This window comes from Dendrobates tinctorius, unplaced genomic scaffold (genome assembly GCF_039654945.1).
Source record: "Dendrobates tinctorius isolate UK_male_01 unplaced genomic scaffold, ASM3965494v1 ptg000107l, whole genome shotgun sequence".
NCBI classification, from domain to species: domain Eukaryota; kingdom Metazoa; phylum Chordata; class Amphibia; order Anura; family Dendrobatidae; genus Dendrobates; species Dendrobates tinctorius.
This window is the reverse complement of record NW_027361775.1, coordinates 23,717,096-23,789,184: the sequence shown is the minus strand read 5'-3', so window position 1 is coordinate 23,789,184 and position 72,089 is coordinate 23,717,096. Positions and strand designations below refer to the sequence as shown.

At 46.8% G+C, this 72,089-nt stretch overlaps 2 protein-coding genes across 3 annotated transcripts in view; both read left to right on the top strand.

Annotated features, from left to right (window-relative positions):
* The first annotated feature begins 15,008 nt into the window (after positions 1–15,008).
* On the top strand, positions 15,009–44,085 carry EIF2B5 (eukaryotic translation initiation factor 2B subunit epsilon). Its single transcript, XM_073589267.1, has 16 exons — positions 15,009–15,270; positions 17,423–17,547; positions 18,695–18,880; positions 18,956–19,133; positions 19,884–19,964; positions 20,749–20,826; positions 23,019–23,331; positions 23,576–23,721; positions 24,385–24,523; positions 25,291–25,392; positions 31,809–31,916; positions 32,093–32,183; positions 32,358–32,481; positions 39,018–39,143; positions 41,979–42,089; positions 43,352–44,085. Exons 1-16 carry the CDS (start codon positions 15,046–15,048, stop codon positions 43,406–43,408), a joined length of 2,190 nt encoding a protein of 729 aa, XP_073445368.1. The 5' UTR covers positions 15,009–15,045; the 3' UTR covers positions 43,409–44,085.
* Positions 44,086–51,801: 7,716 nt separating this feature from the next.
* The window catches only part of DVL3 (dishevelled segment polarity protein 3), a 155,212-nt gene continuing 134,924 nt past the window's right edge, over positions 51,802–72,089 (top strand). The window contains exon 1 of one of the 2 annotated variants that reach the window (XM_073589264.1): positions 51,802–52,367. In XM_073589264.1, the coding sequence (XP_073445365.1) occupies positions 52,207–52,367 (161 nt within the window). In that variant the 5' untranslated portion in view covers positions 51,802–52,206. The remainder of the gene's footprint in view (positions 52,368–72,089) is intronic. The other variant, XM_073589266.1, reaches the window with a different exon arrangement.

Sequence of the window (72,089 nt, the reverse complement as noted above, 5' to 3'; positions counted from 1 at the left end):
ATTAACCCCCCACACAAATTAACCCCATCCCCTCATTAACCCCCCCACACAGTAACCCACATCCCCACTCATTAACCCCCATCCCCACTCATTAACCCCCCACACACATTAACCCCATCCCCACTCATTAACCCCCCACACATTAACCCCCCACACATTAACCCCCATTCCCACTCATTAACCCTCTACACACATTAACCCCCCCTAAATTAACCACATCCTCTCATTAACCCCCACACATTAACCCCCATCCCCACTCAGTAACCCCCCCACTCATTAACCCCCTTCCCCACATTAATCCCCATCCCCACATTAACCCCCCACAAATTAACCCCCTTCCCCTCATTAACCCCCACACACATTAACCCCCATCCCCACTGATTAACCCCCCACACATTAACCCCATCCCCACTCATTAACCCCCCACACACACATTAACCCCCATCCCCACTCATTAACCCCCACACACTAACCCCACACAAATTAACCCCCATTCCCTCATTAACCCCCACACACATTAACCCCCATCCCCACTCATTAACCCCCCACTCATTAACCCCTTCCCCACATTAACCCCCATCCCCACATTAACCCCCCACAAATTAACCCCCATCCCCTCATTAAGCCCCCACACATTAACCCCCATCCCCACTCATTAACCCCCACACATTAACCCTCATCCCCTCATTAACCCCCACACACATTAACCCCCATCCCCACTGATTAACCCCCCACACACATTAACCCCCATCCCCACTCATTAACCCCCCACACACAATAACCCCCCACAAATTAACCCCTATTCCCTCATTAACCACCCCCACACATTAACCCCCATCCCCACTCATTAACCCCCCATCCCCACTCATTAACCCCCCACACATTAACCCCCCCACTCATTAACCCCCTTCCCCACATTAACCCCAATCCCCACTCATTAACCCCCCACACACTAACCCCCCACAAATTAACCCCCATCCCCTCATTAACCCCCACACACATTAACCCCCATCCCCACTCATTAACCCCCATCCCCACTCATTAACCCCCACACATTAACCCCCATCCCCATTTATTAACCCCCCACACACATTAACCCCCATCCCCACTCATTAACCCCCTACACACATTAAACCCCCCACAGTGATCTGAGCCAGCTGGCACAGGAAAGGAAAGGAGAAAGACATTGGACTGAAACCTGATCTTCTATGAGAGAGGGATTAGTACGGAACGAAGGAGTAAAAAGGAACAGAGAGGACGTGGGTTAGAGGAGAACCCTGCCTAGAAGTTCTAAGCGCAAGGCCGGGGCCCGGTCCCCGAGGTTGTATGGATACTGAAGGTCCTGCAGCAGACACCGGTGGAGTAGTGGGCTGTAAATGCACTACTCCCATCTAAGACTTGGGGACACAACAGCAACGTGAATAGTGAGCCGGGACTCAGGAGAGAGGAGTCCCCGAAGCAGGCTACAGCTGTCTCCCGTACAAGTAGAGTTCTTGGGAACATCTGTCAGGAGGCACTCAAGTGTAACTCAGTACTAGGAGTACTTCACACTTAAAGGCGCTATAAGAGGAGACGTTCAGAAAGGCACATGTTGGCGGAGTGTTGGAAGGGAGCTGTCAGGAACACCGCACTGCACTTGCTCACTGAGCCAGTGCGTGTGTCCTGAGTACAAAGACTGTGCACAAAGATACCTGCGGAGCGGGCAGCAGTGGTGACAATGCATGCTCCAGGACCTGAAGCACGTGACTGCTGGGGCGTGGCTTAAGCTCCACAGAGCTAGGAGCTGCAGGGAAACTCCTAGAAAGGTAACTACAGGACAATGTTACCAATGGGCATAGACAGAGACAGAAACCAGATCAAGCCGAGGTCAAAGCATGAGATAGCAATACAGTACCAAAGGATTAGACAGAATGGATAGTCAGGACGTAGCAATAGATCAGAAAACCAGAATGGGCATTAGACGGTACAATAGGGGTAAACTGTAACGGAGTAACGATAGCCAAGCCAGGAGGTCAGAACCAGAAAAGACAATAGTACAAAAACGAGAGACGGAGTGCAGAGTGAAGGAACAAGCCGGGTCATACACGGGAAGCAAACAAACAACGCAGAGTACACGCACACCAGGGGTCGGACACACCAGAACAGCAATATAACTGACAGAGAATGCTAGTTTGGAGTTAGTATAAATACCCCTCCCAGATCCAAAGAGAGGCCAGCAAAAGTTAACCCTGTGAGAACAGGACATTAACCATGTCCTAACCATGACAGTACCCCCCTCTTAATGGGGGGCCACTGGACCCCCAGGTTTCTCAGGGTACCTGGCATGAAAAGCCCGCACCAGTCGATCAGCGTGCACCGAACTGGCCGGAACCCACGACCGATCCTCAACGGAATATCCCTTCCAATGGATAAGGTACTGAAGTCTCCGGCGCACCCACCGTGAATCAACGATGCGCCCTACCTCGTACTCCAGTTGACTTTATGAATGAGTCACCGAAGGAGGAAAAAACAAAAATACAAGCTAAGTCCAGAAAACCGGAGAGGTTGGTAGCTATCGGATTGCAGACCCCTGATCCTATCCACAACAACTAACAGTAGCCATGGGGGGTTCCTACGATGCCCTAGACCCCTCGATCACAGCTGAAGAACTAAATAGGCCTAAAGAAAGAAAGGGGAAAACTAAACTGCCCCAGAGCAGACCCCAAAGCAATAGGAAGCCCCCAACATATAATGACGGTGAAGCAAGATGAAAACACTGACACAGATAGAAAGATAGGTTGAGCAAACGATGGGGACCAAGCTAACTCAAAAGAACAGGATAGAAAAGCTGCTGTCTACAATCCGTAAAAAACCCTACCAAAAAATGTCCCAACTGTCTGATAGGAAAAACAGGCCCTGAAGTCGCTAGGACTTCAAAAAGACTATATCAGCACTCAGGTAAATTCTGAAGACAGAGCAAAGAGACAAACTGATCACAGACAAAAATGGAACTCAGCACACCCCCGAACGGGGATGGCTGAACTCCAAAAAACTAGGTAAACAAAACAAAACTAATAAGTTCAATAGAAGAGCAAAAACTTATCTTTGGGAAGCAGGAGTCAGACTGGTCTCCAAGAATCCAACAGAGAAATCACCAGCGACTCAGAAGGGCGTCGGCTGCCTTATAACCAGTCAGAAGTTCCTGTTACCCAGTCATCATCTACCAGATCAGGTGTTTGGTAATCAGCCTCACTACCTTCCTTCACCAGAAGAGGGAGTTCATCAGACATCGACGGTGAAGGGGAAAATGAACTCACAACAGTACCTCCCCCTTGAGGAGGGGTCACCGAACCCTCATCCACGCCACCAGGGCGATCAGGATGGGCCCGATGAAAGGCACAAACCAATCTTTCGGCATGAATATCGGATGCAGGGACCCAAGAATTATCCTCCTGGCCATAACCCTTCCATTTAACCAAATACTGGAGTCTCCGTCTAGCCAGGCGAGAATCCAGTATCTTCTCAACCTCATATTCCACATTACCTTCAACCAATACCGGGTCAGGAGGTGCCACCACAGAAACTACTGGCTCAAAAAACCTCTTTAACAGAGACTTATGAAACACGTTATGGATCTTAAATGTAACAGGAAGAGCCAATCGAAAAGAGACTGGATTAAGAATCTCCAAAATCTTGTAAGGTCCAATAAATCTAGGTTTAAACTTTGGAGAAGCCACCTTCATAGCGATATTCTTTGATGACAACCAAACCATATCACCAACCTTAAACTGGGGACCAATGGTCCAATGCCCGTTGGAAAACCGCTGGGCCTTTTCCTGGGAGAGAGACAACTTATCCACCACTTGGTCCCAGATCTGGTGCATTCTCTCCACCACAGTGTCAACACCTGGGCAGGCAGAAGGCTCCACCTGCCCTGAAGAGAATAGAGGATGAAACCCAAAGTTACAAAAAAAAGGTGACATCAAAGTGGCAGAACTAGCTCTATTATTTAAAGCAAATTCGGCCAAGGGCAAAAATGAAACCCAATCATCCTGATCAGCAGAAATAAAACATCTCAAATACGACTCCAAAGTCTGGTTTGTTCTCTCCGTCTGCCCATTAGTCTGAGGGTGAAACGCAGAGGAGAAGGACAACTGAATTCCCAGCTTGGAACAGAAAGTCCTCCAAAATCTAGACACAAACTGAACTCCTCTGTCAGATACAATTTTCTCAGGAATCCCGTGCAAGTGAACCACCTGTTGCAAAAACAAGGGCACCAACTCTGAGGAAGATGGCAACTTAGGGAGTGGTACAAGATGGACCATCTTAGAGAATCTATCACAAATCACCCAAATAACAGTCATTCTCTGAGAGACAGGCATATCAGAGATAAAATCCATTGAAATATGGGTCCATGGCCTCCTGGGCACCGGCAAAGGCATCAACAACCCACTAGAGCGAGAACAAGGTTTAGACCAAGAGCAAGTCCCACATGACTGCACAAAATTCCTGACATCACGAGACAAGGCGGGCCACCAAAAAGACAGACTCACCAAATCTCTAGTACCAAAAATACCTGGATGACCAGCCAATGCACAGCAATGACTTATCTTTGGGAAGCAGGAGTCAGACTGGTCTCCAAGAATCCAGCAGAGAAATCACCAGCGACTCAGAAGGGCGTCGGCTGCCTTATATCCAGTCAGAAGTTCCTGTTACCCAGTCATCATCTACCAGATCAGGTGTTTGGTAATCAGCCTCACTACCTTCCTTCACCAGAAGAGGTAGTTCATCAGACATCGACGGTGAAGGGGAAAATGAACTCACAACAGTTGACCCTCTACCAACACTGGTGGAGCCACAGATGAGGGATCTTCTCTAACTGTCCCCACAGGTTTTAATAGGGACCTGTGGAAGACGTTAGATATTTTGAAGGAGGTGGGCAACTGTAATCTGTATGCCACCGGGTTGATCACCTCTACAATCTTGTATGGGCCAATAAATTTGGGGCCCAACTTCATAGAGGGTATTTTGTTTGATGTTACGGGTGGACAACCAGACTTTTTCCCCCACTGTCAACGCAGGAACCACCCCCCTCCTCCTGTCTGCAAAATGTTTGAACTTCTTCTGGGCTTTGGAGATGTTCCCCTGTACCTCCTTCCAGAGGGTTTTTAATTGTTGTACCATCCCCTCGGCACCAGGGCAATCCGAATCCATACGTGAAAATTCCCCAAACTGGGGAACAAACCCATAATTGACCAGAAAGGGAGACTTTCCGGTAGACTGATTAATCCGACAGTTGAATGCAAATTCTGCCGTGGGTAATACCTCACACCAGTCTTCCTGTCTGGAGGAGGCCAGGCCTCTCAGAATCTGCTGCAATGACTGGTTGGTGCGTTCCGTTTGTCCGTTGGATTCCGGGTGATAGGCAGAGGAGAATGACAACGTGACCCCCAACTTCATACAAAATGCTCTCCAAAACCTGGCCACAAATTGCACATCCCTGTCTGAGACCACGTTCACAGGCACTCCATGTAGTCGAAAAATGTGCTGTATAAACAAGCGGGCCAAGGTTTCAGCGGATGGTAATGCAGGTAATGGCACAAAGTGGGCTTGCTTAGGAAATCTATCAACCACTACCCATACCACTGAGTTGCCCTTGGAAGGTGGAAGGTTAGTGATAAAGTCCATGGACAGGTGTGTCCATGGTTTATCCGGAATTGGCAAAGGCACCAATTCCCCGGCCGGCCGGACCTGAGAGCTTTTAGAGTGCGCGCACACCCCACAGGTATTCACAAACCTTTTTATATCAGTACCCATAGAGGGCCACCAAAAACCCCGAGCTACTGCCCCCCCGGGTAGCTGCAATACCAGGGTGTGCACTTAACACAGAGTCATGAAATTCTTGAAGGAATGTGGGACGGAATTGTTCGGGTACAAATAATTTACTTGGGGGTTTATTCCTGGGAGCTTGTGCTTGTGCTTCCAGAATCTCTCTCTGTAACTCAGAGGAGATTTCGGCTACAACCACTCCCGGTTGAAGAATGGAGGAAGGAGGTTCTGGAGGGGACACAGAATCAAAACTTCGGGATAAGGCATCTGCCTTTACATTTTTAGACCCTGGTCGGAACGTGATGGTAAAATGAAATCGAGAAAAAAAAGTGCCCACCGAGCCTGTCTGGGGGTCAATCTCTTAGCAGACTCGATATAGGCCAGGTTTTTATGATCAGTGATGACCGTAATGGGATGAGCGGCCCCCTCGAAAAAATGCCTCCATTCTTCGAAGGCCAATTTAACTGCTAACAATTCCCTGTTACCGACATCATAGTTTCTCTCGGCCGAAGAGAACTTCTTAGAGAAAAAGGCACAGGGTTTGAGGTTAGTCAGGGTAGAGGGGCCCTGTGACAATACTGCCCCCACCCCCACCTCCGAAGCGTCGACCTCGACGATAAAAGGTCTTGACGAATCTCGGTTGTACCAACACAGGGGCTGTAGTAAAACATTTCTTTAATGCCAGGAAGGAATTTTTTGCGGCCACGGACCAATTTTTTACATCTGCCCCTTTAAGAGTGAGGTCCGTCAAGGGTTTTACCACCTGCGAGAACCCTTTAATGAACTTCCTATAATAATTAGCGAAGCCCAGAAATCGCTGAAACCCCTTCAGGTCATGATGCTGCCCCCAATCTGTAAAGGCCTGAACCTTCCCTGGATCCATGCGGAATCCCTCCCCGGATACAATTACACCCAGAAAAGACAGTTCTTGTATAAAAAATGAGCACTTCTCCAGCTTAGCATACAAATGGTTCTCCCGGAGTCTCATAAGCACCGTACGCAGATGATGCAAGTGTGACTGACTGTCCTCAGAGTAAATCAAGATGTCATCCAGGTAAATGACTACGTAACGTCCAATCAAGTCAGAAAACCAGAATGGGCATTAGACGGTACAATAGGGGTAAACAGTAACGGAGTAACGCTAGCCAAGCCAGGAGGTCAGAACCAGAAAAGACAATAGTACAAAAACGAGAGACGGAGTACAGAGTGAAGGAACAAGCTGGGTCATACACGGGAAGCAAACAAACAACGCAGAGTACACGCACACCAGGGGTCAGACACACCAGAACAGCAGTATAACTGACAGAGAATGCTAGTTTGGAGTTAATATAAATACCCCTCCCAGATCTAAAGAGAGGCCGGCAAAAGTTAACCCTGTGAGAACAGGACATTAACCATGTCCTAACCATGACAGGAGCATTCCATCTGATCTGTAGGTTGACTGAGTCCCTGACCCGGAGGACACAGCACGGAGGCAGGCATCTGTGTGTGCTACAGACTGTGAGTAAAGCTTTGGAACTGCACGCCCTGGTGTCCTCCAATTATACCTGCGCCAGCACACCCTGTACCACTACATCTGGGTATCAGCTTCTACACCGCCTGCACCTCTCCTCTGCCCCTACATCTACACTGCCCTGGGGCTACAGCTCCACCTGTGGGGAGCTTCACCATCTTGGCTGCAACACACCACCAGCCCCAGAGGATCTGCATGCAGCGTCGGCCCAACATCCCACTTGCCGAACACCACAGGTGGCGTCACGAACTATTCCATTAACTACAAACCACCATTCAACACCCCTGATTACTTGGGCGCCCAGGGCCACGGACCGGGTCACTGCTGCTATGGAACATCCCCCTGACACCAGCCCGGTACCAAGTACCCCACGGCCCTGGGAGGGCGACCCAATTTGGCATCACGAACGGGATGACGAGACCCGATGCCATCGGGTTCTGTGTGCCTAAGATTTGTTAGACTTAAAACTTTTGAGAATGTGCAGAAGACCCAATTTGATAGACTGTAAAATGAATGTTAAAAATGGCCGCTGGCGTGGTGAAGAAGGGCGTGACAACATAGGAGGTCCTAAGAAAAGACCGCAAACTGTCCTGGGCCTCCCCTGCCTGAATTACTATGCAACGGCAACATGGCCCACCCCCCCGAGGGGTTCGTATACTGGCTTGGTATGGAGGCGCTGGAAGAAGACACCGCCCCAAGAAGGAGGGGCAGAAGCCAGTGGCGGGAAATGGGCCGAGACAAGAAGAACGCCAGAACGCCATTTTGGAGAGAGACGGGAGGAGGCCTGCGGAGCGCAGGGAGGTCATGCCGCATCTCCTTGGCGCCATGGCTGAAGGCTCCAACCCAGTGTCCGAGATGAATCGCCAGCAGCTGGAGGAAGAAATAGCCCAGCGGACGCGCAGCCTGCAACTGGGGCAGGAAGCGCTATGGACCTTGAACTTGCAGCGTGTACCCCACCATCCAGGTGAGTTGGTGGCTTCTAACCACGCTCCAACACTCGCATCCCACACAACATGGTAGTTCAGCAAAGCCACATTGTGGCTCCCTGCTTGGAGTGTAGCAGAGCACCTTTGGTGGCTCCCTGCTTGGAACACGAAACATGCTGGGAGGCGGGTGGAGTTTAGAATACATAAAGAGCGGGAAGGTTTAGGTACTCAGTCAGTCAGTGAGTCAGAGAGAGTCACTCAGAGAGGAGTGAGGTTCCCTGGAAGAGGGATGGAGGAAGGAGTGCTGCAGCTGCCTCAGTGATCTGAGCCAGCTGGCACAGGAAAGGAAAGAAGGAGAAAGACATTGGACTGAAACCTGATCTTCTATGCGAGAGAGGGATTAGTACGGAACGAAGGAGTAAAAGGGAACAGAGAGGACGTGGGTTAGAGGAGAACCCTGCCTAGAAGTTCTAAGCGCAAGGCCGGGGCCCGGTCCCCGAGGTTGTATGGATACTGAAGGTCCTGCAGCAGACACCGGTGGAGTAGTGGGCTGTAAATGCACTACTTCCATCTAAGACTTGGGGGCACAACAGCAACATGAATAGTGAGCCGGGACTCAGGAGAGAGGAGTCCCCGAAGCAGGCTACAGCTGTCTGCCGTACAAGTAGAGTTCTTGTGAACATCTGTCAGGAGGCACTCCAGTGTAACTCAGTACTAGGAGTACTTCACACTTAAAGGCGCTATAAGATGAGACGTTCAGAAAGGCACATGTTGGCGGAGTGTTGGAAGGGAGCATTCCATCTGATCTGGAGGCTGACTGAGTCCCTGACCCGGAGGACACAGCACGGAGGCAGGCATCTGTGTGTGCTACAGACTGTGAGTAAAGCTTTGGAACTGCACGCCCTGGTGTTCTCCAATTATTCCTGCGCCAACACACCCTGTACCACTACATCTGGGTATCAGCTTCTACACCGCCTGCACCTCTCCTCTGCCCCTACATCTACACTGCCCTGGGGCTACAGCTCCACCTGTGGGGAGCTTCACCATCTTGGCTTCAACACAACACCAGCCCCAGAGGATCTGCATGCAGCGTCGGCCCAACATCCCACTTGCTGAACACCACAGGTGGCGTCATGAACTATTCCATTAACTACAAACCACCATTCAACACCCCTGATTACTTGGGCGCCCAGGGCCACAGACTGGTTCACTGCTGCTGTGACACATCCCCCTGACACCGGCCTGGTACCAAGTACCCCACGGCCCTGGGAGGGCGACCCATCCGCAGCGTGATCATAAGACCTGTTCACACTGCTGACGTCGCTCTGGCCCAGGAGTTAGAGCTTCAATTGTACTGACGTCTGTATAGACGCCAGTACAATTGTTCCCTGGGAGCCGGCACACGCACCTTTTGTGCGCCAGCTGACAGCTTGACAGCTGACACAGAGAACCGCCGACTCTCAGGCCGGGGGGGCGGCAGAACGCAGCCGCCAGGGAGGACACTGCGGACCGCTGCATTAGGCGGCCTGACTGTGCCCCCTCCTGGCTGCGCCCGGGGCAACTGCCCCGGCTGCCCCCCCTAGATACGCCCCTGCTACGGCTTACATCCAGTGATGATTCCTAACCTTCCAGTTAACACTTCCATCCCTGCTGTTACTGACAGACTTGCAAACTTGCAGAAGATTCAGAAGAAATTAATTGAGATGTTGCAGAAGGCCCAGGAGGACTATAAAAAAGCAGCAAATAGACATCAGAGAGCCCCGCCTACTTTTCAGGTGGGTGACAAGGTTTGGCTGTCCACTAAAAATTTAAAAACTCACGTACCATCTGCTAAATTGGGTCAAAGATTCACTGGACCTTTTCAAATCTTGGCACAAATTAACCAAGTTGCTTTCCGTTTGAAACTTTCAAGCAATCTGAGAATTCACCCACTATTCCACGTATCCTTACTCAAACCATTCTGTGATAATCCATTTCCGGGAAGAAGTCAGCCACCTCCTCCACCAGAAAAGGTTCATGGTGAAGAAGAATATATCATGGACAGGATTCTGGACACTAGGAGAATTAGAAGTAATTTACATTATCTGGTGCAATGGAAAGGTTACAGACCGGAAGAAAACTCTTGGGAACCAGAGGACAACGTTCATGCTTCTAGACTTACAAGAGCCTTTCACCGGAGATTTCCAGATAAACCAGGCCCCGAGATGTCCAGAGGCCATCCTGGAAGAGGGGGGTACTGTCAGGAATCAAACCCAGTACCTCCTGTCCACGACCTAGCAGCTCTACCTCCTGAGCTATTCAAGTCAGCTGGACAGCTCCTTGCTAAAACCCAGATACAAGTGATTGTTATTCCTGATCGGCTCCACCCTGTGTTCTCTAATTGGCCCTCTGATTGCTAATTACACGTCCTATATAAACCTGGCCTTGAGATTGCTGCAGTGCGAGATTATTGTGCTTTCAGCCTCTAGTCAAGCTCTTCCTTCTGCTGATCCTCTGCTACCCAACTGCCTCTCCAGTGTACCGACCCCCGGCTGTCATCTGACTACGTTATCTGATTGATCCTCGGCTACCGAACTGCCTCTCCAGTGTACCGACCCCCGGCTGTTATCTGACTATGTTATCTTCCTCTGTGCCCCCTAGTGGTTGCAATAATATAGACGCCAATTCAGTACAGACCATGACACACTGCCTCAGGGTAATCCTTGACTCTGATCTCTCCTTCAAACCACATATCCAAGCCTTTTCCACTTCCTGACGACTTAATCTTAAACACATTTCCCGATTCCACACATTCCTTAATCAAGAATCTGCAAAAACACCCTCATCATCTCCCGCCTTGACTACTGCAACCTCCTGCTCTGTGGCCTCCCTTATAACACTCCCGCACCCTTGCAATCTATCCAAAACTCTGCTGTCCGACTAATCCATCTCTTCCCCTGCTATTCCCCGGCCTGTCCTCAACTGTCAAGCTTTTCACTGGCTTCCCATTGCCCAGAGACTCCAGTTTAAAACGCTAACCATGACATACAAAGCCATACACAACCTGTCTCCTCCATTCATTTGTGACCTAGTCTCCCGGTACTTACCTGCACGCAACCTCCGATCTTCACAAGATCTCTATCTCTACTCCCCTCTTATCTCCTTTTTGCACAATCTCATACAAGATTATTCCAGTGCGTTCCCTTTACTCTGGAACTCTCTACCCCAACATATCAGACTCTCACCTACTGTGGAAACCTTCAACTGGAACCTGAAAACTCACCTCTTCCGACAAGCCTAGAACCTGCAGTAACCACCGATTCACCAAACCGCTGCTTGACCAGCTCTACCCTCACCTATTTTATCCTCACCCATCGCTTGTAGTTTGTGAGCCCTCGCAGGCAGGGTCCTCTCTCCTCCTGTGCAAGTCGGGGACTTGTTTTGTTCGAGATAATTGTACTTGTTTTTTATTATGTATACCTATTTTCACATGTAAAGCGCCATGGAATAAATGGCGCAATAATAATATATTATAGTAATAATATGCTATTAAGCAGCATAGGCCACGTTCACACATTCAGTACTTGGTCAGTATTTTACATCAGTATCTGTAAGCCAAAAGCAGGAGAGGCACAATCAGAGGAAAAAAATAGAAACATTTTGTTTGAAATGATTTTGATATATATTTTTTGACGCGTCCAGCCCCGACCTTCTCCCTCCCCGCCTCCCCTCTATCCCATATAAAAGAAACATTACTAAGAAATAAGGCCTTATTTTTCAACTCCTTTCTGCCATCTCTCTTCTACTCTTGGAATTACAGGAGCATATATCTGCTATGATCTTTGTAGTCTTAGGGTACGTGCACACGCTGCGGAATCCGCTGCGGATTAATCTGCACGGATTTTGCAAAAACCGCAGATAATCCGCAGGTCCAAAGACCTGCGGATTATCTGCGGTTTTGCCTGCGGTTTGGTCCTGCGGATTCACTATCTCCACAATGGTGGAGATAGGAACCCGCAGCGGTTTCCGCAGAAAGAATTGACATGCAATTCTTTCTGCGGATTCAAAACCGCAGCAAATCCGAGCGGTTTTTTCCGCAGTGTCGGCACAGCGTTTTTTTTTTTCCCATTCAAATGAATGGTACTGTACACCGCAGCTAAAACTGCTGCGTGTCCGCAGCGGCCAAAACCGCTGCGGAAACGCAGCGGAATCCGCAGCGTGTGCACACAGCCTAAGGCCAATGATACATTTCAAATGTATTTATTTATGAATAGAAGGGAATATATACATATCCTAAATCAACTCAAATAACTAGTAATTTAAACTGATCGTTAAAACAATGTTGTTTAATATGAGTTCCGACGAGCATTTACAAAATAGTCCAATTGTAATGCCGTTTTGCTTGTACTCTGTTTACTGTTACCTATTTGCAACACAGGACTAGGGTAGAAGGGAGAAAATTGACCCTGCACTATGACTAGGCTGATACCCTATGATGGAGTGGGCGACCCATTCCTTGCGAATAGACCCACCGACGATCCTAGGTTAATCTCAAGCGAAGACCTATAGATAGGGGGAGGGGGGTCCCTGAATGATCTAAAAACTGGGTACAAAAATGTGTCATCTCCTAATAGAAAACACAGAGAAGGCTGCAGAAACCAACTGAAAACAGAAAAAGAGACTAGCAGAGCCAGAGGTCCAAGCACTGCACAAATTAAACACACAGAAGGCAAAGCAAAGTACCAAGCCAGAACTCAAGTGGATTAACACTGTTGTCCAGCAAGGACTGGGCGGCAGGTGCTGGTTAATAATGATTGATACAAACACCTGACCAGGAGTATTTTTTATATACTCCAGTTATCCCTGGCAGAGGTATATACAAATACTTATATTCATTATTTTGTCATCGCTTCAGCACCTTATTTATGTACTATATTGTTCTAGATTTTGTCTCATAGTCATCGATTGTCTGGGAGGTTTTTGTGTCCCTTATTTATTGTAATGTGGACCCTATGCAGACGGTCAAACCTTTCCCCGTTTTTTTTTGTTTTTTACTTTTTAAATGTTTTTAACCATTCCCTGTGCACTTTGTAAACAATAAAGGTATGTTTTGTACATTTAATTTGCCTCTTGCAAACACTTCTATCTAGTTATTATGGACTTACTGGTGCTACATACCCAATTTTTTGTTTTCTGTCCTTTGGATAGGTCACCAATGTCTGATTGACTGGAGTCCGACACCCCCCGCCGATCAGCTGTTAATGGTGTTGGTGGCTGGAAAAACTCACTTGCCAAGCTGCTCCGTGTACTTGTAGAGGCTGCGGCAGGATATTACACATTTGATTTGAATAGAAAGCTGATGTGCCGTACCAAGCCACTACAAGTAGACGGAGCAGCTCGTCAAGTGAGTACTTCAGCCGTCATCAATAACAGTTGATCGGCAGGGGTGCCGGGTGTAGGACCCAGGCCAATAAGATATTGATAACCTATCCTGAGGATAGGTTATCAGTGAAAAAATAGTAGGAAGCCTCTTTAATTCCACAGTGCTTTACAGATATCATCGTCACTGTCCCCACTGGGGCTCACAATCTAATTTCTCTATCAATATGTCTTTGGAGTGTGGGAGGAAACCCACGCAAACACGGGGAGAACATACAAACTCCCATACAAAATTTTCTTCAAAACCTAGACCCTCGTATCATCTGTTCACACCCTACATGTATTTAACATTACTCTGCGTCTGTACATATACTGACTGGTGACCAGTTCATGCAGCATTGCATGAACACCCGTTTTCCTACATTATGGCTGGTGTGTACAATACAAGCAATTGTTACCATCCACCTTTCGTGTCTCCCTATTTCCTCATAGATTGTAAGCTTGGAGCAGGGCCCTCACTCCTGGTATCTGTTTATGTGATTATTGTTAAGTAATGTCTATTGTCTGTACAAGTCCTCTCTAAAAAGTAAAGTGCTGCGGAATATGTTGGCGCTATAGAAATAAAATGTTTATATATTATTATTATAACTCATTGCAGTTGTTGTCCTTGGTGGGATTTGAACCCAGGACGGCATCGCTATAAGTGTTAACCACTGAACCACCATGCTTCCCCCAATACAGATCATATAATTGCGATGTCTCCATACAAATCAGATGCTTCACAGATAATCCTTATGGGATCTGATTTTTTTTTCTGCACCCATAGACTTAAATGAGCAAATCACATCTGGAATATTGAATAGGGCCAGGGCCGGCCCGAACGTATAGGCGAACTAGGCGATGCCTATACGTTCTACCTGCCATGTGAACAGTGCCATTAACACGTCAGAGCGCTGTCCGATGTGGACACAGAACACACCCGTAATCACACAAGCCTTATTTCCACCGTGACCTGTAGCAGCCATCTTTTTTAACCCTGTGAAAACTTGCGCAGTTTCTTTTCATTTCCACAGCCGTTACATTTTTTTTTTATTCATACCTCACAGTATCCATATGAGGCTTTATTTCAGTGGGATAATTGCATATTATATGTGACGTTTTTTTCTCACCTCAACCATTAGCATTTATTTTTTTTGTCAGTTTTGGCAAAAAGGCAGAAAGTGATATTTCCATTCTCTTATCTTTGTTGTAGCAGCTGGCAGAGATGATAGCAATAAGTGCAGGCTATGTGCTACCTCTGTCTGTACACTGCAATGCATACTCAGTCAGCAGCCTAACCGGGCACCGAGCTATACACTATATGAAGCGCACATAAGAGGCCTAGGACTGCGGCTGCGCTATAAATAAATAATGGGTGTACCAAGATGGCTGAAGTCGTGAATGGACAATTTGAAGGCTATGACGCTTCCAGGCCACCGTAGGAGGCGCCGGGCGACGCCGAGGACGGTGGCCGAGGAGGCTATTAGTACAAACGTGAATAACATGGCTTCGCGTGCGGGGAAACGCAGCGCAGGGGCAGACGATGAGCTGCCGCCGCTTCAGGCCGTGCTGATCGCGGACAGCTTCGACCGGAGGTTTTACCCCGTTACCAAGGATCGGCCGCGGGTGAGAGCCGGGTTACGTGTGGAGGGCACAAATGACTGGCAGATGGCGTGTGTGACTGCGGGGCCCCTACAGCGCCTACATCTGTGCCAGGCAGAACGATCGGTGCTGCCTGATGGCTCTTTATGACTTATTGTTGGCTTTGTATTGCATCAGTCTCCGACCACATGGATAGGGCCAGGCTGGCTAATCTACAGGTAGTACAGGATTGATTGTTGATGTCTAGGAAAGTGCTGTAGTTAAAGGGGCTGTGGGGTGATGTGTTGTGATGGCTAATCCTCAGGATTAGTAATAATGTACTGATCGTGGGGTCCGGCCGCTTGATCGGTAGTTTAGGCCACGTTCATCACAACAGTGCGTGAGTTTGACTTCTGCGCCGCTCAGCTTTTTCCGGCAGAATGAATGGGGCTTGAGAGAGACAGGGATAAAAGTGCCCCATTATGCCAATCAGTGCTGACCCCCGCGATCAGTAAGTGGTCGCCTATCCTTCTGATCACTTGGTTTCACCAGAGAATACCTTTACGTAGACCTGTCACCCTCCAATGTGACCGCCTGTCTTTTTTTTTTTTTGTCCCCCCAATCGCGCTTCTTCTGCGTTTGTCAGTGGGAAATCATGTCATTGGGGATCCAGTGTGTTTTTCACGCTGCCCATAGTTAGAGCGTAGAATTCAGATGAAAGGAAACCTGCCACTATAGATAACATTGTGGCTCTGACGCTTGGTACGCCTGTGCTAACCTTGTTACCACAGCAATAGCGGAGCAGCGCTCGACAACTCATGTCAGCGCTGGGTCTGCCAAATAGGATGTCAATCCAGACAGGGTGGGCTAACGGGAGTCTGTGACCACCGAGGCAAAGCACAGGCAACTATTGTCAATGGCACGTGGCAGTTTGATTAGTGGCTATTCTGCCAGTTATTAAAGCTAAGGGCTTGGTTTGTGCAGGGCTCTGCAGTGTTATAGCTGCATGCCAACTGTGCTTGGTGTAAGAGGTTGCCCAGATTTACTTACTGGTGACCAATCAATATCAGATCCAAGGTGGTCAGACAGGTTCACTTTAAAGGGGCATTCTTTACTTGTACATTAATGCATTTATGGTATTTCCTTAGGCTATGCCTGAAATGAAATGTAATCGTAAAGGTGTATTCTACCAACGAGACCTCTCGGGGGCTGCTGAGAGGTGACTGGTGAAAAAAAAAAGGAATTCTGGCCACATAACCACTAAGAGCAGTGCACGTTAGAGCCTCTCAAGATACACGCAGGTCACATTGGTGGTATCCTGTAGATATCTGATAAATGGATGATGTGGTGATACCCTAAAGATGACCTTTCACCAAAGTTTTAAAGTTCACAATGTAATAATGCTCCAGTGCGGAATCAAACATTTTTTCCCCTCTCTGTTGTGGAGATATTAGCTATCAAATATTTTGGCACCTAATGTGTTAACACCCACTTGGACTTAACTAAAGTTATCAGATAGTTTTCCCCCCCTGCCTCCCTCATGAACTGATGTGCTAGCTACTGTATTATCCCTTAAATGTTGTGCCTTTTTCTTATTTATCTGTAATCCTGCCTGAAGAAGGAGCCTCTGTGCTCGGAAAGCTGCAGACATATATTATTTTGTGGTTTGCCAATAAAGGTATCACTCTGAGAATACTTTTGTCATCAATGGGCAGAAAAGTATTCACGTCGATATTTCTGGCTATCACGGTACCACGATATAACTTGTTGTACATCATGGGGGTTGTGTAATTCTGCTGTCTGTATGACGCTGACCAATTGAAAGCAGCAACAATGTAGAAGTGCAGAAGGACTTGTGATGATGTCATCGGGGTCACGTCAGCAGAGTCCACAGGTCCCGCCAGCCTGAATAAGCACAGGAGATATATTACACAGCACGGAAGTGTGGGATCATTAACTGGAGCTAATAGCTCCGCAACGGAGAGGCGAAATCAACATAAAAACCAGTAACTTTCTATTCCACTCTGCAGTCACTATTACGTGGTGTCCAGCTCAACATGAAAAATTTGGTGAAAGGTCCTCTTAAATGTATTTGCTGGTTAGAAGTCAGCGCTGTATTTGCTATTACTTACTATTAATTATTTTCTGTCTTCGTAATGATGTTTTTGGTGTCCTAGCATCTTTTCTTATTTTCCAGGCTCTTCTGCCATTGGCGAATGTGGCTTTGATTGATTATACCCTGGAATTTCTCACTGCCACTGGTGTCAAAGAAACATTTGTGTTCTGCTGTTGGATGGCAAATGAGATAAAAGATCATCTGAGGTAACGAGATGTGGAAATGTCTGTTCGACCGGGGTCACACTTGCAACTGCAATACGAGACACTCGCGCCTCAATACCCGGCACTCGGGACCAGAGTATGCGGCTGCATGTCTTTATATGCAGCTGAGCGCTCCGGTCGCGAGCGCCGGCGGCAGTGCCGGCTATTGATTTGAGTTTCTCGCTTTGCAGTTGCAAGTGTGACCCCGGCCTAAAGCCTACCATCTCATTCAATCTTCCCTTTCCACATCCTAGAACTAAGATACAATCCCCTGAGATGTGCCTTGTGCCAGGATATGAAGCCGTTCATGGCTCATTTTTTAGGCAATAAACTGTGCCCTGATTGTTTCAGGCCACAATGATGCCCATTTGTGGGCAGCGGGCTTATAGGGCCGACTGGCTATATTGAGCCAATTTTGGGAGTCTGATCTAATGAAGGAAGATCCTGTCGCTATTGGGCTAAGTTTCCACGAGCAAAAAAAAAATTAATATGCAATTTTCATCAAGAAAAAAAATGAACAATTTGTCTCCTTTAAGATCACACTCTGCGTGGTGTCCATTTTTATGCATCAGCAGTTATTACAATTTACATGAATAAATAGTCTCCTGCATTAAAGTCAGGGCTGTGGAGTCGGTAAGCCAAACCTCCGACTCCTCAATTTCCATGACTCCGACTCCACCAAAATGGGCTCCGACTCCAACTCCACAACCCTGGTTAAAGGGGTTGTCCACTACTAGGACAACCCCTTTTTAAACTAAATGTTCGGCCCTGATAAAATAATAAAGCCTATATTCTCCCCCTGTGCCGGCGCCGTTCTCGCGGTGTCATTTCTCGCCGTCCTGGGGCTGTGATGTGGTGTTGTGACGCCCGAGCCCAATCAACGCATTGATTTAATTGTGTATAGTGCTAAGCTATATTGGGGAAAGTAGCTAATATCAGTGGTAGCTATCGTATTTCAGTGGCCGTCTTTTACTAAAACTTCTCCATTGTTGACATAGGAGTTTCTTTTGGTTTATTATTTTTGCACAAAGATGCAAAAACTCCTGTTCTTTGAGTAATTCTCTATGGTGTGCCCATTAAATATAGCCATGCCTCTCACAAATACCAGTATATATTACGCTGCCTTCTAAAATGGTTTACATCCACACAGGAATTCCAAATGGTGTCGGGCTACGAGCTCCAATGTAGTGCGCGTTGTGACCTCTGAACTTTACCGCTCCCTTGGAGATGTCCTCCGAGATGTGGATGCCAAATCCCTGGTGCGCTCAGACTTCGTGTTGGTCACCGGGGACGTGGTGGCTAATATAAACATCGAAGCTGCTTTGGAGGAGCACAGGTCAGTTATTTTCCATAGGAGTCTTGCGTATGATTTCCGAAGCCTTTACTAATTTGCCTCTATATTCTCTTTTAGGACTCGACGGAAGCTGGAGAAGAATATTTCTGTGATGACCATGATCCTTAAGGAGTCCTCCCCGCTGCACCGTACACGTTGTCAAGAGGATGATGTTATTCTTGCTATGGATAGCAAGACAAAAAGAGTACTGTTGTACCAAAAAAGCCAGGACTTGAAGCGCTACCACTTTCCAATGGTAAGAGATCAGCCATGCAACCATATCTGCTTGTAAAAACTATAATACTCATGTAACCCCTCTTAAAGTCCATCTCCAGCAAATTGTCATTTTTTTGTGTAAGGCCTGTTTCACACTTCCGTTTTTGACCATCAGTCAAAATCCGCCGTTTTTTGAAAAAAAACGGATCCGACTTTTTTTGGGCGGATCCGTTTTTTTCCCCATTGAGTTGCATTACTGGTGGATTTTGACGGATGGCAATCCATTGGATCCGTTTTTTTGCGGAACCGTCAATTTTTTTTCGTCCGCCGAGATGCCTGGACGGACCATGTAACGTTTTTTGTACTGCAGGATCCGCATTTTTATACAGCGCATGCCCGGAGGAATGAAGTCAGGAGGAAATTTAACCCTGAAATCATTTCTGGCGGACATAGAAAAAATTCTCTCTCTCTCTGCACTTATCGATCCGGCTGGTGTAGAGTTGCGGTCACTTGGTGCCGGAGCGCTGCTGAAACCGGGAGAAGATGGCGACAGATGAGAATGTTACTGCCTTCATGACATATGCACACATGGTCCCTAACAAGGGGGTGAACAAAAAAAAAAAAGTCACTGGGGTGGGGTTTTAACCTAGTGGCAAGCCTAAATAAAAGTCTTATCCCCTCTAAACACCATCTGTTCAAGGAAAAATAAAAAAAAATCTATATTATGAATTTTGTATCATTGCTTCCTCCCACTATTATACTTATTGTCGTCTTCGGTTTTCTATTTTAGAGCATCTTCCAGAGTAAGGCTGATGAGATAGAACTTCGTCATGATTTGCTGGACTGTCACATTAGCATCTGCTCTCCGCAGGTAAGGGAGGAGTGTTAGTCATGTTTCGCCGACAATGCAGAACCCTTATGTAAGCAAATTCAGATGCTAACATTATTAGATTCTGTTCATAGATCTTTATTGTTACATGGAGGCCAAGAGTGCATTGTTATCTCCTCCATCTTTACACTATATACCTATATATTGTAAAAAAATTATGAAATGGTGTAGTAGACTACTATATTCTTTCCTATGGAGTCTCGCAAAAAAATTGTTAAACTTGTTTTTTTTAAGTGGATATCTATAGGTGAAGAATCCACTGTATAACATTGTTCATAGGTATCTGATTTTATAAAAAAAATCAAAAAACAATGTGATAAACAGCAATAACATTCAGCATGTAATGAGTCAAACATCTATGATATCTTTAGTGTCAGCTTCTGTAAATGCTCTCCAAGTTTCGAAACCCTATCAGAGAGCCCTGGCCTAGAAAAGCCCTTACAGCTCACATCTGCATCACCAATACTGTAATGTACTCTTGCTAGTTGTATTCATAGTCCAACAGTTTCACTTCACATTAACAAGTCACAGACTATTAAGATAAAGATGGGAAACCGGACAATCTGCTCTCCAGTTGACCATCGCTGTGACGTTGTGGCTAGTGAGCATATAGTGCGAACTGCTAACAATGTAGTTGTATAACATACTATCCTTTGTTACACCGAACTAGAGATGAATGTTCCTCTCTTTTGATAAGTTATGATTGATTTGACCTTTTTTGCATACTGATTAATATTGTATTTTCTCTATATTTGCTACATTGTAGGTCGCAGAGCTGTTCACAGACAACTTTGACTACCAAACTAGGGACGACTTTGTTCGGGGCATCTTGGTTAATGAGGAGGTAAGTAGACAGCAGGGGAGGTGTCTGATGTGCTTTTTAGACTTCTCCACATGTTATGAACGTACGCAGAATTGGTTTGTAGAAGACTGAACACTGATCGAAAGCCGTTATGTTTGCTGTATTGGTTGCCATATTGGTGGCCAAGGAACGTTCTAACAAAAAAAGCTCCCCCTCAAGTAGGGGAGTGTTCCCCCCCCCCCTCAAGTGGGGGAGTGTTTCCCCCCCTCCCCCTCAAGTAGGGGAGTGTTTCCCCCTCCTCCCCCTCAAGTAGGGGAGTGTCCCCCCCTCCCCCTCAAGTAGGGGAGTGTCCACCCCCCCTCAAGTAGGGGAGTGTCCACCCCCCCTCCCCCTCAAGTAGGGGAGTGTCCACCCCCCCTCCCCCTCAAGTAGGGGAGTGTCCACCCCCCCTCCCCCTCAAGTAGGGGAGTGTCCACCCCCCCTCCCCCTCAAGTAGGGGAGTGTCCACCCCCCCTCCCCCTCAAGTAGGGGAGTGTCCACCCCCCCTCCCCCTCAAGTAGGGGAGTGTCCACCCCCCCTCAAGTAGGGGAGTGTCCACCCCCCCTCCCCCTCAAGTAGGGGAGTGTCCACCCCCCCCCCTCAAGTAGGGGAGTGTCCACCCCCCCCCTCAAGTAGGGGAGTGTCCACCCCCCCTCCCCCTCAAGTAGGGGAGTGTCCACCCCCCCTCCCCCTCAAGTAGGGGAGTGTCCACCCCCCCCTCCCCCTCAAGTAGGGGAGTGTCCACCCCCCCCTCCCCCTCAAGTAGGGGAGTGTCCACCCCCCCCCTCCCCCTCAAGTAGGGGAGTGTCCACCCCCCCCCTCCCCCTCAAGTAGGGGAGTGTCCACCCCCCCTCCCCCTCAAGTAGGGGAGTGTCCACCCCCCCCTCCCCCTCAAGTAGGGGAGTGTCCACCCCCCCCTCCCCCTCAAGTAGGGGAGTGTCCACCCCCCCCTCCCCCTCAAGTAGGGGAGTGTCCACCCCCCCCTCCCCCTCAAGTAGGGGAGTGTCCACCCCCCCCTCCCCCTCAAGTAGGGGAGTGTCCACCCCCCCCTCCCCCTCAAGTAGGGGAGTGTCCACCCCCCCCTCCCCCTCAAGTAGGGGAGTGTCCACCCCCCCCTCCCCCTCAAGTAGGGGAGTGTCCACCCCCCCCCTCCCCCTCAAGTAGGGGAGTGTCCACCCCCCCCTCCCCCTCAAGTAGGGGAGTGTCCACCCCCCCCTCCCCCTCAAGTAGGGGAGTGTCCACCCCCCCCTCCCCCTCAAGTAGGGGAGTGTCCACCCCCCCCTCCCCCTCAAGTAGGGGAGTGTCCACCCCCCCCTCCCCCTCAAGTAGGGGAGTGTCCACCCCCCCCTCCCCCTCAAGTAGGGGAGTGTCCACCCCCCCCTCCCCCTCAAGTAGGGGAGTGTCCACCCCCCCCTCCCCCTCAAGTAGGGGAGTGTCCACCCCCCCCTCCCCCTCAAGTAGGGGAGTGTCCACCCCCCCCTCCCCCTCAAGTAGGGGAGTGTTTCCCCCCCCTCAAGTAGGGGAGTGTTTCCCCCCCCTCAAGTAGGGGAGTGTTTCCCCCCCCCTCAAGTAGGGGAGTGTTTCCCCCCCCCTCAAGTAGGGGAGTGTTTCCCCCCCCCTCAAGTAGGGGAGTGTTTCCCCCCCCTCAAGTAGGGGAGTGTTTCCCCCCCCTCAAGTAGGGGAGTGTTTCCCCCCCCTCAAGTAGGGGAGTGTTTCCCCCCCCTCAAGTAGGGGAGTGTTTCCCCCCCCTCAAGTAGGGGAGTGTTTTCCCCCCCCCCCTCCCCCTCAAGTAGGGGAGTGTTTCCCCCCCCCCCTCCCCCTCAAGTAGGGGAGTGTTTCCCCCCCCCTCCCCCTCAAGTAGGGGAGTGTTCCTACTGTCTGCCACTGTCCAATCAGTACCGACTCTATAGAAACACACCCCTTTGGAAAGGAGAATGTTAACACCCAGTTGTTAATGCAGTTATAGATTTCTAGGAGGAATAACTGAGGACCAGCAGAATGGAGAATACGAGATGCGCTAGAATTGCTACTTCACGGAATGGCGAAAGCAAGTATTTACTTACCTAGCCGTGTTTGGAGAGCTGACTGGTCATCTTCAAGGGGAAACTACACTGGCACATGCCCCCAAACTCTACAAGGTTACATTTTGGATGTGATTGTGTAGCCTATTGTAAGACTTTTCTTTCTTTATGCAGATTTTAGGGAATCAAATTCACCTGTATGTGACTCAGGAGGAGTATGGCGCTCGTGTATCCAACCTGTCAATGTATGAAGCTGTAACTTCGGACATCCTGTGCCGTTGGTTGTATCCCGTAACGCCTGAAACGAACTTTACTGACCAGGAGGAACAGAGTTGCACGCACTCCCGGCACAATATCTACAGAGGGGCAGATGTCAGGCGTGGCCATGGCAGCGTCCTGCGTGAAAACGTACTGATTGGGAGCAACACGACAATTGGGTCTAAATGCAGCATCAGCAACACCAGTATTGGGAAAAACTGCACAATTGGTGAGCTACGGCTGATGAAATGTGATTGTACAGGAGGCCATGTAGAAGCTTTCCGCAGAGATAAGTGTTCTGGACACAGCAGCTTTTTCAGGGCACCATGTTGTTGCCAGCTCTGCAGATAATAGTTGGCATGATTTAAGTTTATAACCCAAGGCCCCCATCCATCGCAGGCACTGAGCCAGTACTACTGACATGCTAACATACATTTCAACCATCTTACATACTTTCTGTTCTCTTTTTCTAGGTGATCGAGTAGTTTTGGATAATGTGTATATTTGGGATGATGTGCGAATTGAGGATGATGTGACAATTAAAAAATCTATAGTTTGTAATAATGTTATTGTGAAGAACAGAGTGAGGATAAATGAACACTGCGTCCTGACCTCAAAGGTAATGGAGATACTTGGGGTATTCCCATCTCCAAGATCCTATCCCATTATGTAGTAGATGTAATATTACTAAATACCTCCAATTAGAACTGTATTGCAATTCGTCTGATTAGCCATATCGCTTACCTCATGTAGGGCATTGCAGTAGCCTAGTTATCAATGTTTACGACCACTAACAGCTGTCTGTCTAACTGACTGTCACTATATGAGTGGTCATAACCATGCATACCTAAGCTAATGCAATGCCCTGCTCATCGGGTAAGCGACATAGCGAATCAGAAGAACTATACAACATTTCTAATTGGAGGTAAATATTATATTTTTTATTATTACACCTACTGCATCTTGGAGATGGGAATACCCCTTTAAAGAGAAATTCCAGCTTTGCTCACTTGTGCATCAGGAGGTAAGTGGGACCTTTGCTATTACGTCTACATTTCTCTGCAAATGGTGTGCATGGTACCGTGACCCTGACCTATTTACTGAAATAGAAGAGGCGTACGAAAGCTGCGGTTTGCTGAAGATATCTGTAGATGTGACATCACTGGCTGGCCTTGCTCGCCTCCTGATGCCAAAATGAGTAGTGCCGAATTTGCTTTTTAATCACTAATCTCTGTGACCTAATCGCAGATGAAACTCCCTTATAATCTTCTTTTCTCTTTAGGTGATTCTTGGCCCTGATTTAGATCTGCCGGATAGCACCGTTATTTCTCTGCATCATCCAGATGAAGACAAGGAGGATGACGATGAATTCAGTGATGATGCAACGACTGGCAAACAGGAGGAAAAATCAAAAGTCAAAGGTAACGAACACCATAATAATTAGCATATTTCAATATAGAGCATATAATGCCATTAAACTCAATTATGCAGTACTGGCTGTACCAAATTACAGTAACGAGAATGTGCCAAGATCAAAGTCCCATAGACTTTCATTGGAGCAGCAAAGTGAATTCTTGACCTCCACCTTCTGTCAAGCAGGGAGCTTGGGAGCCCATTATATATACAGTGTGTCTGTAAAGTCATGGTGCACTTTTGACCAGTCACAGGAAAGTATACACTATCCCCGGATCTGACGCCCTTAGACTTTTACTTTTGGGGGTTTTGTGAAGCAACATGTGTACATTGAACGTATCAATGACGTTAGTCACTTTAAACAGAGAATCACAGACGTTATTCACTCTGTTACACCAGACGTTCTTACCTGTGTGTGGCAAGAACTTCACTATCGTTTGGATGTGTGTAGGGCAACAAATGGAGCCCACATCGAACTGCACTGAATAGGTATGAAGGTGGGAGAGTTTTTCTTTTATATGGAGCAGATTTCACATTTCTATCATCTTTTGTTGCTTTCCAGTGACTGGTCAAAAGTGCACCATGACTTTACGGACACACTATATATTTACTGAAAAAAGACCTGGGTTTATCAAGTTCAACCGTACTTTGTCAGTTTTTTTTTCCTATGGATAGGCAGTACATTGTGATCTTGGGACAATCACCTTGACTCTTGTTATGCTTAGTGTTCCTGGAGAATATCTGCCAGAATTAATCAAGTGCTTACTACCAACAGTGTACAACAAGGCAGAGGTTGGATCAGAGGGTGAAGGTTATGTGTGGAAGTCTTCAGAAACCGCAGATGAAGACGAGGACGAGCTGCAGAAAAGCCTTTGGGGTGAGTAGGTAAAAGCAGAAACTGCTGTTGCGTCTGCTCACGCATCTCTGCAGGAGGTATAGGCCTAAAATGTAGAATGTTCTTTTTCAGAGTGAAACTGACAGGCAGGAGGAAATAAAGAAAATCAGTGTCATAAACTCGTCCTATTTGTATAGAAATAAAATGTATTACAAATCTTACCAATAGTTTCTAAAATCTCAGTCCTCTTAGTGTCTGTTTGCGGCATCATTTGATTGTGGCCATAATACTAGCATAGTCCTTGACTGTATGTTCTAGGCCGGATTGACAGACCTCTGTTTTGCCGTCTAAGTACGGACTGCCATGAAAGGACCAGTCACAGGTCCTGGCCTGGACTCTACAGCCTCATATATGACTGCGATGCCACATTCACACTTCTGTGTATCATGGTCTGAACACAGACCGTGGTGCATGGACTGTCCATGGGTCTCCTGACCTGAACTTGACAGACATAAGAAGTTGTCAATTTTGAGTCCCACGGCAATCTGGTCAACCTCAGTCTGCACTCGGACCATGACACATAGATGTGTGAATGCGGCCTTGGGCTTTTGAGCGGACCCCAAGTCAGTCCATGGTATAGACTGTAAAATATGGACTTGTTGACTACGGCCCAACAGTTGGTGGTGCCTTTTTTACCCATTAACATGAAAGAAGAGTAAAGATCTTGTGGACCCTGATGATTTTCATTGGATCTCAGTCTTCGGATTTCTCACTTCTGTTGACTGTCAACCACAGTATATATGTTAATAAATATATCCTCCATATCTACAACTGTTTTTTGTTTTACTCTGTCGCCTAATTGGGGGACACAGAACTGTGGGTGTTATGCTGCTGTCCACTAGGAGGCGACACTATGCATAATCTGAAAAAGATTAACTTTGGCTCCTCCTCTGCAGTATACACCCCTGGACGGCGTCAGCCTTCTCCAGTTTTTTCTTAGTGTCGCAAGGAGGCACACCTAAGATTTTTTTTCTCTCTTCTGTTTTTTTCCTTAATTTTTTTTTCAGCGGATTACAGATAAAGAAAAGCGGGTCTCCAGTGACACTCCCGGCATGGCTCCCTCATCTGTACCCGGTTGAGGTCGAGATGGCTCTTCCCCATGTCGCTCCTTCCCCAGTCCCTCGGGTACTGGTTCGAAGTCGAGGCCCCCCCCTCCTTTCCCAGTTCCCTTGGGCTCTGGGGTGAGGTCGAGGGTAGGACGAAGCCCCCTGACGGTGCCAGCAGCACCCTCCCTAATCCCCCTCTGGGGGATTTAGGTTGAGACACCGCAGGTAGGGCCTGTACCAGGCACCATTCGGCCACTTACACGTCCAGGGACCCCAGCCCAGCTGCGGGCTCCTGTTTGGACCAGGGGAGGTGCAGGCAGGCATGGCACTTGTCAGAGACAGGGCTCCCTGCGCCCCTGTCTCTGCGGCAGCACCAGCTGCATAGCGCCTGAAAGGGACCCCCCACAGGGCCCAGGTGGCGCTCATGTCCCCACCGCTAGCCTACCGTTGAATCCGGGGGGGTCTGGTTGGAATTCGACCCTCCCCCGGACAACAGCGCCATCCTGGAGCCCTTCTGGGCATGAGCTATCAAATTTAGGCCGCGGCTTCAGCCTAGCCGAAGTCGCCGCCTTATTCCCGCCCCCCGGATGATGAAAAATGACACTGCAGTGTCATAGAAGGGGCGGATCGAGACAGGAAGGGCGCGCTTTTACATAGCTCTGCGCGCCCTTTTCAGCTCTCCGCCCCCTTCCCCCTCCACCCTCCACCTCAGAATCCGGTGGCCATCTTGCTGCACCTGAAGAAACTGAAGGCAGCACAGCGGTCTCTGGGGAGCATAGGACGTGGGATTTATCAGGCTGGACCTAGGGGGAGCACCGGTGGGGTAAGATCACAGCTGGGTTCTTTGTACTCAGCTGTGAGTTCCTGTAACCTATAACGCTCCCCTACTCCTCCTTTCCTCTGCGTAGATACCCCTGTAGGGCCTCTGCGAATAGGTACTATGTAGGGCTCAAGGAAAAGGACCAGGCAAGACTGCTTTTACGCAGTCTGCACAGCCTGCAAGGCCACTCTCCCCAGCGGCAGCACGTACCCGCACTGCCAGGACTTAACCCAAAAAACAGGATCAGAACCCCAAGAAGTCCCTACCAACGCTTCTGCGGCCGCTACTGCGCCGGAATGGGCGACTCAGATGTCGCAGTCTATGACAAAGTCTATTGATAACCTGACCTCCACACTACTGCAGGGTTATGTCTCGGCTATGAATGTTACCCAGCAAAGGGACGTCCGGTCTCAGGAACAGGCCGCTTCCGACAGTTCGAGACGCAAGCGGACCCAGAGGTCGCGTTCATCTGCGTCCTCACATAGCACTAGGTCGTCCCCCTCCAGGGAGAGGCACAGTGGCTACAGGTCACCGAGACCGTCCCCTGATAGAGAAAGACAATGTGGATCTCCACAACGATCCCAGACCACAGAACACCTCCGCCCTAGTTCGCCCGCTAGGGAGCTCCTTAGCGATGCGCAAGACTCAGAGGGCATATGTGACTCCAACTCAGATAACGAAACAGAGAACGCTCTGCTCCCTTGTCCCCCTAGCAATACTGCGCTAGTTGAGGATATAATCTCTTCCATCCTTCGGGTGCTGGACATTTCTGATCCAACCCCTGAAGTACCAGAACACAAGGTTTCCTTTGAAAGTGTTCAGAAACCATCTAAGGTCTTTCCTAATCACCCGGAATTTCAAAAAAGCATTTTTCGTAGCCTGAGAAAAAATTCGCCAATCGCAAATACTTGGAAGCAAAGTACCCCTTCCCACAGAAGGACACTAAGGATTGGACAGATCCGCCTGAAGTGGATCCTCCAGTCTCTAGGCTGGCAGGACAAACGCTTCTCTCGCTGCCGGACAGCTCAACCCTCAAGGACGCAGCAGACAGACAGGTAGAACGCATGGTTCGTTCAATCTTCGAGGCGGCAGGTGCTTCTCTGGCTCCCGCATTTGCTTCAGTTTGGGCAGCCAAGGCCATTATGGCCTGGGCTAATCTATTACTACAGGGCCTCCAAGCTTCAAATCCTCAGCTGGCGGACCAGGCGGTGCAAATTGCAGTAGTGGCAGATTACATGGTCATGCAGCGTTGGATTCTGCAAGAGGGGTAGCGGGAATAGCATCAAACTCCATCACAATCCGGCATATTCTCTGGCTAAGAGAATGGAAGGCGGATGTGGCCTCAAAAAAAGTCCCTAACAAATCTTCCGTACTTCAGTGGTCGTCTTTTCGGTGAAAAACTGGATACAATGATATCCAATGCTACCGGGGGTAAAAGTACTTCCCTCCCTCAGCTAAAACCAAAACGCACGTTTAAAAGACGTGATCAATCTCGTTTCCGATCCTTTCGGAATTCTTCAGGCTGGTCCGCCTCGCTCCCGGCACAAAATCTTAACCTTTCCCCTCGCAGGGACAACACACGGGCGGCACAGACGCCGGACAGAAACTGGCAGTCAAAGGCAAGCCAGGCAAAATCCAAAGGAGGAAAAGCTCAGACTTTTCCTTCATCATGACTCATGCCCTCCGGAAACACCACACTTGTAGGCGGACGACTGCTACTCTTTCAGCAGGTCTGGCTGCCTATTACGCACAGTTTTTTTTTCTCTCTGTCCCTCCAAAACCTCCACTCAAAGCTCGAGCCTTCCATCAAGCGGTTTCTTCCCTCCTGCAAGCAGGAGTCATAATACCGGTTCCAGCAGACGAGTGCTTCCGAGGGTTCTACTCCAATCTGTTCGTGGTGCCCAAGAAGGGAGGCAGCGTCCGACCCATACTAGACCTCAAGCAACTCAACAAGTATGTTCGAGTTCGTCACTTTCACATGGAATCCCTCCGGTCAATCGTTGCGTCCATGTAGAAAGGAGAATATCTCGCCTCCATAGACATACAGGACGCATACCTGCATATACCGATTGCTCCCGCCCATCAGAGATTTCTCAGATTCGCAATCAACCAAGACCATTACCAGTTTGTGGCCCTCCCGTTCGGTCTCGCCACGGCTCCCAGAACATTTACAAAGGTCATGGCAGCTACCATGGACGTTCTGCACTCCAGAGGCATAGTAGTCGTTCCATACCTGGACGACCTTCTCATCAGGGCCCCCACCTTCAAGGACTGCGAGGTCAACGTCTCAATCACGATCGACACTCTGAGTCGCCTGGGATGGTTAGTCAATTTACAGAAGTCCTCGACTACCCCGAGTCAGTCTCTGACCTTCCTGGGGATGCTATTCGACACCTCCAAGGGTCTGGTGATCCTCCCCAGGGACAAGGCACTGGCTCTCTGGGAGTTCACACTCTCCTCCGCAGGTTTCCCCGATCTCTCCGGTATGCCATGAGGGTACTTGGCAGGATGGCAGCGGCAATGGAAGCGGTACCATTTGCCCAGTTTCACCTCAGACCCCCTTCAACTGGCCATCCTCAAGTCCTGGGACAGGAATGGACTCTGGGGATTGGTGTCTCCATCCTGAAGTTTTCTGTCAGAACTGCCATCATTGGGGGACCCCGGACGTGGATCTGATGGCATCCCATCTCAATGCCAAGGTCCCAAATTTCATGGCCAGGACGCGCGATCTGCGGTCGCTCGGAGCAGATGCCCTGGTTCAGGACTGGACCCAGTTCCAGCTTCTGTACATTTTTCCACCCCTCCCCCTGATTTCCAGAGTCCTGAGGAAAATCAAACAAGAGGGTGTTCCCACAATCCTGATCGCTCCAGACTGGCCCAGGCGTACATGGTACGCCGACATCGTGCAACTCACAGCAGACGCTCCCTGGCGTCTCCCCACACGTCCCGACCTTATGTCACAAGGCCTGTTCTTCCACAAGAACTCAGGGGCTCTCAATTTGACGGCGTGGCCATTGAGACCTGGGTTTTGACCCAAGCAGGTTTTTCACCGGACGTTGTTAAAACCATGATCAGGGCTCGAAAGCCAACTTCAGCCAAGATTTACTATCGTACATGGAAGGCTTTCTTCACATGGTGCGAATCTCGTGGGCACATCCCACTCCCCTACTCTCTTCCAAAGGTCCTCGGTTTCCTTCAGTCAGGCCTGGACGCCAGGCTATCCCTGGGCTCGCTTAAGAGCCAGGTGTCAGCGCTTTCAGTGCTCTTTCAGAGGCGTATTGCTAACAAGCCGCAAGTGAAGACTTTTCTCCAAGGGGTTTCCCGATTGGTTCCCCCCTACAAACATCCGTTGGAGACGTGGGACCTCAACCTGGTCTTGACAGCACTACAGACACCTCCTTTTGAACCCCTTAAGGAGGTCTCACTCCACTTTCTATCACAGAAAGTGGTTTTCCTGGTGGCAATCACCTCGCTACGCAGGGTGTTTGAACTTTCAGCTCTTTCCTGCAGACAACCCTTCCTGGTTTTTCATCAGGACAAGGTGGTTCTCCGTACAGTGCCATCCTTCCTTCCGAAGGTTGTGTCCACCTTCCACCTCAATGGGGAAATCTCACTACCATCTCTATGCCCGGTTCCTGGTCATCGAGTGGAGAAGGCTCTGCATACGCTTCACCTTGTCAGGGCATTGCGTATTTACGTGTCTCGGACTGCTCCCTTCCGGAAGTCTGATTCACTTTTCCTTCTTCCAGAAGGCGTTCGCAAGGGCCTACCGGCTTCCAAAGCCACCCTTGCTAGGTGGATCAAGTCCACCATTCAAGAGGCTTACCGCCTTAACAATGCTCCTCTTCCGGCTGGTATCACGGCACACTCTACGCGGGCTGTAGGGGCCTCTTGGGCCATTCGGCATCAAGCCTCGGCACATCAAGTGTGTAAGGCAGCCACTTGGACTAGCCTGCACACATTTACAAAACACTAGAGAGTGCATACCCAGTCCTCAGCGGATGCGAGCCTGGGTAGACGGGTCCTGCAGGCGGCAGTACCCCAAATTTAGGGAACTGTCAGTACAATATTCGTCCACTGCTTCCCACCCAGGGGACTGCTTTGGGACGTCCCACGGTTCTGTGTCCCCCAATTAGGCGACAGAGTAAAGGAGATTTTTGTGTACTCACCGTAAAATCTCTTTCTCTTAGCCTCTAATTGGGGGACACAGCTCCCACCCTGTTGCCCTTGCGGGCCGTTGTTACGGTTGGGTTCTCATATTGTTTGAGCTCGTTTATAGTAGCCTTCTTACAGGCATGGTTATGTTTCTGGTATATTCCTCCTAATGCTTTTGCACAAAACTGGAGAAGGCTGACGCCGTCTAGGGGTGTATACTGCAGAGGAGGAGCCAAAGTTAATCTTTTTCAGATTATGCATAGTGTCGCCTCCTAGTGGACAGCAGCATAACACCCACGGTTCTGTGTCCCCCAATTAAAGGCTAAGAGAAAGAGATCTAACGGTGAGTACACAAAAATCTCCTTTTTTATTTTCAGGACTCAAAATTACAATTGAAGAGGACAGTGATAGTGAGAGTGGAAAGAGCGTGTGCACCGAGCAGATGAGCAGCCGCCCTGTTTCCCCCCTTCAGGATGACGTTGAAGGTATTTTTTTCTCTTTATGTCCCATTATCTTGTAGTCTGGGTAATTTGCTCAATTTTGTGGGATAGACCAAATAATGTCTATTGAAATATTAAGCCTAACCACAAAAGATTGTGGGGTAAATAAGTTGTTGTCGTCTTGTACGTGGTTTTGATAGTGACGCTGTTTTATTATACAGCTTTTCAGAATGAAGTTTTGGGAACATTGCAGAGAGGTGTGGAAGAGAATATTTCCTGTGATAATCTTGTATTAGAAATCAACTCACTCAAGTAAGTTGGAATCTGAATATTCCTTCAACTGCAATACCTTCCCCCCCCTTTAGATATGAACATATCGTGCATTTACCAAGTCATTGGAATGGTTGTGTTCTCAAGCAGTAAATATATGTATTACATGCAAGCCGGAGATATGATCATAAATGTAAGTCGTTCCTCTCTCTACAGATATGCCTATAACATCTCTCTTGTGGAAGTGATGCAGATTTTATGCAAAGTGGTCCTGGAGTTCCCACTGCAACAACTGAATGGAGCCCTTGATGTGAATCCTTACTGTGATGTGGTTCTGCCTGTGAGTGCTACATGATGCTTCTTTTAAAGATTGAAAGCTAGAAAATAGTTTCACACTAACTACAGCAAGAGATATCAGTAACATGATTACAATGACAGGTAGCCCCTCTATATGCAGCTTATAACACAGGATTCACCAATCACAATAGGCAATGTCACAGCTGAGCCCTCTCTCTTCAGAATGACCTTCGCACAGGCTCATTAGATGCTTCAATACAAAAGATAGGGTCAGGATCTGACTATCATGGCTACGTAGATGTGTTGTTTCCTGAGACAAGAAGGAAATTAGTCTAAAAAAGCCCCAGTGGCCAATGTGAAAACTGCAAAGTTTCTTTTTTTTTTTTAGTTTTTAATAGAGATTATGATATGGGAATAAAATATCTAAAAAATAAAAAAAATCAAAACTAAAAATGTTTTGACATAACTTGAGATTTAATTAGAAAGTCATTTTCTGATGGATACCTTCCCTTTTAAAGGGGGTTTCAAAGGTACTAAAAAAGATTTGTCCAATAGTAAGCAATGTTAGAATATCTAGTAATATCCATTATGTATCCTTTCATTTCTCCTCACTCTGGTGGTCCCTGGTGGCTCTGCAGTGATGACATACTGCCATGTGATTCATCTGATTACTGCAGCCTTAGCAGTGACTTTATGTATTTGATGAGACAGCTGAAGTGGTGCCTGCAATGTTCCTAAGAATAATAGACAGACAACCATCACTGCAGGACTAGCGAGGACCACTAGGCCAGAGTGAGCTTTGTCATGTAAGTAATGGTTATTTTATTGTATTTTTTTTATTTTATGTCATCGCTTACTTTTGGGCACATTTTCTTAAATTTGCGAAAACCATTTTTCCAGGTCATCAATCCTGACAGCACCATAGAGGACGTCCTGTTTATCCTCACTGGGACAGGAAACAACGAGAGGTTAAAAGGACACTCCCATCTCCACCCCAGTGTTTTACCTGCCCAGTGAGGATAGGAACGATGAGAGGAAGCTCATCCCTGGCAGTACCAAGCAGACCAGCGCGGATTGGGGGCCCAGCCTCTCCCTTCCCACTGTCAAGTAGTCTGCGGCCGACACCCTCCGATGGGTGGTCCCTCAACTTACCTCGATGTGCGCTGCTCCTGAGTTGAGCCGCTTCCTCCTGCCTGGAGGCTCTCGGCTCCGTCGTCTGCCTCAGGCGCGCTGAAACCCTGTGGGTGCACTTCTGGCGACGTCATCTCTGCGAGCCGGGCAGAACACATCCGGGTCGTGGCCAGCGTGTTTTTCCACTGTGGAACGCAGGAAGGAGGATCTGTCGAGGACACCGAGCGGGCACAATACGGATGGTATTGTATAAATAGGGTTCTAAAATGTATGTTGGCTGCCCTACAGTATACTTAGGATATTGAGGATTCTGCAAAACTGAGATTGGCTTGGAACAGGGGCACGTGAGACAGGGGCACGTGAGTAAGCTGGTTAAAGATACCCACCCGAAGCCCTTACCCCACACACAGAAACACATGGCATCTACTCTTGTGTTTTCTGGGGGGGGGGGGAACACCTGCCACGGCAACTCCTAAAAGAGATTGCAAGAAGTCAGGAAAGGGTAGAATATGTGCCTTCTGTAATATCAAAGTACATGGCAGAAGCACCTATCTGAACCTTGAACTTAGAAAATTATTAGAGAAGAGTAGACTTCTTTGCTGTAGGACATGAGGTCCATAATCAGAGAAGAGGTCCAAGATTTCTGGGCTAGCTCAAGCACATACCTCACAGCCCGAATCCCAGAGTGGTTCCCGTAAAAGACCAAGGGAAATAGAAATGTCCTCTGAAGAAGAGATAATGTCGGATGATTCCGATCAGGAAGAAGGGGGAGGTATTTACTGACCCACCAGAGGGAGGGAAAAGATATCTTTTTTCCTCCGAAGACACATATGAACTCCTCTATGCAGTAAGGAATACAATGCGGGTGGAGGAAGCCCCAAAAACCCCTCTCCGTACAGGACGAGATGTTTGGAGGTTTGCGATCCCAGAGAAATAGTCTTCCTGGCTAACAGCCATATTCTCTCAATGATTATGAAGGAATGGGGAGATGTGGAATAAAGACTGGTTATTCCTGGAGACTTCAAACTTTGCTTACTTTTTGAACCGGAAGACATCCAAAGCCTGGTAAGACATCCCCAATATTGACGTTCCAGTAGTCAAGGTGGCGAAGAGAACCTCAATTCCGTTCAAAGACTCTTCAAACCTAAAGGAACCTATGGACCGGAAGGCGGATGGCTTACTAAAGAGAACCTGGGAAACCTCGGCAGCAATAATTCGAGCTAACTTCGCAGCAACCTCGGTGGCTCGGTCTATGCATTTATGGGGCGACGACTTAGAGGAACACTTGAGATCTTAGACCCCCCCGGGGAACCATCCTGAAATCCCTTCCCCTCCTGAAGCTGGCGGCCGGGTTCATGGCTGACGCATCAGCAGAATCTGTACGATTCGCAGCCAGGAATGGGTCTTTATCCAATGCCTCCTGGAGAGCTTTCTGGCTAAAGACATGGTCAGGGGATACACAGTCCAAAAACAAACTTTGTTCCATTCCCTTCTTGGGCAATGAATTGTTTGGGCCTGTTCTAGATGATATTCTGGAAAAGGCATCAGACAAAAAGAAAGGGTTCCCCAAGGAGTAACCAAAGAAATATCAGCCTTTTCATAGGCCCCAACCTTGCCAGAAGTAAGGCTATAAGAGAAAGGGAAAAACGGGCAGATGGCGCTACCCCAAGGGAGGCAGAGGTAAGGACTCAATTTTTAATTCAGGCTCGGGTAGAAAGTGATGCCGTGAGAGTGGGGGGGACGGCTAGAGCGGCTCCTGGGGGCTGGCAGGAGATCTCAGGAAAACAGTGGATTTTGGGGATAATCACCTGCGGTTACAAAATAGTTTACCCAACTTCCCCCCAGCGAGGTTCATCATAACAAACTCCCGCCTTCAGTCAGCCGTTTACCCCCATGTGGTTAGATGTCCAGCATCTCCTAAAGATCGGAGCTGTAGTCCTGGTTCTCAAGCAGGAAAAGTGCAAGGGCCATTACTCCAGTCTCTTCTTGGTAAAAGAAAGAAACCCTCAGGAGAGAGCAGGACATTAATAAATTTAAAGAACCGCTAGATAAAATACAAGAAATTCAAGATGGAATCCATCAGATCTACAATTCCCTTTATAGACAGGAATTAAAAAATTAAAAACGTATACTATCATGTTCCCTTCCATGTTTCTTTTCAGAGATACCTAAGATTTGCTCTGAGAGTCCAGTAGGAGAGTCTGTCACTACCAGTTCTGTTGTCTTCCTTTTGGTCTAGCTTTAGCTCCCAGGGTGTTCACCAAGCTTGTGGCGGAGTTAGTCGCCTATTTAAGGAAACGGGATATCATCATAGTCCGCTACCTAGATGACTTCCTGATCATAGGAACAACTCAGGGAGCACTGCCAGAACTCGATTTCCACTCTTCAGAGGCTGGGATAGGTCATGAATTGGGAAAAGTCGGATCTTGTTTCAAAATCCATAAGAGATTCCTAAGGGTTCCTCTAGACTCCCATCTAAGGCTAGTTTCACACTAGCGTTCGTGGCCGCCGCGCCGCCGCTAAGCTCCGCCCCCTCTGGTCAGTTCCTCCTCTGATCGCATGAGGCTGCTTCGATCAGCGTATCCTATATTTAGCGTTGGATACGCTGATCGTGCGCTAATCATGCGCTAGTCTGATTTTGCTGGCGCTGTGCCCTGCGTACAAAAACGTGCTGTGTTGCATTTTTGTGCTCTGGGCGCAGCGCCAGCAAAATCAGACCAGCGCATGGTCAGTGCACGATCAGCGTATCCAACGCTAAATATAGGGTACGCTGATCGCATGCAGCCTCATGCGATCAGAGGAGGAACTGACCGGAGGGGGCGGAGCTTGGCGGCGCTGCGCTGCGTCCACGAACGCTAGTGTGAAACTGACCGGGAGGGCCCGGCCGGGGGCGGGGCTTAGCGGCGGCCCTGCGCTGCGCCCTCTAACGCTAGTGTGAAACTAGCCTTAGAACGTCTTTCTTACCAGAAGAGAAGCAGATCGCTATGATGGAAAGAACACTAATTTTCACGATGCAGCTGCTCCATCAGAGAAGCTATGAGAATCCTGGGACTGATGACCTCTTGTGTCTCCCAGGGACAAGCGTCAACTGTCACTGGACACTGTGATGCCCCTATCTCTTGTGGTGAAGGAATCTCTACCCTGGTGGACCACTATGGAAAACCTCCAGGTGGGAGTTCCCTGGATTCTCTCCTCTTGCATCGTGATCACCACTGACACAAATCAGCTGGGCTGGGGGTGCCGTTCGGAAGGAAGATATTTCCAGGGAGAGTTGAGTTCAGAGATGGGATCCAGATCCTCGAACTTCAGAGAACTGTATGCAATATGGAAGGTACTTCTCCAGGTCCAGTCGACAGTCAGAGGCAGACATATATAAAAATCCTGTCCGACAACATGACGACGGTGGCGTTCTTAAGCCATCAAGGGGGACCAAAACATCCTGCCCTGCAACACCTAGCAAGGAAGATCTTCAAATGAGCAGGAAGGACAGTGCTATCTCTCTCTGCAGTACACCTGGAAGGATCCAGAATCCGGGTGGTAGACTTCCTGAGCAGGCAGAAGATATTCCCGATGGAGTGGGAACTGAACAAGGAGTTGTTTGGTGGCATGCTGTGTCAATGCTAGGGGAGGGGGGGTTCCATGAGTGGACCTGTTGGCATCCAGAGAAAACGCAAAGGTCAGAAATTTTTTTTCTCCCTAATCCCCCTAGACGGTTCAGTGGAAGTCTATGCTCTGTCCCAACCATGGGGAAAGAAGCTGTCCTATGCATTTTCCCCCTCTTCCTCTGGTTCCGAGAGTGCTGAGGAAAGTTCAGGAAGAAAGGGTGAAGAATACCTTGGTGGTGCCTTTCTTGCCAAAGAGGAGTTGATTCCCTCTGCTGAGAAAGATGGTAGAAGATCCCATCCTCCTTCCAAGGAGAAAAGACCTCCTCTGCCAGGGTCCAGTTCTCCACCACAATCCACACAGTCTTCAACTATCAGCATGGATCCTGAGAAGCAGGTTTTGAAATCGAGAGGATTGTCCAAAGAAGTAATATCTACAATTCAAGCAAGCTTGGAAACCTGTGACCTCTGCTATTTATAATAATATTTAGAAGCACTTCTGCATTTACTGCGAGGAGTCATCGGTAGATTCATTTCACCCAGACATTCCCAAGATTCTTGATTAAGGGTACAAATTTCAACCCTTAGCGTATTTTTCTACACTCCACTATCTACTCACACCTGGATAGCTAGGTTCTCTAGAGCTATACAGAGGTTGAGACCTTCTGTGAGGAAATCTGTCCCACCTTGGCATCTAAACCTGGTGCTAAACGCACTTTGTAAACATCCATATGAACCAGCAAATGATATGGACATTAGTAGGCTCTCATTTAAAATGGCTTTCGTGGTAGTGATAACATTGACTAACAGAATAGGGGAATTGCAGGCTCTATCTATCAGGGACCCGTATTTATGGGTATTTGAGTGCCGACTGGTCTTGAGGCTTGACCCAGCGTTCCTGCCTAAAGTAGTATCAACCCTGAACATGAAGCAAGAAGTTGTTCTCCTCTCCTTCTGCCAGCACCCTAGAAACCTGAAGGAACAATCTTTTCATTGTTTAGATGTTAGGGAGACTGTTCTCCAATACCTAGTGGCAACTAGGGAATGGAGACAGGACACAAGCTTGTGCGTGCAATATGGGAGACCAAATGGGGGTAAAAAAAAAAAAAAGTGTCAAAATCCACAATAGCTAGGTGAATCAGATCCATAATTGGTCTGGCCTACGAGGCTGAGGGAAGATCTCCCCCGAAAAACCCTTAGGGTCCATTCAATTAGGGCGATATCTACCTCATGGGCAGAGAAAGGAGGGGGGGGGATCAGTGGATAAGATTCGTAGGGCCGCAACATCGTCGAGTCTGAATACTTTCTCAAGACATTACAAGCTAGATGTAGTCTCGGGACAAGTGGCCTTCGGTAGGGAAGGTTCTTCATGCGGTGGTCCCACCCTAGATCATCATACTTTGGTATTCTCCATGGTGCTGTCAGGTTTGGTGACCTGGAAACCGGTAATTTAGACCTACAGGTAATTGGATTTCCATGAATCCATCCTGACAGCACGGCTAGTTCCCTCCTTTCTGAAAAATTTTATACTAATGTGATGTAATTTTGGATAAAGAATAATAAATTTATGTCGTATCCATCCAGGTGTTTTATTTTGAAAAGACACTGTGGGGTGGAGATGGGAGAGTCCTTTTAACCTCTCATTGTTTCCTGTCCCAGTGAGGATAAGAAGGACGTCCTCCATGGTGCTGTCAGGATGGATTCCTGGAAATAAAATTACCGGTAGGTCTAATTACTGTTTTTGAGACCCTATAAACTAAATGTATGGGTAACATATACAAGAGTCAAATGATTGTGTTTTAAAATAATCATGCATTTCATATAGATAAAATTTCTGTTTACACAGCTCCTAAAAAGATGGACCCCAGTTTTTAAAAACTATGTGAAACGTGCGTCTGACCACTTGTGCTGTCTTAGTGCAATGGAAGAATTCTTTTTGGATCATGAACCTCTTTGGGCAGCAACTACAAAGGTATCAAACTAAAAGATAAATTGACTTATTCAGACAACACTACTTGTATTCCCCAGTGTAAAATAAAAATAGCAGATACCGCCTACCCAGTTGCCATTAAAGGGCTGCAGTTTTCACACTTCCCGCAAAGGAAGTGTCAGCACTGCAACTGTGATTGGCTGCAGCGCTCATAAGAGGTCTAGCGCTGATGTCGCTATAGTGGGACCAGTGTGAAAGGTGTATATCTTTTTTTTATTATTTTTTACATTTTACACTTTTAAATGCATTATTTAAGACAGGGTTGTCCACTAGTAATATGCGTAACTTCATTCACAGAAATGTATAATGTGTATTTCTAGTGAAATAATGATTACATGCTTTTAACAAAAAATCTATTTTTGATTACCTATAAAAATGTAAAGTTTACAGGAATTGTCCAGTCACATAAGTTGATACACTTTTTTTTCTTTTATACTTGGAGGCTGTTGTCTAATTTTCTGATGGGATTGCTGTTTCTTATCATATCACTAAAATATATGTAATATTTTTACTGCAAATTAACAATCCTATTAAGGAGTCACTAAACTTTTGTAGTCTATACTTTCAATTGCGTTCATACCCCGCTCTGTGCGAGCGCTCAGACAGCAGCTGTGGGAGTCTTAAGAGGAGGGGATTGGGGGTTTGAGCAGTCATGGAGGTCTCAGGACACAGACCCCCATGGTCTGCTTGTAATTATAAGGGCACTGAAATATAAGAGAACTTAATAAAGCTTTACTTACTCCTTCCTGCATGTCACTGTTGGGCGCATATCACTCCTTTAAGGATGATCCTCCAGGCTCTATTTACCCTTCAGTTGTCATTGGAGCCGTCCTCTAGTAGTTACGGTGCTCGTGGATGATCAGGATAGCACATATCTATGCTGGTTGTCAAATGGAGCATTTACGGTGAGGTATAATTTCATGGAAAGCGACAGAGCGCACTTATTATTGTGCAGAGCTCTTACCAGATGGCAGCATGCCTACTGGTAACTAAGAGGAGCTATGTATTGCAGGTTGGGTCTGTATATAGAAATTTTGAGAGGAACAATATACTGCAGGATAGGGCTCTATATAGAGGGGCTCAGAAATAAAATCTTCATGTTTATTTTTTCAAGTTAAAAACCTATCCAATATGGTTCCACAAACTGGAGATGCCAGCAAAGCGCACGTTTCAGGTACAACAAATGCTTAGTCATAGCATAAAAACATGTACACTAAGAGTGGTTTAAAAACTCTGAGAAAGAAGTGACACAATAATCAAAACTAATCTATTAAAATCCACAAGAGTTTTTCCTCCCCTGTTTCGGCCAGTAGTATAAGATATAGTTTCCGAATATGACAATCTCTTTTCCTGGTTGGACTGTTTATTGCAACCATTACTAATTCACCTTCCGGGTTATTTATCAGTTACTAAGCAGGTTTTACAGGAACTGAATTGGGTTTTGTGGCTTGATCAGTATGCTTAGATTACTGCTGACATTTGTATATCATCATCCCACACAAACCGTGCTATAAAATTCTCTCCAGACGTTCACAATCATTTATGTTGCATGGTGGAAATCCAAATTCATATTCCCGGACATTAATCCCGACATTAATCCCTTCATTCTTTCTATAGTTGGTACGGCTGATATATTGACGATTTACTCATCATTTCGCCACTGGGGATGATAACCTTACCAGACTTCTTTAAATAATAATTACAATTTAAAAATCTCTTTTAATGTTCCCCAGATCATCATTTCATTTTTAGATCTTTTGTACACTGGTAATTTTTCCACTGGAGAACTAAAACCAGAAGAGATGAACTGGAATATAAGTTGGTGTGCATGCAACCTGTAGGCACATGTTTACACTGGCCACTAAACAGGCCAAATCTAAAACAAAATGAGCAAATACCCTGCAGTAAGTAAATGGCAATAGTGCATAAAGATAACAGGGACAGTCCTAACCTCTAGTATTAAAATCTACTAGAGGTTAGGACCATCCCGAATAGGGTCACCTTTATGCGGTGGTATGACTTTTTTTACATTTTTTTTAATCAAAATTATGTTAAGTACCCTACGTTATCTTTATGCACTGTTGCATATTGGATTGCAAGACATTTGAGCTCTGCTAGAATTTGCTAATTATGTGAAACCAAACTGCAGCTGATGTAGATGGCAGAAGATAACATGGGTCAGGCAGAATATTGTACATGAGCCTAGAATGCATAGAAAAATAAGTTGAACTCTACATTATATTAGCTGAATGATGGCTCAGAGACATGGTGGTGCTGGATGGGGTAAAAGGGTCTGCTTCACTGAGGATACGCAGGCGCTAGTGAAAAATATAGTTTTAGAAGACGAGGACTGTCCATTCAGTTATTTGAAAGCTGGATGCACAGAGGGCAGATAGAGATCAAAAATACACCAGGGTACAAGAAAGAGAAACTTTTTATGTTGGGTTTAGTCCTTATATTAATAAATATGCTTTCACTGTGCTTTGTGAAAAATATTGCAATTCTTGGCATAACCCTCAAAGTATTTATTTATTTTTTACATTAAGGGTTTTTTTTAATCAATATTATAAGTTATTCCCTATCCTCAAAATATTGAATATTGTGTGATCAATACGAATCTTGTTTGAATGGATCAGCAGTGGACCTATTATAGCCCATTGTGGTTAGGAATTTAAGTATATTCCAAGATCTACAGTACCTTTCTTTTGATGTGTCATGTGTCCAGATATTGTTATCCTTGCTTTTCTCTTTAAATGTGTGGACATGTAAAAGTGCTTGTCTAATTTTAACACCCCCCACAATGTTTCCCTCTTCTAGGTTCTAATGGGATTTTACCAACAGGATGTGCTGGCTGAGGAGATGATTCTCCGTTGGTTTTCACAAACAGAAATAACAGATAAGGGACGTCAGCTACGTAAAAAACAAGCAGTAAGACAGTTTGTGTTTCCGTGTTGTCATTTATTATTTTGAATATGAATTTATATAGTATTACCTCTTCCTTTTAAAGGGAATCTGTCACTGCATTTCTCTGTTTAGTCCTACCTGTATGTCTCATATCAGATGTGTTGTTGCTGAGAAATCATCTTTTATCACTTTGTATAAAAGACCTCTTCCAGGCTCTGGGGTGGATGATGCCTTGAAGATCACTCTGCCTCCAGAGATTATTATACATGAAGGGCAGTTACCAGTGTGATGTGTAATGGCCGCTCTCTGCTCTCACTGCAGAGCTGTGTGTGAATATACCTGACACATCTGCAGGTTCCTCTCCGCTTCCATCTCACAGGCAGACAGGGTTGGAATATTGTTGCAATACAGCATAGCTCAGAGAGCTGCAAAGAATGTTTGCAAGAAGACAAGGTTCATTTCTCCGGTTCTGTGTTAGTTGTCTCACTGGTAACTCCCTTTCATGTAAAAATAACTCTGCCTCCAGAGCTGATCTTCCAGGCACCATCCTCCCAATAGCCTGGAAGAGGTCATTTACATATAAGAAAACACGGATATCTCTGGAATAAGATCAGACTGCAAATATCCAGGTATCTTGTTATTCAGCTTCCTATGACATACATGCCCATATAGATGACTTAGGAAGGTTTCTCCTACTGACGTATTCATGGTGACATCTCACAGAGCTTTTACAAAAAGGATGAAAGTAGAAAACCCCATTAATGCTGTGCAATGTGATTGACAATGTTAAATGTACAAATAGGAAAACTGTTGAGGTACATAAATTTGTATATGCAGATTTGGAAAACGTTTTAAAGGAAGGAAGCTATTTCCAGTTGAGTTTAACGTTTTAATACTCCTGCATACTCATAAATTTAACTAACTAGCCACTCTTGTCGTGACCAGCCTAATGTGCTTTGGGGTGTCCCAACCCTCCGACAGCCTCAAATATCAGAAGGCAGGATCGAGAATATTTGTTTTCATCACATTCTTTTGTTTCTGCATAAATTATTGACTGTCACCATTAAAAATACATGTAAGCGCTGTCGGGTGAGCCACGAGTCTCCTTAAATAATGTCCACGGTGTATGGCTACGTTTTGAGTGATTGGGGATGGATAGAAGAGGAGGGAGTAGTACCAGCTATATTTAGGCTTGGCTGATGTGGTATTGATGGAAAGGCTATTGCAGATTATCACTACTTCTGTAGATTGCAGTGTTTTATTAACTTTCTTGTTTGTTAATACAGCTTCAAAAATTTATACAGTGGTTGGAAGAAGCAGAGGAGGAATCTTCAGATGAGTGATGTGGACGGTGACCGTACTTCTACTCCAAAGCCCATGCGTACGTGTCGGTTAGTCACCACTAACTGATGAATCCGAACATGAGGATTGGCTTCCAGAGGATCGGCCATATTTGCATCACGGCCTCAGTGCCACAAAATGCAAATATATCAATTGACTGCCAAGGATTATGTAGACTGGCCCTTCCACATAAGCATTACCACCATCATGGTAAAGCATATGCTGGGTGGCCTAGTTCTTTGGTGCTGCTCTCTCTGGGCTTATTTTAAAACAACCTTCTCTTAGACTGGTTTTACACATCTGACATGCGTGGTCCGATTGCAGAGCGATATACTCAGACCAGTAGCGAGTTTCCTGAGCTGAGCTCAATGGCCTCATTGTATGCTTAGGAGTTATTGAGTTCTGGTCAGGAGACCCAGGGACGTCTGTATTTGGCCTCTGATTGTCGGACGTGTGAATCTTAAACCTTCAGTTTCATATTCTGTCGTATCACATTTACAAACCAATGGAATGTTGGTTAGTTATTTCTGATGACTCCACCATGTTTTAGGATTTACGATCCAGGATAATGGGACAGGAATTTGCGCCAGTACCATCATTCACAGGACTAAAACCTAATGTGTTTGCGTGCAAATATTTATTTTGGGGAACAAATAAAAGACTATATATGGATCTTGAATGATTTTGGAGGTCTAGCTTTTATGTTATGTTAATAAAACCAACGAAGAATGACTGTGCATGGAAATAAAGAACACGGTTGCACATACACTAGGGTCATAGGCTACTGATGCAAACTACAATATAAATCTAAAAAAATATAACATGTATAAGGCGAAATGTTAATTTGATTGCATTTCATAATCAAAAATGTATTGATTTACATGAGAGGGGTTAATTAAAAACAAACCACGATGGACAAGGACAACTAAATCAAAGGGACAGTATAGGAGTATGGAATCATTAGACTGTAATCATGATATCATAAGTGAAAGGATGATTAATTATATTATGGAGTTATGTCGGGATGAGAATCCTATATCCAGCACTAATGAGTGAATGTATATATAAAATAGGATTAAAGTGCATGTGCAACAGATATTCAACCACTGATGGGTAAAAAGTACATAGAAAAGAATCAGACGCTAAATAGTAAATACCAAATAATAGAATGGCACTATAGCACCAAGTAAGAGCATCGTGCCACAAGTTCAGTCAGTGTATCGTAAACAATAGAAGCCTTTAGATAAGTGCCTAATGCAAGATGAAAATAACCCAAAGCATGAGGAGAGTAAAGATCATGATAACGCATACTAAATTTTATCTCCCGAGTCCCTGCTGCCATGTTTGCCCTTGGGGCTGACGCCATCACAAGAACTCTAGCAGATAACATTTGGAAGGAGTCTATCATGATATTTACACTCATGTTTTGGGTTCTCTACATCTTGCACTAGGCACTTAATATGGCTTGTATTGTTCACTGATGGACTAACTGTGGCACAATGCTTAGAATGGGTTTATAGAACCAAGTATATTAGGTACATATTATTTGGCATTTGCCTGGCACTAATGGGGTGCTGAAGCAGCTTTTTAATTAAGTACTTGTCGATTATAATATTTTAAGATGTCCAAGCTCTTCACATATGACTCTGCAAGGATGTTTATAACATTTTCTGCAAAGTTAGCAGCTGCATAATTACTGTGCATGAGCAGGGAGCGGACTATCAGACGGACTACACATAGCGAAGGCAGAGATGTTTTATTACAGTCTCTGCCTTCCTGCTCACAGTATGCACGTTGTTGAATGAGTGCCATGTATACAGTTAAGGAAGGAGTAATACTTCCTGCTCCAGTCTTGCTGATCTTAAGATTGCTATGTGCCAGTAAGGTGCAGGAGTTGTTGGGTCTTGGCAAACGCAGATCAGCTCTGCATTGCATTGAATTTGTCCTGTGACTGGAGCTGATATCCCAGTTAAAGAAATCAGTAATAACATTTTAATAACTAGCACACCGCTAGTCCAAACTGCAGTCTCCCTCCTTCCAGCCTCCACCAAATGAAAAGAGGATTTTTGGTACTTGCCGTGGGGGACATAGGAGAATCATGAGTGTATGCTGCTGACCCTTATAATACACTCAACAAGTCAGCTCCTGCTTAGCAGGCTACACCCATCTACTAGAGCGAAACTACTTTTGTTAGTGAGCAAGCAGTAGGAGAAGCAGCAGAAGGTAAAAAACAGTGGGAATAACCACAAAGACATGCCCAATGAGACAAAAAAAAACGTTGTGTTGTGCCTCCCAATGAAGGCTACAAGAAAGATTTTATTGTGACTACCAAAAATCCTCTTTTTCTCGGGCACATAATTCAGTGGACATAGGAGAAAATGGAATGTCCAAAAGAAGTTCCAATAGGTGGGAAACAGAAGATAGCCAGAACATAAAGGTAAAATGATGGTAAAGTTGATATCTCGGGCTGTAACCTACGCACCTGTCGCTTACAACACCCTTCTACCAAGATTCTTGGCCCTGGAAAAACCTATACTACCTGGGTAGAGTAAACCATAACCCTCACTGATCCTTGCCTGATACACTCCCAGAATGGCAGTATGAATCCAGCGAGTGATGGTGGCCTTGAGGAGGAGATACTCTACTAGGGCCTTCTGGAATGACAGAGTTTGAACGTCTGAAGTAGGCCATCACTCACAAGTAGTGATGCACTGCTCTGACCACTTCCAACTTGCGTAAAGATCGCTAGGCAAGATGAGCCGGAGAAAGGTACAAAAAAGGCACAGCAAACAAAAGTTCTTGTCAAAGTCGGAAAGGCGAAATCTTGGGTAATGCAAGATATGACACCTACCAGTTTATGTACTTTTAAGTGATCTTAATTTGCTATTTATCTGTGAGTGTAATGCCATGGACATGATGAATCAATCCTTACTGTTTTACACTATTGTTTTGATGTCTGTTTGTCCTATAGAATTAGGATGCTTTGTATTGTGGAAAAGTTGACCCCAATCCATGGTGGTTTAAATGAACACTTCTATATTTTGAGATCCTGAGCAGACTATAAGAACACCTAACTCTTGTCATGAGTGGAAACTGAATCTGTACTACCTTATACGTTGAGCGGTCCACATTGTTTTTTGTGACTTCCTTCAGGTTTGAATAAATTAATAAAAACCTGTGAACCTCTCTTGGACAGAAATGGAACAATAACATCCGATTGGAGAAGAGAGAAAATGGCTTGTAAAAAAACAGAAGCCAAAAAAGGAGACCATGGACAGTGAGTTTTGAAAGATCCATCTCATGGGAGAGTGGAAATTTCTATCTTGTTTACATAGGAAATTGCCTCTTTGACCCAAGCATAGTCTACTGCAGAGAGCAATTTGTCCTGGAAGAGAAGACCATCGACCATTCAACAGAGGTTCCCGGGTGTGGGTGTCTCAACATGCTGAGGAAAACTTCTTGCCTCTGGGTCTGGAGTACTTATCTGACTGGTCGCATTTATGCCATGATGTAACTGGTGTAAAGGAAGGTATGTTTTTCTCTTGAGGAGGCCTACCTTGGTAGATAGAAGAGAAAGGGATGAAACTGTTGTGGTTTCTGTCTCCTAGTAGGGCGCTTTGGTCTTTCCACTAGTGGCATCCAAAACAATCTGCCTAGCCAACTGGGGGGAGCTGTGAAAGGGAAGCTTAGTGAGGGATCTTCTGCATGCAGGGTCCGCATTCCATGACTTGAGCCAAAAAAGGTGTTCCATTCAAATGTTTTTGCTTGGGGCCTAATCATAACAGCCTGCAGTTTCAAGCTAGGCAGAACAAAAATGGTTACCTGTGTAGGTAATCTACTCTGCGAGGTACTACAGCTCAGTTATAGAAGCCCCGGAAACGATCCCTTGGCACAGGTGTTTAGCCCATTCAGTAGCTTTAAACATTCATTTGTCCAAGGATTCCGCAGGTCTACCTGTGGGGGTACTTGAGGGAGGCTGCATCCAAGAGTGGGAGAGTCGTGGTTTTGAATTAACAAGAGAATAGAGGTCCACTGAGGCAAGGGTGTATGAAGATTCGACGAGATCCACGGAAAAAGTTTATACAATCTCCATGCATCTCTGTCTCTGGAAACATTTCTCTGTGTGCACCCAATTCCTTGTCTAACACCTTGCTGATATCTGTGGTTCGAAGAACATTTGATGGTGTGCATGGCTCTGCAGGAGAGGAGGGATTCATTTCCTTCAGGGAATTGTTTCACAGCATTAACAATACTGTCATCCATGTCTCTGAGCTTGAGCACCTGATTGCAGTCCAAATCTGAGTCGAATAGATGGTCCGATTCCTCCGGTAGCTGAGCCTCATGGGAGTGGCGCGAGGTGGAGAGATGAGACTGGGACCTGTTGAGAGCGCTGATGTTGAGTCTAAGCTTCTAGACTGTGGCATGAACTTTGCACCAACTAATTACAAACTAGATGTTTTTTTCTGTCGTTAAATATATTTGTACGTGATTTAACTATTAAAAACCTTTTTTTTCAATCAACAAGATTTTCAGAACCCAGATACTTTTGTCAACTAATGACATTTTCAAGGACAAAGGCTTTATGGAACTACACAGCCTAACTTGCCTGATGGAACTGAATCCTCATTAAAAACTTCTTCAGGACATTAATACTATTTCTTCATTTACAACTAAAAGCCCTTCTATCCTGTACAGGCATGAACTGCCTCCATGGACAGGTACCAGGATAATGAAGAAAGGGACATTAAAAAACTCTTGGACAACACCAATTCTCCTCCGGTGAAACATAATGTCTTGTTCATGTTTGGACAAATTATGTTCTCGTGCAGACATTATCATCAAAATCAATTATCAAAAGGTGTCCAAATACTAAGTTAATGGCACTTCAGGCAATACTACAAACGCATACGCCAGCCAAAAATAAATATCCAGTGTAAAACGGAGAACAATCAGATTAAAAAACGATAAGCTTTTAATCTATTTTCTAATAAAGATTTATCACAGATTACCCAGTCAGGGGGACACCACAATATCCACACTAATTCACTGCTATATTAATAAGAGAATGACAAGCTAGAAAAGGATACTTAATTTATAATAAAGTAAAGTGGCTTCCAATAATAGTATGTCATACTAATCACATAAAATGGAGTCCTAAGTAGCCTAAATCATGAAGGTATACAGGAATGTATAATATATCATAACAAAAAGGGAATAAAACTCCAAAAGAGACCCCAACAAGTTGCTCACGGTTTAATATACTGACAAAGCATGGTAAAATGGAATTTATCCTATTTTATGGCCAGGCTACACTTACATATCAGAATAGTCTTAAAATGAGTAATCAAACTCTAAGAAAAATAAAGGTAAGTATAGTTATGGCAACCATCCCAATAAAATGAGTAGTCCATATCAGCAATACATAAGTGCTCATAGAAGAATAGACCATGAGTAAAGAGTGACTACCTGTAAGGGCTCATACTCACTTGCGAGAGACTCGCACGAAAACCTGACACTGCCGCCGGCACTCGGACCGGAGCATACGGCTGCATAGAAACACATGCGAGAATCGTGCTAGTCTCGCAAGTGAGTATGAGCCCTTAGAATGATGCCAGGCGAGCAAAAGCGGTCAAGCTGGATAAAAATTGTGTAAATTCTGTGTCGTACCGGAGTTCAAAATGCTCATTATACCCTTGGATAAATCCTTGAGGGGTGTAGTTTCCAAAATGGGTCCCGTTGTGGAGGGTTTCTGCTGTTTAGTCACTGTAGGACCACTGCATATGCAACATGGTGCCCCCCATCTCTTTCAGCTAAATTTGTGTTGCAAAATTCAAATACTGCTCCTTCAGCTCCTGCCTGGGATTCAGAAGCCTCTGCTGACTACATGGTGACATAGCAGAGGCTTCTTTTCGGCTCAGCTCTGTAGACTGGGCGGGGCTTCTGAGGTCATTCTGGTTGACAGCCGGATACGCGATAACTGGGGGAGCCAGCCGTCAATCAGAATGACTTTGGAAGTCCCGACGAGTCAGCGGAGGCAGCGGAATCCCCGGCAGGAGCGGTCTGTGACCGCTCTGTGTCGGGGAATGGCGCCAGACACCACAGGCACGTAGGTTGCAATTACCTGCCTGTTAGTGCTTAGATACGTTTTTTTTTTTTAAAGTCCCGGATACCCCCTTTAAGTTGTGATTTCCTGGTGGATCATTTAAATTTCTTGAGTTGACACTTAGGCTTTCATCATCTGAGAGAATCACACCGACTTTTCTCAGGTGTCCTACTTGATTCAGTTTTTTTCCCTGAAGCAGGTAGACTTCTTTTGTCCACTGAGTATCAGTTTAACCCCTTCATGACAGGAGCTTTTTCTCTCCCCTTCTTTCCGGAGCCATAATTTTTTTATTTTTCCGTCAATATGGCCATGTGGGGGCTTATTTTTTGCGGGACGAGTTGTACTTTTGATTGACACCATTGGGTTTACCATGTCATGTACTCGAAGACGGGAAAAAAATTCCAAGTGCGGTGAAATTGCAAAAAAAAGTGCAATCCCGCACTTGTGTTTTGTTTGGCTTTTTTGCTAGGTTCACTAAATGCTAAAACTACGAGTTCATAGACACCAAACATGTCTAGGTTCTCTTTTATCTAAGTGGTGAAAAAAATTCCAAAGTTTGCTAAAAAAAAAAAAAATTGCTCAATTTTCCGAGACCCGTAGCGTCTCCATTTTTTGTGATCTGGGGTTGGGCGAGGGCTTATTTTTTGCAGGCCGGGTTGACGTTTTTAATGATACCATGTTTGTGCAGATACGTTCTTTTGATTGCCTGTTATTGCATTTTAATGCAATGTTGCAGCAACCAAAAAAAAGTAATTATGGCGTTTTGATTTTATCGCTATGCTGTTTAGCGATCAGGTTAATTCCTTTTTTTTTTGATTGATCGGGTGATTCTGAACGCGGCAATACCAAATATGTGTAGGTTTGATTTTTTAATTGTTTTATTTTGATTGGGGCAAAAGGGGGGTGATTTGAACTTTTTTGGGTTTTTTTAACACTTTTTTTTTTTTAACTTTTGGCATGCTTCAATAGAAGCTGCCATAGCGCGATCGCCTCTGCTACATAGAGGTGATGCTCAGGTCACCTCTGTGCAGCAGAATTAGGGTGTGTGCACATGCTGTGGATTCCGCTGCGGTGTACAGTACCATTACAATCAATGAAAACCGCTGTGCAGACAATACAGATTTTTTTTCGCGGTTTCAAAACCGCAGCATGTCAATTCTTTGTGCGGATTCTGCTGCAGTTTGGCACCCGCTCCATGGCAGGTGTCAAACCGCAGAAAAACTGCAGATAAACCACAGGTCTTTTGACATATCCGTGTGGAAAAATCCGCAAGACAGTCCGCAATGTGTGCACACAGTCTTACAGGCTTTCCATGAGCAGCGCCCACCGGGTGACGTTCATAGCAATCTGCCATCAACAACTATAGAGGTCTCGAGGAGACCTCTGGTGGTGATGGCAATGCAGCGATGACGCCCGATCACATGACGGGAGTCGTCGCTGCGTGTATTTCCAGACCAGCATCAAGAAGTGCATTTAAATGCCCGCTGTCGAATTTAACTACTTAATAGGCGTGTGCGGATCGCGATTCCACTCGCGCTTATTGCGGGCACGTCAGCTGGAGCCCTCATTAAAGCGGGAGATACTGACCGCTGACGTACTATTCTGTCAGGAGGCAGTAAGAGGTCATGAAGGATGAAACTAGGATGGATCTCAGGCGTACAATGTTTGCCTTCCTTTTTTTATCATTTTATACAGATCCCCATACACTTTCATGGCCAATGGTTGAGAATAGGAAATGCTCAGTTTCACGGACCCGTTTTTTAATATGAGGGTGGGTTCACACGAACAGAGAAAAAATCGGTTTCATCCAGAAATGTAGGATGGATTCCCCCCCCCCTCCTATCAATTTTTTACAGCAGCAGATATTAATAATTTCCTGGGCCTTGAGAACTGCCATGTATCTGTAATAATCAGACGCTAGACCGGCTCTGTAGGGTATCCATGCGCTGAATGGGCGATCGTCCTCTGATTTATGGAAGAAACCAGAAACTGCCGTGATACTTTTCGCATGCAGATTCGGTCTGTCAAAACATTGCTCCTCTGCAATGCCCCACTGAATAACATGCGCGTTTATTTCACGGGTAGCATTCGCACCAAAAATATGGCTGTGTGAATGGCGCCCTAGTGGCAGAATGCTCCCCGCCCACTCTGAAGTTACTAACACACCCCGCATAGGCCGTGCTGCACAGGAATAGGCCAGGCAGCGCACACTGCTGTACATCACACAGCCACTACCAAAGACTAATGACGTAATCTGCCTGCGGACGGATATCCGGCGCTACACCAGGTCACATGATAAGGGGCGTGACTGGCGTCTTAAGACGGCATCTCAGCGCGTGCGCAGGAAGCAGCTGGCTCCGGAGGCTGGCACGCATGCTCAGTGTTCTAGAGACGGATACCGAGTGACAGAAACACACCGACAACCCGGACGGGAACTGGCACCGAGCGACTAAACGGCGGCCTGTGTACCCGCAGTGCTAGCGGCGGAGTCTTCGGCCGTGTACTGTGGTGGGACGAGCCCTGCTGGGCTGACAGGCCACACACTGAAGTGTTTATTGGTGCCCCCCACCCCGCTCCGCTGTCTCCCTGCTCTCCTGACATCTGCCGCTATGGCCCCCCGTGTATGACAGCCCCTGGGGCCGGGCCCCGTCACCCCCGGACCGCGTCCTGAGCTCCTGTCTCCCCGGCCGGATCATCATGGGGGAGACCAAGGTTATTTACCATCTGGACGAGCAGGAGACGCCGTATCTGGTCAAGCTGCCGGTGCCATCTGACCGGGTGACGCTCGGAGACTTCAAGGGGGTGCTGAACAAACCCAACTACAAGTTCTTCTTCAAGTCTATGGACGATGATTTCGGGTGAGTGTGCGGATGCCGACTACTGCCCTATCATCCGGGTACAGCGAGGTATAATAGTGGGGATTGTGCTGCCCCATACCTGGGCCTGTAAGGGGTTGATTATTGCCCATCCCTTTAGGAGACAAGAATGGGCCCAGTCAGATGGCCTATTGGCCCTGGTCACACGGTGAGTATTTGGTCAGTATTTTACACCAGTATAAGGCTAGTTTCACATTAGCGTTTTTTTGCGCAGCGCATCGTGCGCATAAAAACGCAAAGAAAAACACAAAACAAACGCACGTTTTTTTAACGTCATGCGCACGCTGATGCGTCAAAAAAACGCAGCGTTGCTTGCGTTTTACATGCGTTTTTGCATGCGTTTGCGTTTTTTTATGCACATGCATTTTTAGGTGTGACATTTTTTCCATTGTCTAGAGAACATTCTAGACTTGTTTCACTCAAAAACGCATGCGCAAAAAAACGCAACCGTGCGCAAGACCATGCGCACGCATGCGTTCCCATAGGATTCAATGTGGTGTTTTTGCGCATTCCGTGCACATGCGTTTTTTTGCCGAGACAGGGCTCACCAAAAAATGCAACATGTTGCGTCTGGCGCGCCTGGTGCAAAAGACAAAAAAACGCATGCACACGAAAACGCAAGTGTGCAAGACCATGCGCACTTCATGTTAAACATAGGTGTGCATGCGCACGGGTGCGCACGATGCGCTGCGCACAAAAGCGCAAATGTGAAGCCAGCCTAAGCCAAAACCAGGAGAGGAACAATCAGAGAAAAAGTATAGTAGAAACACGTCACCACTTCTGGATTGATCACTAGAGTTGAGCGACTTTGGTCGGATCGGGTTTCGTGAAACCCGAATGAAACAAAATAAGTTTCAGATGAAACTCGTCCGACTAGAGCAAAGCAAAGTCGGAGTTTCGTCCGAAACCCGACCCCAATGCAAGTCAATGGGAAATAAAAGTCGGACGAAACTTCGACTTTGTTTTGCTCTAGTCGGACGAGTTTCATCTGAAACTTATTTTGTTTCATTCGGGTTTCACGAAACCCGATCCGACCAAAGTCGCTCAACTCTATTGATCACCCACTCCTGGTTTTGGCTACAAATACTGACCATGTGAACGTGGCCTGACATTGACACCTCCCCAGAAGACCATCTCTTTGAGACTACCACCCCCTTATCCCGACCAGACTACCTAAAGCAGAGCTTCACACTCTTCAAAGACTATACAAAACTAAAACGCCGTCTGCCCACACCTGCGTCTAAGACATCCCGGGTGCACGGCATGTTGAGCAGGAATGGGAGCCAATCCAAACAGAGGAACCGGTGCTTCGTCCTCCTAGAATCCACACTTAAGTGGAAATCCATGTGCAAAATGACGGTAAGATCATAAAACCATCTGACGAGTCTTGGCATATAATTCCTTAATGGTAGGAGTCATCTATGACTAAGGAATTGTATTCCGAAATGCGTCAGTTGGTTTGATCTTACTGTCGTTTTTCACATGGATTTCCAATAAAGTATTGTTTCTAGGAGGATGGAGCGACGTCTTTTCCTCATCACATAATATTCTTACTGACCCTTTTATTTGAGAAGACTGTCTCCAAACACAGTTTTTGGGTGGTCATCCCCAATAGGGTTTCCTATGTGTGATTTGGGTCATATCTACAGTAGACCTGGTATTTTCTATTTTACTATTCTTGTGCCTATTAATCAGCCTTTGTCCTCCTTTAATAATTGGCGTTCTTTGAGTTCCGTTTTTGATATTTGGTAATGCCCATGGGAGTTATAATATTGAGATGCTTTTGTTATATCAGGTTGTCTTCTCCTCTGGGGAACCAGTTACCGTATTTGTAGGACAAGACAAAAAAAAAAAAGAATGCAGTCCCTCTTGTTGCTGGCTTGAGTGATTGTCCTGGAGGATTAGGGGATGATAACTTTGCAGGGCAGACATGAGTGTCTGATGTTATACACTCATGATAGACACCGTGTGATGTCATCAGTCGGCTGTGGACCCGGCTTCGCTGTATACAATGGCTCAGCTCTAGGACTGTTTGCCTCTTCCGTGCCGCCTTGAAGCTCTGCCCAGGCCCTTTGTCTGCCAGAGAGGGAACAGAGCTACAGAAGCGAGCGCTGCGGTGACAGCAAAGAGTTTAGGGAAAGTTACCAGATGTAAACAGTGGTTATAGCTGGGAGTTATAATAAGAGGTTGGCCGGAGGGGCAGGATACTGTATCACAGTGCTACTTTCTGTGACAGTCAGTCCTCGCTGGCAGCATGGATCCTAGCTGGAACAATGTAATGTGTGCATTCTGCTGTCTCCTCATTCAATGTGTGACCCTGATCTGTTGTCAGATCGCCCTGGGAAGTGACACTCGCTTTGTGTTATATTTCATAGCATTTCTGGATCAAGTTTCCAGCACGTTTTACTTTGCATTAGTGATTGGATGATTTTTTTCATTGTTTTTTTTTTTTTTTCCTTTTTCGTGTTACTCCCTCCTTCCAGGATTATATTACCCAGCAATATGTTTTTACTGGTTTGGGTTTGTAGTGAAGTTCAAAAGCAGCAGTCTTTCCTCGTCCTGTAATTCCCAGGTGCTCGGAGCATGTCTGGAGCTGTAGGTAGCTTTCCGTACTTTTTTGAGGATTAAAGAGTTACTAGTACGTGATGCTGTCACTTAGCAAGTCTACAATGCCCTACAATGGGAGTCGGAAAATTAGTCATTAACGGTGGTTTTATTTTGACGTGATTTTAATGAGCCTGATATGTGTATATGTTTATGGTGACAAGCTTTGCTAAAATATCTAAGAGTTATAATTTATTCATATTGTCTGCTCAGAAAAGGGCCTAAAGATCCATAGCAAAATCTGTGTATTGCATACAGTGGCTTTGAAAGTATCGCCTCCCTTGACATTTTTCATGTTTTGCTCCTGGAATTTCAGGGTATTTATTTTTATTTTGAGGGTTTGCATCAGTTCAGTTTGTTTCTTTTTATTGTAAAACAAACAATTGGACAAAATAATTGAGGAACTGCACGTAACTGAAAACTGTACATAACTATTCACCCCCCCCCCCCCCCCCCCCCAAAAGTCAGTACTTTGCAGAGCCTCCTTTTGCTGCAATTACAGCTGCAAGTCGCTTTGGATAATTCTCTTTTAGCTTTCCACATCTTGACGCTGGGATTTTTGCCCATTCCTCCAGGCAAAAGTGTTCCAGCTCCATCAAGTTTGCTGTTCACCAGAGGAAACCATCTATCTTCAGGTCTGATTCCCAGTTGGATTAAGGTCTGGGCTTTGAATAGGCCACTCCAAAACATTTACACATCTCCCCTTAAATCACTCGAGTGTTGCTTTGGGTCATTGTCTTGTTGGAAAGTGAACATCAGTTCCAATCTCAAATCACTGACCGACTGAAACAGGTTTTGCTGAAGAATATCCCTGTATTTTGCACAATCCTTTTTCCCTTCAACTTGATCATTTTTTTCTGTCCCTGCTGCTGGAATACTTCCCCACAGCATGATGCTGCCATCACCATATTTCTTTCTGGGGATGTTGTTCTTGGTGGGGGTGGGAGGGGGGGGGTTGATGAGTCCTGTTGGTTTGGTGCCAGACATTACGTTTATCTTGGTGGACAAAAAGATTAGTTTTGCTCTCATCTGACCACAGCACCTTTCTCCATACATTTGGAGAGTCTCCTACATGTCTTTTGTCAAACTCAAAACGAGCATTACAATTTGTGTGTAAGTAAAGGCTTTGTTTCTGTTCATGTTTCCATAAAGGCTACCTCTATGGAGTGTACGGCTTATTGTGGTCATATGTACTGATACACTGATACTCCAGTCTCTACTTGGGAACTCTGCAGCTCCATTGGTGTTGTCTTTTTGTCTCTGTATTGCCTCTCTGATTAATGCCTGCCTTCCCCAGTCTGAGAGTTTTGGTGGGCGGCCCTCTCTTGTCAGGTTTTTGTTGTGGTACCATGTTATTTCCACTTGATGATAATTGGTGCTTTGGGGATCATGAGAGATTGGGAATCTTCTTCCTTCCTTTTTTTTTTTTTTTTTCCCCCAAACCCTGACTTGTACTTTTCAGTAACCTTGGCCCTGACTTGTTTGGAGATCTCATTGGTCTTCATGCTGTTTGGTTTGCGGTGCCTCTTGCTTAATGGTGTTGTGGCCTTTCAGAAGAGGTAAAGTGCATATACTGACAGACCATGTGACACTTAGATTGCACACAGTGGGACGTCCTGTCACTAATCATTTGACTTATGAAGGTAATTGCTTGCAACCAAAAACTGCCTTCATAGCAAAAGGGGAGAATGCATATACACATGCCAGTTTTTTGTAATTTGATCCCATAAATTTAATTTACGCCTATTTTGCTCCAGTTGACCAGCTTAGACTATTTAGTGCTGATACATCACATGCAAATCGGATTCTAAAAATACTTAACAGAGGGCTCCAAGATCCACGTCCTTCCATATAACTATTTTTCTTAGGGTAAAGGGTAAGACGTTTTGACTGTAACACCGACCCTTACTACACATCCCCCAGCCCTGCACTGCCCTCTTATACAGGGACACTTCCTCCCAGTCCTTTACAGAATCGTTCAACTTCACCTAAGGCTGCATCCATGAGACATGTCCTAGCAAGGTACATTTAGGTTTTTTTTTTTTTTGTTTTTTTTTTAAAGCTCACACAGTGCACGGACCCATAAAGTTTTATTCAATCACACACATGAGTTTTATAAACAGATCCGTGTCTCTGATCCATGAGATTCTGGGCAGGTCCTCATCTGTTTTTCGGACCAGACTCAGCCGTTGAAGGAAACAAGTCACGTTGGAAAAAGCAGATAAAGAATTAATCTATAGGTAAGTAGCTTTACAAGTCAGCCCCATTTTCAGTAAAATGGCCGTCCGCCGGGCAAATAAGAAAAAACGACGTTATTTTCTCCTAGAAGCTGCCAGCTTTGTCAGTGGGTGTATGGAGCGATTGGTCAGTGCTCACTGCACTGCAGCGGCTGTAAACATGCACCAAGACTTTCACATCTCACACTCCTCCAACTGCTGTAGAGCGGACTTGTCAATCAAAGTTGACTCTATGATTGAAAGCTGGTGGCTCCCGGGAGGAAATGAATTCAACTGAATTTCCTCTGATTTTAGCCGATCCATTGCGTAGTCAGTAGCTAAAAAAAAAAAAAAAAGTAGTTCAAGCTACCTGCTTCAGTGAAGGAAACAAAACCAATGCAACTAGGATAACACAAGTATGTGTTTGTGCAGCCTAAAAAGCATCTATGGAATCTGTTTTTATCACATCACTAGTGTAGAAATTATGGTTAGTACGTTGGGAGTTACTCGGGGTAGTTGCACTGGTAAGAACAATATCCCAAACACAGATATAGTATAACATGCTATGAAGTTCATGTGTAAAAATAAATCTTTTCTTTATCACATCAGCACTAGATTTGTGATGCCAGAAGCGACAAAAAAAGCCACTATTCAATGAGTTGACCAGGACTATATTGATGACCAATCTTTAGGATAGGTCCTCTATATCATGGTGCCAGGGGTCTGACACCCCTACAGCCTGCTTTTAATTGGTCACGCGGCCATTAGATGTACACTAAAGCCCTGTCCATTGTGAAGTGTCTGCTGTTAGTACCGGAGCTCAGGTCCCATTCACTTTGATTATAGATGCGGTGCAGTAATTAAGTATGGCCACTGTACGGTGAACGGAGCTTCGTACACTGTGCTATTAATGGCCTTGGGACCCACTGATTGTGGGGTTGCCGGGGGCCCAACAGTCTGACATTGATGTATACTAATGGTAGGTCATCAATATCTCAATTTTGGAAGTTATGATCTTCATGCACCTTGTTGGGCAATGAATCCTTCGTACTACATTAACATGAATTGTTTTGATCAGCAGCGTCTAGGAGTTTCATTAGGTGTCGGGAACAAATGATTTACATGAAAGCTTCTTTTGATCAACCCCGTTACATAGCTTCTGTCAGTGAAGCAAAGAGCTGCAGGGGCATCGTAGAGTCGAGTGAGTTTTGGGTATTTTAAAGGGGTTTTCTAGGTCACCACCTGACAGCACGCTGGAGGACGTCCTTCTTATCCACAGTGGGACAGGAAACCACGAGAGTTCAAAAGGACCCTCCCCTCACCACCCTTCAGTGTTTTTTCCTGTCCCATTGTGGATAGGAACGACGAGAGATCCGACCGTTCTGAGCAGATGGTGAGGTTCGGGGGGCCCAGCCTTCCCCTTCCCGCCTCAAGAATTCTGCAGGCTGACACCCACCCGAGGGTCCCTCAGCAGACCCAGTGTAGCGCTGCTCCTGGGGGATGGAGTCGCTTCCCTTGAGGGGGCTCTCGACTCCAGGCGTCGCCTCAGATGTCCCTCAGCCAGGCCACCTCTACAGAGCCACATCCTGTAAGTGGTCCCAGCACCAGAGGACGGGGGGACATCTCCGCAGCCAGCGCGGCAGAAGACCCACAGCCAGGTGAAGGTGGTGAGGGGAGGGAGCCGGCGTGGGGTGGATCGCGCCTCTCCAGGCGGCGGCGTCGCAGGGCTTCCGGTCACGGGGTCCACGACGTCAGCTTCCGGGGGGAGGGCGGATTGCGACCCGAGCGGCCGCGTCACTTCCGGGGGCGGGCCCGGGCTACGGTAGTACTTCCGGGTAGCGGTTCTGTCACAGGATTTGAACTGAACCGCGCACCTGGTGTGAAAAAGCCGACAGGCGATGTCCCTTCCAAGAGGATTCAGAGCAGGTCGGACATCGCCCGGATTAGCGGTGGAGAGCAGCCCCATACAGCCACTCCTGCAGAGATGGAAGATCAGGCGAAATCTGAGACGGGGCCAGATGGCCAGGGTTACGTGAGTACCTCACCAAAGGTTACTGCAGGACCCTAGGTAGGCAGATCCCATAGGTCACATATTCTATGTATTCCAGGGGACCCCTGCAGAGAAGGAGTGTAAGAAGAAGGAGAGAAAGTGCCCAATCTGTGCCAAAAAACTAAGACACATGGCAGAAGCCCTTATGTGACGCATGCACCAGACGCATAGTGGGGGATGAGCAAGCCACTATGATGTCTAACATGAGATCCATTATAAGGGAGGAGGTACAGGCTTCAGTATCAGGCCTAAGATGCCCCCAGACTCCGCAGCCGATTCCCCAGGTATCCGGTAAAAGGCCAAGAGAGTCAGACTCCTCGTCGGAAGGTGATCCGTCCGAATCAGGGCTAGACGAGGAGGAGATGAGAGAACCCGCAGAAAAGGGGAAGAGATACCTCTTTTCATCAGGGGATACGGACGAACTGTTAGGTGCTGTAAGACACACTATTCGGGTCGAGGAACCCCCAGAGACTCTATCAGTACAGGACGAGATGTTTGGGGGACTGCGGTCGAAAACCTCGATGGTCTTCCCAGTAAATACGCATATACGAGCAATGATACTGGAGGAATGGGAAGAGGCAGAGAAGAGACTTACTGTCCCAAGAGACTTTAAACTGCGACTGCCATTTGACCCAGAGGAGGTCAAGGTCTGGGAGGAAATCTCAAAAATAGATATCCTGGTTGCAAAGGTGTCTAAAAAGACGGTAATTCCCTTTGAGGACTCCTCCAATTTGAAGGAGCCCATGGACCGGAAAGCAGACTGCCTCTTAAAGAGAGCCTGGGAAAGTTCAGCCGCGGTCATACGGGCAAATATAGCAGCAACGTCGGTAGCACGATCAATGCACCTCTGGATAGATGACTTAGAGGAGCACCTTACAGATAGAACCCCAAGGGAGACTATCCTAAAATCCCTTCCCTTGTTAAAGTTAGCCACTGGGTTTCTAGCTGACGCTTCAGCGGAAACAGTCAGATTTACGGCCAGGAATCAGTCCCTGACCAACGCGGCCAGGAGAGCCATCTGGCTAAAGAGCTGGTCGGGGGACGTTCAGTCCAAGAATAAGCTCTGGTCAATCCCCTTTTCGGGAGGCAAAGTCTTCGGGCCGGTGCTCGATGATATTTTGGAGAAAGCCTCTGACGAGAAAAAAGGGTTCCCGGAAGAGAAACGCAAAAAATATCAGCCCTTTCGTAGACCCCATTTTAACCAGAGGTCTGACTACAGAGGGAAGGGGAAAACTGGAAGATGGAGCTACCCCAAAGGGGGAGAGAGCAGGAGTAGAAATAACGACTCCATCTTCTCCGGGTCAAACTCCCGAAGGAAATGACGCCACCAGAGTAGGGGGACGATTGCTGGGGTTCCTAGAGGGATGGCAGAAAATTTCCAGCAGCCCCTGGGTGCTACAGGTGATCTCGCAGGGGTACAGGATAGAGTTCGACTCCCTCCCTCCGAGCCGTTTTCTGATAACCAACTCTCACCTCCACTCTGCCTCCCCCATGTGGCTGGTTATTCAGGACCTCCTAACAACGGCCGCAGTTATCCCAGTATCCGCGCGAGAGGAAGGCAGAGGGCACTACTCAAGCCTTTTCTCAATAAGAAAGCCATCAGGAGAGTCCAGAACTATAATCAATCTCAAACCCCTAAACAGGTGGCTAAGATACAAAAGGTTCAAAATGGAATCAATAAAATCCACGATTCCTCTCCTAGGCAAGGGGGCGGTAATGTGTACTTTAGATTTAAAGAGTGCATATTACCATGTTCCCATCCACCCAGACCATCAGAGATATCTCAGGTTTGCAGTCAGGAAAGAGGGAAGAATCTATCATTTCCAGTTCTGCTGCCTCCCCTTCGGGCTAGCTTCAGCTCCAAGGGTCTTTACGAAGCTGATGGTAGAGGTAGTTGCCTACCTAAGAATCAGAAATATTACGGTGGTCCCTTACCTAGACGATTTCCTCATCTTAGCAGATTCAGTGGCCCGGCTCAGACTCGACTGTCAGTCTTTGATTTCCACGCTGCAGAGCTTGGGTTGGATTATAAACTGGCAAAAATCAGATCTAGTACCCAAGTCAAAAATAAAGTTCCTGGGAGTAATGCTGGACTCAGAGGAAAGAATGTCTTACCTTCCGGAGGTAAAACAGACCAGCACGAGGGAAAGGATTCGCCAGTTCGCAAGACAACGGGTCTCTATCAGAGAGGCCATGAAGATTCTGGGCCTAATGACATCCTGTATTCCCTGTGTCAGGTGGAGCCAGTTCCACTCTCGGGATCTACAACGGGCAGTTCTGTCTTCCTGGGACAGAAGGCAGAGCTCGTTAGACAAGAAGATCCGATTGTCTCACCGAGTCAGGAATTCCCTGAGGTGGCGAACCATTCCGAAGAATCTACGCACCGGTGTCTCATGGATCCAGAGGTCAGTCACCACAGACGCAAGTCAGCAAGGTTGGGGCGGACACGTCCAGGGAAGATACTACCAGGGACGATGGGGTCGAGAGGACAGCAAGGAGTCCTCCAACTTCAGAGAGCTTCATGCGGTATGGAAGGTACTATCGTCCGCCCAGTCACTAGTTAGGAACAGGCACGTCAAGGTACTATCGGACAATACCACGACAGTGGCTTTCCTGCGTCACCAAGGCGGCCCAAGACACCCAGGACTGCAGCACCTAGCCGAGCAGATCTTCAGATGGGCAGAAAGAAACACCCTCTCGATCTCAGCAGTGCACCTAGAGGGCGAAAAGAACCGGGTGGCAGACTTTCTCAGCAGAAGAAGAGTCGTCGCAACGGAATGGGAGCTGAACAGCGAGGTATTCAACAACCTATGCAGCCGGTGGGGAACTCCGGAGATAGACCTGTTCGCAGTCAAGCAGAACACAAAGATCAAGACCTTCTACTCTCTGAACCCTCTGGGGAACCCAGCAGGAATCGACGCTCTATCGCAATCATGGAGCAGGGGACTGTTTTACGCCTTCCCACCTCTCGCTCTCATACCGCGAACTCTCAGGAAGATCAGCGACGACAGAGCCAGAGTCATACTAATAGTACCATTCTGGCCGAAGAGAAGTTGGTTCTCCTTGCTGGGGAAGATGGCAGAGGAAGAACCCATTCTTCTACCAGAAAGAAAGGACCTCCTCCATCAGGCTTCGGTTTGGCACCAGAAGCACTCCAATTGTCGGCCTGGATCCTGAGCGGCAGGTCTTAAAATCAAAGGGCCTCTCAGACGACGTCATCTCTACCCTGCAGGCGAGTAGGAAACCGGTAACCGCTGCAATATATAACAAGATCTGGAAAAGATTCTGCAGCTTCTGTGGAGAGACGACAGTTGAGACTGACCACCCCAATATCCCAAAAATCCTGGACTTTTTGCAGGCAGGGTTCAAAAAGGGTCTTAGACCCAGTACGCTAAGAGTACAGATCGCAGCCCTTAGTGTGTTCTATGACTGCGCCCTGTCAGCACACCCTTGGGTAGCCCGCTTCTCCAGGGCAGTTCAGAGGCTGAGGCCCTTAATAAGGAAGTCGGTTCCCCCCTGGGATCTTAACCTAGTCCTCAATGCACTATGTAAAAACCCATTCCAGCTAGTGGCAGACATAGGGGTTGGTAACCTCTCGATCAGAACGGCATTTCTGGTAGCGATCACGTCAGCAAAGAGGCTAGGAGAACTTCAGGCCCTGTCTATCCAGGACCCTTATCTACAGGTGTTTAACGATAGATTAATCTTAAGACTTGACCCGGCTTTCCTTCCAAAGGTCGTCTCAGATTCAAACATGAATCAGGAGGTAGTGCTCCCTTCATTCTGTCAGTTCCCTAAGAATAGGAAAGAGAGCGCCTACCATAACCTAGACGGCAGGGAGTCAGTACTCGGGTACCTAGATGCAACCAGGCCTTGGAGGAAAGATAAAAATCTCTTCATTCAATATAGTGGTCCGAATAAAGGGAGAAAGGTGTCTAAGTCCACAATTGCAAGATGGATTAAATCCACAATTAGTCTAGCCTATAGGACACAGGGACAGAATCCCCCCGAGAACCTTAAAGCCCACTCAACTAGGGCCATGGCCACGTCATGGGCAGAGAGGGGGGGGAGCCTCGGCAGAGCAGATCTGCAGAGCTGCGTCCTGGTCCAGTCTCAGTACCTTCTCTAAACATTATAAATTAGATGTGGTATCCGCACAATTAGCATTCGGCAGAAAGGTACTCCATGCGGTAGTCCCACCCTAGGACCAGTCTCCTTTGGTACTACTCCAGCGTGCTGTCAGGTGGTGACCTGGAAAACGGTAATTAGACCTACCGGTGATTGTGTTTCCAGGAAGCCATCCTGACAGCACTATTAGTTCCCTCCCTACAATACTCATCCGTACTATTGTGATGTAATATGTGTATGTGGAAATTTTGTTAAATAAAAATTTCTTGCATCCATCCAGATGTGTTACTTTGAGAAAACACTGAAGGGTGGTGAGGGGAGGGTCCTTTTGAACTCTCGTGGTTTCCTGTCCCACTGTGGATAAGAACGACGTCCTCCAGCGTGCTGTCAGGATGGCTTCCTGGAAACACAATTACCGGTAGGTCTAATTACCGTTTTTCTACTTATAATTTTTTTGCAAACCGTATTTTTCGGACTAGAAGACACACTTTTTCCCCAAAAATTTTTGGGAGAAAATAGGGGGGGTGTCTTATAGTCGGAATATACTTACAAATACTGTGGCGGTAGCGGGGGTTGGGCGATTCTGCCGCGGTCCCAGTCCGACCCTGCCGGGCGATGATCACACTCGCTTCCCAGGATGGTGCGGCAGGTTTGGCGGTAGTGCTCTGTGGTGCAGGGGGGGGCTCCGCCGGCATTTTGTGAAAGCCTGGAGGCCTTCACATCCATTGCGATTCGGTGGCCTTCAGGAAAATGGCCGCCGAGTGCTGCGCGTGCTCAGGTTGAGATCTCGGCAACGATCCACGGCCAAACCTGCTGCACCAGCCTGGGATGGGAGTCGTATCGCCGGACCACCGAACATCTACTGTGACCCTGCTCCACCAGCGCTGCTGATCACCCCCCTCCCTCAGGTAAGCTGAATTCAGACTGTAAGACGGACCCCCTTTTTGACACATTAATTTTTTTCCCTATTTTCCTTCTGAAAACTTGGGGTGCGTCTTGTGGTCCGGTGTGTCTTATAGTCTTAAGTACGATACTTGCTGCTTGTAGGTGAAAATGGTAAACTGAGTTGACACTCACCCTCCCCTACTCCAGCTATGCCAGTCCACCTCTGCTCCTGTCTTTGTGGCTTTTTTTGTTTGTTTGTTTTTAAAACCTGCAGCAGTGACTTCACAACTACAGGTTATGTGACCTCTGGGTTCAGCTGTGATGCTTGAGTATGAAAGGGATTGTGAGTAAATGGCCCATACATACATCTTAAAAAAAAAAACAAAAAAAACACACAAGTGTTTTTAATGCGGTTTCAAAACTTGATTATTCTGCAAGAAACTCCCATTTTAAAATTCTCTGAATGTGGCCCTAGTGGAACTCGCTGCTACCTGAGAAATGACTTCTCCGGCTTCCCCTTGGCGGGTACGTACTGTAAGATTGGACTGTGGTTGCTAAAAAGAAGCAAATGCCCCTTTTGCTGGTGTTATATACACTGCTCAAAAAATAAAGAGAACACTAAGATACCACATCGTAGATATTACTGAGTGAAATATCGCAGCTGCAAATCTTCATTCATTACATCGTGGCATGTTTTGAGAACATAAAAATGATCAATGTAAATCAAAATTAATATCCCATGGAGGTCTGGATTTGGAAGGATACTCAAAATCAACGTGGAAAATCAAATTACAGTCTGATCCAACTTCAGTGGAAATGCCTCAAGACAAGGAAATGATGCTCAGTAGTGTGTGTGTGTGTGGCCTCCACGTGCCTGTTTGACCTCCCTACGACACCTGTGCATGCTCCTGATGAGTTGGCGGATGTTGTCATGAGGGATCTCCTCCCAGACCTGGGCTAAATTATCTGCCAACTCCTGGACAGTCTGTGGTGCATTGTGACGTTGGTGGATGGAGCGAGGCATGATGGATGTCCCAGATGTGTTCAATCGGATTCAGGTCTGGGGAACGGGCAGGCCAGTCCATAGCTTAAATGCCTTCATCTTGCAGGAACTCCTGATACACTCCTTGCAGGAACTGCTGATACACTCCAGCCACATGAGGTCTGGCATTGTCCTGCATTAGGAGGAACCCAGGACCAACCGCACCAGCATATGGTCTCACAAGGGGTCTGAGGATCTCATCTCGGTACCTAATGGCAGTCAGGCTACCTCTGGTCGAGCGCATGGAGGGCAGTGCGGCCCTCCCAAAGAAATGCTGACCCACTGCCAAATCGGTCATGTTGAAGGATTTTGCAAGCAGATCGCTCTCCACCGCGTCTCCAGACTCTGTCACGTGGGCTCAGTGTGAACCTGCTTTCATCTGTGAAGAGCACAGGGCGCCAGTGGCGAATTTGCCAATCCTGGTGTTCTGTGGAAAATGCCAAGCGTCCTCCACGGTGTTGGGCTGTGAGCACAACCCCCATTTGTGGACGTCGGGCACTCAGACCATCCTCATGGCAGACGGTTTCTAACAGTTTGTGCAGACACATGCACATTTTTGGCTTGCTGGAGGTCATTTTGCAGGTCTCTGGCAGTGTTCCTCCTTGCATAAAGGTTGAGGTAGCGGTCCTGCTGCTGGGTTGTTGCCCTCCTATGGCTCCCTCTGTCTTCTGGTGTACTGGCCTGTCTCCTGGTAGCGCCTCCAGCCTCTGGACACTACGCTAACATACACAGCAAACCTTCTTGCCACAGCTCGCATTTATGTGCCATCCTGGATGAGCTACACTACCTGAGCCACTTTTGTGGGTTGTAGAGTCCGTCTCATGCTACCACGAGTGTGAAAGCACAACCAGCATTCAAAAGTGACCAAAACATCAGCCAGAATGCATTGGTACTGAGATGTGGTCTGTGGTCCCCACCTGCAGAACCACTCCTTTATTGTGTCTTGATAATTGCCAATAATTTTCATCTGTCTATTCCATTTGTGCAACAGCATGTGAAATAGATTGTCAATCAGTGTTGCTGCCTAAGTGGACAGTTTGATTTCACAGAAGTTTGATTTTACTTGGAGTTATATTCTGTTCCCATTATTTTTTTTGAGCAGTGTAGTAGTATTGGGCAAAACGTTACTCTGGACTTGCAGCATTTTATTAACCGCATCAGACCTTGGTGGATTTCTTAAGATACTTTTTAGATGTATTTTTTATTTTTTCTCGTTCCATATAGGTCAACTTTACAGTGAATTTCTATGAACTAATATGAGATAAAAGGAGAGATACAGGGCGCATCCACTGTGTGAAATCCGTATAAAACAATTAAAATTGTGGAACAGTAAGGAAGGTGCTCACCTATTGGGGGTTTTGAGGAAGTCACAACACCCATGAACGCTTAAGAAGCAGCAGCAAGTCTGCACAGGGTCCTAGGACAGAATTGCAGAAATGACGTGGAAGTGGAATAAGGACTGCGCTTGCTTCTGATAGAGTAAAGGGTTCTTTATTCAGCCAACGCGTTTCCTGAGCCTGCTGGCTCACTTCATCAGGGCAGATTACATTGGAAGACAGTGAAACATACTTATAGACAAAAAAGGCGCCAATACAGGGTCAAACAGAATCAGCAAAGGTCAAAAAAAAAAAACAAAAACCAAACAATGAAACTTTATTACAAGCATAAAAAACACAACAATAAGAGTATATATAGAAAAGAAAAAATAAAAATATGTAAAAGTACAAAAAATTAAAATATAAAACAGAGTGCTATGGATCACGGGGTTAAAACATGGCTATAGTTAAAAAAGTTGAGTCCTCAAGGGGTATTAGAACCTGGCTCATAAAATGCAAATGGAAGGTATTAGTCCACTAGACCATAAAGCTTGACTGTGGTGGTGTGAAGAATAAATTGAGGGGTTGTTTGTCACTTTATTTAAAAAAACAAAAAAAAAAAAAAACCATATAAGCAAACATAGAAAACACAACAATAAGAGTCTATATAGAAAAGAAAAAATAAAATTATGTAAAAGTACAAAAAATATGAAACAGAGTGCTAAGGATCACGAGGTTGAAGCATGGCTATAGTTAAAAAAGGTGAGTCCTCAAGGGGTATTAGAACCTGGCTCATGAAGTACAAGTGCAGACTATAAAGTGCAAATGTAAGGTATTAGTCCACTAGACCATTAAGCTTGACTGTGGTGGTGTGAAGAATAAATCTTTTCCCCCTCTTCTATCAAATAAAAGCATCATTGATAATATTGAGGCCATAGGGACCAATTGTCTTTAATTTATAAATCCAATAGACCTCTTTTCTATTCAGTGCTTGGGTTCTATTGGAAACGTGTTCAGGGATGTGTTCTATAGGAAAAATGATAGCTTTAGAAAAATCTCTTTGGTGAAATAAATCAAAGTGACGTGACAAACCGTGTTTTTGATACCCAGTTTTAGTGTTGTGTCTATGAGAGTTCATTCTACAGTGAAGGGGTTGTGTGGTTCTGCCATATGAACTAATATGTAAGTTAGAGTTCCTAGAAAAGGTGCCCAATTGGAACCATAGTTTATTAGTAAGAGTATAGGGTATCTACAAAAAACAAAGGGCTCATAGCTCACAAGAATATTACATATATGGCCAAATGATGTCTTGATCTTTTTCACATTTGTAAAGTGCTTCATATTGGCTCTATAGAAATAAAATAATCACATCTTGCGGAAATCCTACGTATATTCTAACACTGTCCCTCCTGCTGCCATTTCCTATGGTGGCTTACAATTCTCTCATTCCCTGAGACCCACAAACAGACATGGTGGTGGAGTCGGCATACTCCTATCGCCACAATGCACTTTCCAGGTCATTCCCCCAGTTCCATCACTCATATTCCCTTCTTTTGAGGTCCACACCATCAGACTCTTCCGTCCCCTCTCACTCACAGTAGCGGTCAAATACCGGCCCCCAGGCTCACCCACCCACTTCCTTGACCACTTGTCAGCCTGTCTGCCACACTTCATATTCTCAGAACGACCAACTCTTATCCTGGGAGACTTCAACATCCCCATTAACAGCCCTACTTCACATCTTCATCCCAGCTTCTATCACTAACCACCTCTCTAGGCCTCTCGCAGCTTTCAACCTCTGAGACACATAAGGACGGTAACACCCTTGATCTGGTCTTTGTCCGGCTCAACATTCTCTCCTTCACGTTCACAAATCCTCACCCACCCCAGCTCATTCCTACCTACCACACAGTCAAATCTACAAGCCATTAACCCTCAGATACTTGCAGACTCCCTACACTCATCACTGTCCCCAATCTCCTCTTTTTCCTGTCCTGATCTGGCTGTTCATCACTACGACACTCTTAGAAGCACCCTTGACCAAATAGCTCCCCTCACCCTCAGAACCTCCAAGCACAGAGTAAAACAGGCCTGGCTCACATCGCAAACTCAACTTCTCCAGCGATGCTCTAGGAGTGCTGAACGCCTATGGAGAAAACCCGCACACCAGAAGACTTCATCCACTTCAAATGTAAAGAACTTATAACGCTGCCCTTCACCTTGCCAAACAGACCTACTTCACCACCCTGATCTCCTCACTAGCCATCAACCCCAAGAAAATCTTTGACACTTTTCACTCCCTTCTCAGGCCGAAAGCACAAGCCCCTATCACAGACATTTGTGCTGATGACCTGGCTGCGCGGCACTTAGTTACCTGCTGTTTACCCTGGATAACATTGTGCTTGCTGGTCCTGATCGCTGCTGAGTCTGCCTATGTGACAGCTTACCAGCGATCAGCTAACTATGTCCCAGCGATCCCATCCGCGGCGGATCATTGGTGAGATCGCTGGGACATTGAAGCGTGTAACGGTGCCTTTACATCCCTTGGTGTGCAGAGTTATGAAGCCATGTAAGCAGTTTTACAGTTTCATCGGTCCCAAGCGGGCATGAATTTTCGGCTTGCTCCTGGTCTTTTACCAGGCCCCCCTCCCCCGACCCTCCCCACACACTCTGCATGCTTTGCCAGACGATTTCTAGGTTCAGATGTGAGACCGAAAGGAGGAGACCACAAGAAATCTTGTGCATTTCATGCAACCAATTTGTGACCACTAGAAGGGCATATAGGAAATGAAAACTGCAATTTCTTGAGGAAAAGTTCCCTAGCATTCTAGACAAAAGTCGTTTTTACACTAGATGGTAATGTTCCTAATAATAAGGCTGTGTGCCCACGTTGCGTTTTTTTAAGCGTTCCTGCAGTGGCAAGGCCGCCGCGGAAATGCTTAAAAAACGCTAGTGAAAACGCATCCCATGCAATCATGGGATTCCACAGTTGCTGTGCCAATGCTGTGGATTTTTCTGCTGCGGAATTGCATTGAGGAAAAATCTGCAGCATGTCCATTAATTTTGCAGAAGCGTGGCGATTCTGCCGCCATAGGATTGCATTGAAACGCTCACTTTACGCATGTGACTATGCCCACCATGTGTAAAGTGAGCACTTCATGTGCGGATGGTACCCAGGGTCTGGATGAGAGCAGACTCTCCTCCATGCCCTGGGTACCATATTCCTGTAAAAATAGAATTAAAATAAAAAATAATAGCGCTTGAATTTCGCAAGCTAAAAACGCTTGCATAACTCTTGTCTTTTGCGGGAAACCACATGCGTTTTACCTGGTGCAGGGAGTTGCGGAAATGCTGCGGCAATTCCTCAGCATTTCTGCAAAAGCCCCACCTTCATTCTCAAACGGTGTACTGTTTATGTTGGGCTGCTTCCTGCGGTGCTACCAGCTGATCTGTGAGAATCTGACCTGAACCCCCCCACCCCCACCCCCCCACCAATCAGCAATTATCAGCTCTGGAAGTGGCATGATGTAAATGGTGTATGGAGTGGAGCATCTCAGCTGAGATCGGTGAGGCTGCCGGACCTCCACTGATCTGGTATTGATGACCCAGCCTTCTAAAGATCTCTTTATTTGGTTTTCCAAACAGCGTAATAAAGGAATCTAGTAATACAGAAGCATGTCTACTGTATGTCATGTATGCCTGGAAGATTGAAGTTTTCGTTACTGCGGCAAACTTTATTCCAATATGCAGGATTCAATGGTTACTTAAAGAACAGCAGCATTTTAAGTCACATATGTATAAGATGGGAACAACCATTGCATTATGCACAAGTAAGAACCTGAATGGAAGAAGTACCAAAACAAAAAACCTATATATAATGTTAAAGTGTGTGTATATCTCATGCTGTTCATCTCTATACCAACCTGTCCACAGTCTGGTCTGCATGTGCAACTTGACTTTTACATTCCAGAAGAGGAAAGAGCTGCAGTCATTCTTGTAGCGCTTGTTTGGCTCAAAATAGCCTAGCTTATAGCTTAAGACGACCCATGGCTTGCGCCTTGTAGTTTCTGAACTAATTGACCTTGCATTTGCCATTAAACACCTTGGTGTGCCTCTGTTGCTACCAGCATGGAGTTGCTTTATACTGAGAGGAGCTGTGTATTTGGGCCATTTGCTGTGGCATCTTGCACTTTCCAGTCTCTCGGAAGCATGACGGTGGGCGCGAGCGAGATTGGGCTTTTCTCCATCTCATTGGGGGACACAGATACTGTGGGTATATGCTTCTGCCGCTAGGAGGCTGACACTAAGTGAAAAAAAGAGGTTAGCTCCTCCTCCGCAGTATACACCCTCGCACCTATTGCGGGCGGAAATCAGTTTTTTGCTTAGTGTCCATGGAGGCACACGTCTGGTTTTGCTCCAGACTTTTTATTTTATTTTTACTATGAAGATGAGACAGGGGCAACGGATCCTATTGAAAGGGTCCAATTTCCCCAAACCATCAACGGGCGAGCACGCATTGAGTATCGTCCCCGCGTATCCTTTCACGCACCGTGGGACATATCTGGGTCTTTTTCCCCAGACTTCTATTTTTTCTTTTATTTTATGAAGATAAGACAGGGGCAACGCATCCGATTTCCCCAAACCATCAACGGGCGAGCACGTGCGAGTATCCCTCCACGTAATCCTTTCCTGCGACGTGGGACATTATGCCAGACTTAGCCCTGTCCACCCCTAGGTATTGAAACCATGGGCTTGCACAGAGGCACAAGACTAGTCTGTGCGGCTCCCACTGCTCCACCAACGTTAGACTGCGGTGCTGCAAGGTGGCGGACGGTCCCTCTCCTCACCCCCTGAAGGGGTTAGATGGAGTTAGGGTGCCTGCACCGTCCTATTTGTTATCAAAGACCCCCTCACATACCTGCGCTCAGGCTGAGAGGGTCGGGGAGGGCTTCTGCGAAGATTTCGGGCTGGAGCCCACAGCTCGGCGACCACTAGCCCTGCAAGAGAAGGGCTGGATCGTCAGGCGCCAGCGTGGGACAGGAACGCCGCGCCGGTCAGTAGCGCCATTTTTTGGTACCGCGCCCCCCCCCCCGTTCGGGTAGGGGAAAATTGAGGCCATGGCTTCTGCCGGAACTAGGCCGCGGCCGGAAGTTCCGCCCTCGGGGCCGCTCGTCACTGCCGGCAACTCGCCCCGCACTGGGCGGCGGTAAAATCGAGGGCCCCGTCTTTGGAGCACGGGCTAGGCCACAAAGCGGAAGTATCGACCCTAGAGCGGTTTTTACAGGCTGGTGCGCGCCACAGATGTTGGCTCGCGATGTAAAGGAAGCATCCAGCTTGGGGAGGCGCAGGACTGGGGTTAGTGCTGCCCGAGAGGCCACGCTATAGGGAGAAATGAGGGGCTACCTCTTCCTAATATCCCCAGCAGCGGACAGATACAGCATGTCTGAAAAAGCAAAGATGCAC

Coding starts and splice junctions, on each gene's coding strand:
- EIF2B5 (XM_073589267.1), top strand. CDS start 15,046: ATGGACAATTTGAAGGCTATGACGCTTCCAGGCCACCGTAGGAGGCGC. Junction 19,134..19,883: donor AGCGCTACCACTTTCCAATG/GTAAGAGATCAG, acceptor TTTCTATTTTAG/AGCATCTTCCAGAGTAAGGC. Junction 32,184..32,357: donor TTAGAAATCAACTCACTCAA/GTAAGTTGGAAT, acceptor CTCTCTCTACAG/ATATGCCTATAACATCTCTC.